The sequence below is a fragment of the Ruditapes philippinarum genome, unplaced genomic scaffold (genome assembly GCF_026571515.1).
Source record: "Ruditapes philippinarum isolate M1 unplaced genomic scaffold, ASM2657151v2 ctg1037_1_1_1_1, whole genome shotgun sequence".
Lineage (NCBI taxonomy): Eukaryota > Metazoa > Mollusca > Bivalvia > Venerida > Veneridae > Ruditapes > Ruditapes philippinarum.
In genome coordinates this window covers 122,696-194,784 of record NW_026867166.1, presented here as the reverse complement: position 1 = coordinate 194,784, position 72,089 = coordinate 122,696, and the positions used below count along the sequence as shown (strand labels likewise).

Here is a 72,089-nt window from a genome sequence, read left to right as displayed (position 1 = left end):
CAATTATATCTTCACCGGTTTTTTTTTTGTTAAAAATGACGTTAAATGTAGTGAGTCATGTACAATATGCAAATATCATTTAAAAGAATTCTTTAAAAATTGGAGATGCCGGGGATTGAACCCGGGGCTTCTCACATGCAAAGCGAGCGCTCTACCACTGAGCTACATCCCTTGACAAACATAACATACAACTGTAATGTTTTGTTAAGACATGCAACTTTATTAGCAGATTAAAGTAAAATATGTGTCAGGTACGAATCATTAATATTTCTAACTATTTATTGATATTTTATTTCGATACAAATAAATATGACATATATTCTACTAGCATGTGTATAGATAACGCAAATTGACAGATTAAAAAATGGGTAAAGACACAAGTGTCAATTGTTTCATAAAGTTTGCCTAAAAAATGTAAACAAGATCAACAAGGAAAATGCAATTTAATGTTTTGAAGTTGATTAATAAATTTCAAACATAAGTTAATCAATACTGATATAATTTTTTAGGAATTCTTGTCAAACTGAACATATTTCAAATGTCATCCTCACAATGATAGTAAATACACTGAAGTTTCAAATTGCCTTGATCAATGTTATAAAGAAAAGACAAAGCATTATTCTTTGTTTTATTCATTTGCATTGAAAACGTGCGTGTGGAGACACAAGTCTTAACCATTTAGCCTCATTTTGTATTTGTTTTGTATGCAAATATCTTTAAACTGAATGTTGGCATTTTAAGAACAAGTCAGGTCAGATTTGAGCTTGATAAATTGAAGTATATAATACGGTATTGAGTACATTGTACGTACAAAAAATGATGCAATCCATAGCTTTTTTTAATAACTTGCTTTCAACAACAAAAAAAATAATGATTAAACAAAACGTATATACCCAAGCAACAATATTACAACTGCAAAATTCAATAATCAAGTTGTTTGTTATTATTTTCAGCTCACATGCATTCAGGCATCAAACGGGGATTTAGAAAAAAGATCTGCAGCAATGACTGTAATTAAAACAATCATGCAAATCTTAAACGCTTGAAAGAAATTCTTAAGCAATTATTATATATTATGAAAGACTTTTGTCTCAGTTTTGATCTGTTATTTCTTTACAGTTCAACCTTGCCTTAAAAAATAAAGCTTTCATATCATTGAATATAATATTGAAGCTTTCTATTAAAGTGGCCAATATTAAATTCGTGTTCTCATTTTTATTATGTTACAGCGGGAAAATGTTTACAGCATGTAACACTTACAGCTACCACGCGGTACTTGCGGTACTTGGCATCTGCTGTTGTGAAGTACAAAAAAAATCGAAAAGGAGTGATCGATCGAAAGCTTGAGACATGAATATTAACTAATGCGCTTCAAATAAAACTTAAGCAAATAATGATGTCTGGCAAGATGTAATAGAAATTTACAGCTAAAATATCTGGTTTAATACAAATACTTTTAATCAATTAATAAATAATGCAACCTTTATCCTAAACATTATGTTCCTACTCGATTAATACGAAATCCAAAAAAATGTGAAAAAAGTCAGTCAATAATGTTCCCAACAATGTACTCAAAAAAACTTAATATGTGTTTAATTTCATAGCTTTCATTCAAATGAAGATTTATTTTATGTTTTATGGTATCATTTCATAGTTTTCTACCGTTATAATTACAACAATATTATTTAGTCATGAAATATTAAACACGATATCAAATAATTATTATATTTTTTTCAAGCATCATGTGATCACGATAGTTTAAATCCATGCTTGTTCAATGCTTACCACTGGTCAAAGGAAATTTTCAAAATTGATGCTTATGCAATGCTAATTTAACGATGGAAGTAATTTTAAATTTTGACTGCCTTACATCTAACGGTTCTTAAATATTACAAACAGACACGTTTGTAGTATAACGACAATACATGGTTTGTCTTTCATTTTCACATAATATACGTTTCTCAATAGCAATCACAAGAAAATGTTTGCTTCACCGAGATTTAAGAATATAAAATCCTATTTAATAGTTTAAAGTATGCCAATATTAAATTCGTGTTCTCATGTTTATTATGTTACAGTACATCATTGCTTAAATGGCTCTCATAAGATTTCCTAATTTCAAGACAGACGTGCGTCTTTGTCATGAACGCACACGGAATAACCCATTTTATCAAATCATAGTTAGGTAAATAAATAAGGTAAATAGGTATATGTGTTGTGTAAAATAATGCAAATATATCAACTCCTCTTTGATCAAAGTAACAGATAGTATGCAATAAATGATATAACTGAATATTTCCATAGATGCAATCGAATATATAATTATGTAATTAAAAAATGAGTTTGTTGGAGATCAAGTTTGAAACTTCCTTAAGCCTCAGGTCACCAGAAAAATGATGTGTTATATGCCTTCTTTGAAAAGTATAATAACATGTTTACGTCTTCATATAATTATGATCAAGGAATTTTTCAAAGTAAACAATTTTCGATTTTTCTATATTTCTAAATAAAAATCTAGTTACCTAGTTATTAGAAAATAATAGCTTGCCATTAACACTTCCGTCCAAGAGCAGAGCTGCATTACTGGTACTGGTACTGGTACTGCAGTATGTACTGCAGCAATTTTGCAAGTACTTGTACTGATACTGAATTAACTCTTACAAAAATTTTGCTACTACTTGGTACTGGGTACTGCATTACTGTCTTAAAAAGTGGTACTGCTACTGCATTACCCCCAGTACTTTTGGTTTTGATAGAAATTAAAAATAGCATCAATTTTCCTCATAAAATAAAAGCTGTAAATTACATTAACTATATTTTATTTTTGTGAAAAAGTAAGTTATCAAATCTAAAGATAATTTGCTGGAATATTCCTTCAAATGTTAACATAGTATTCATCATAAAAAGCACCCAAAGACTTTAAGTAAATAAACAGACTCAATAACTCTTTACCCTAAAAATATCCTTATTAAAATCTTTTTATTACTTTGTATTTACTAGTAAAAGAGCAAAATAAACGTAATTAATTTCTTCTATTGTCTAAATAATCCATTCAAGTTGAAAAAAGTGACATTGTTAGCACCATAAAAAGTTGTCATTTACTTTGGTATAAATTGAACAGAGGTGTGAAAGGCAACAAAAAGACTGTTTGTGTTTTAAATGAAAGATTGTTTGCGTTGTATTTATACACTTGACTGGTTACTATACAATTAGATATGACATGAATATATGTTGTAAATATTGTTTGTAAAAAAGTATGTTAAAACCATAAAGTTGTAAAATATGTTATGTTAAACTTTAAAGTAAATGATTTTATTTCTTTGCTGAATAATATTTGCAATTATTTGTTTGAGACTGTATTTATTCAAACTTTAATGAATATATAAAAGTAATGGTACTGATACTTAATTACTTCACCAAAAAAAGTATGGTACTTTGCAGTACCGAAGCTAAAATCTAGTACTGGTACTGGTAAATGGTACTGCATAATTTGCCAAGTACTGGTACTGGTACTTAAGTACTACCCCTTTAGTACTGATGCAGCCTTGTCCAAGGAGTAAGCTTTATCAAACTGAACCTGTAACAGTTTAAAAATTTTGCCGTTTGAGACGCTCCTTAAGGAACTCCTTTTCTTACTTTTTAGTGAGACAATGCTTAGGTCTCTGCATTTTTACGTTTCATTGTCTCTTAGTGTAATACTAATATAGTACGATCAAATTTCAGAGGCACCAAACTTTTTGTATTTGGCATTTGTAAACCATGCTTAAAAAACCACGTTATTAAAGTCTGCAATTACGTTTTTTAATTAGAATGTTACTAAAATGGGGAAATTCAGGCAAATGAACGTAAAACAAAATTTAAATTGATAGTAATGGGGAAAAAGGAATTTGTATCCATATACCCAATTTACATTTATCAAAAACATAGTTTTGTGCCGTAATTATATTGATTATTGAAATAAAATATAGTCATTTAGTGTCAGAATTTTTTAAATTGAAAATATTTTATATATGATCCTAGATATTATTTGTAAATTAATGTATTAATGTTCAAATGAAAAAACCTTTGAAGTGATTGAAAAATAGTTTTTATTTTATTAAGACAAAGTAAAACAAAACTTTAAAATATAAGAGAAAAGACAGAAACAAATAATGTTTATTATTTCTAGTTATGAAAGCTAGAGTCAATAATTCCTTAACCAAAAGTTATATAATCTACTTTATTTGAATTAATAATGATACATAATTATAGTAGTTTATAAATAATATAAATCACTCTCTGTTATGAATCTAGTAACATAGGAAACTCTGGGCATTGTTCTCTCAAATACTATGTTTATTGAGCTTACTTAGACAACCTAAATTCCTGCAGTAAGAGATAATTGCTTTAACAAAATTAAGAAAATAAATAACCCCTAAAGAAAACCCAACACGGCAAAATTGAATTGTTCCAGACTCGGTTTGATTGAGCCTGTTCATGTAAATCTTATTTAAAGTGAACAGCTGGTTGTATATTTTTCTTACCGACAATGAAATGGAGTTACGTAACCGTCATTTATTTCTTCAAATTGCAGTTGCGTGTTAACCTTCATCAATTTACAATTCCTTTCTATTGTTTGTATAACTATACATGTAAATACAATGATATATAACTTTTTTCTCAACACACGTTAAGTTCTTTAGTGTATTCCAATTTGTCGTATAACTGTATAGAAAGTTACATTTTACATTGAATTTGCATTGTTTTATAATCGTAGCAGATTTCTTTGTTGAAGTAAACAGCAAGGCTTATATATTTCCAACTTGAAAATACTATTTATACAAGTATACTGTTTAGAAAAATATGATAAACAAGATCAACAAGGAAAGTTGACGTTCACTGAACGCAACTCCCACACGACGCAGCAAGAAGAACCAGTAGCAAGGAGCCCTGAAGGACTCCAAACAAAAAAAGGACCGGGTGCAAGACAGAGCACGGGCAGGCTTATCGCTAAAATGATACATAAGAAATAATAGTAACCGTCAAGAAAATCAAAGAATACAAATAAATGATTGTTTAATAGGCCCACTAAATAAAGGGCACATAGTAAGGGGATACGAGATTCGGGGAAGAAGGGGAGGGGGCAGGGCAAAATTATAGAGAAATAAAGCTAGGGGCAAAATGGTAGATACTTATCTTAGACGCGAAAACAACAAAAGACACAAACAAAAGTGTCACCAAAACAGTATGAAACAACAAGAAATACATCTGCAGAAGACAGAAGAGGCCGCCTTAGAACGGACAGCAGTATAAGTACTACTGGGGAGTTTAAACCGGTAAATGGTGCACCAAACACATTATGTTCCAATAAACGAGACAGTGTAAATATAATGAAATTTCACCAGTTGTTATGATTACAAAAGGTGAAATAATTACAACACCAAAATGATCATGATGAAACGTATAAAAGAATCCAATGACCGTAACAAAAGTACTCGATGTCCGTAAGAAAGACATAGCAAATGAAAATTACCTACAATGGCCGGAGAAAGCAAGGCAGAAGACCGACATTCGGGTAATTCAGTCCCAAAGGACTTTTAGGACATTCCATCATAGAGTCTCCAACTTGGTACGTCAGATATAACGTAGTGTCCAACTGTGAAAGGGTTGAACAATTAAACATGCAGTATGTCTTAAAATAGTAGGGTCATAACCTCTTTTAATAAAACTTTTAATGACTTCAGTAAAAACAGCAGAAAAAAATACCATTACCCAAAAGTTTGTAAATCACATCGCCAAAAAAAACAGGCTGGCAAATCACTTGTCTCTGAATTCTGAATCTCTCTTATATGTAGTTGTAACATCTTTAACTTTCTATGGAAACAATATTGTGAAATGCTGCTTTTGATAAATAATTTTCATTTTAAACCGTTTTTATATAGTTTTTTCAAAAGTATACTTCATAAAGAAAAAGCTTAATGTTTGACTCAGATGCAAATTTAAAAAGTAAAAACGAGAACAACAACATTTGTATCAGAAACATCGTTCAAATGGCTGGTCTGCTTAATTAATTCATTTAAGGTTTACAAAACGTCGTGCAACATGAAATATTCATCATTCCTGCATAACAACTACGCTCGCAGGTGATCATTATAGGAGAAGAAAACATGAGTTAAGAGATTCAACCACGCAAGCATCCGCAATTGTTACACTTTTTTATTTTTGTGCGTGACTCAGGTTGTCATGGAAAAATCTGACTCGTCAATGACGGGCCCGGCAATTTCATTATCAATTTAGAACATAACGGTAAAAAAAGCATCGTACTTGCACGTTGAAGGCATTACATACCAGTTTCTTTTTACGGAAAAAAATAACAAAATGCGACATTAAGAAATAAGACGTCAACACTTTATTGCAAGAATAGCACTGATAAACCTTGTATCTACAATATTCCTCGGATTTTTAAATAAAAAAAAATAACAAAACAAAAAAAACTCATTTTTTTATTTTGTCTTTAAAAAACACTCAAGTTTCTCTGCAGCGTGATGGTTACAAACGAAGAAAAAAACAACACTTTTCATTCTATTCCTTAAACTATCCATTACATGTCTTGAAAACAAAGATCTATTTCCCAAAACGCAAGCCGAAATGGATATGCAAAATATGTAGGGAATGTGAAATAGAAATTGTCATGAAATTCTTGATTTATAACACGATGTCAGACATTTTACATATTTTTTTGTTTAACATGTAATAAGAATTATTTTCTGAAGAGAACACCTCATATGAATTTAAATATACATTTAGCAGCATAGGAATAGTTCCCAGTAATAAGATTATTAACAAATAAATGATATTTGTTACGCTTCGAAATAAAGCTTTAGAAAATGATAAAAAAGGCACATAGATATTATACTTTTGAAACAATTGCGACACGAGTAATAAAGCATTAGGAAACAAAACTAAACTTTGAGGTCTAACTTCTAAGTCAAATTGCAAATAAAGACAACATAAGTAAAGAACTAAATTTAGTCAACTTATACTAAATTCAACAGGCGTCATTGTGTAACTCTATACAACTTTATTTGTGAAGAATTATTGTAATCCTATTTCATACTTCACGTTTCGAAAAATATTGAAATTTGTTGAATGATAGCATTAAAACGTTTTTATTGTGACTATCTCAACGATTTAATAAAAATCATATGACGTTAAATGTAGTCATCCAGATACAATAGGCAAATTTCATTATAATGAAAATAATTATTTAAAATTTGGAAATGCCGGGGATTGTACCCGGGGCCTCTCACATGCAAAGCGAGCGCTCTACCACTGAGCTACATCCCCTGACAATGAAAACATACGATTGTAACAGGAAATTCGAGGAGTGGGTGTGAATGTGGGGGGGGGGGGGCGGAGTAAAATTAAAGAGATAAGCAAGAGACAAAAGGGAAGATACTTACCGTAGACGAGAAAATAAATGTCTCACAAGATAAGTAGTCGATGTAAGTGAAATTTATAGCTAAAATGTCAAGTAAAATTTAAACACCTTTAATCATTTAATGAAAAATGCCTTTATCCTACTCAATAAATACAGTAGGGTGAACGTTTCGGTTGTCAAAAATAGCGTTTTTCGTGCGTCCGTTTTTCGTGTAACGTGCGTGCGTATAGCGTGCAACGTGCGTTTGCTGAAACGCTTTCTCAAGCGTGCATCGTTTACAAGCGTTTAACGTTTATCGTTTTCCGTGTATCGTTTTTCGTTTATCGTGCGTCTAAAAGCGTGCGTTTCTTATTCCCAGAAACGTTTAGCGTGCGTCTGCGTTCGTCTAAGCGCTTAATTATAAGTACCGTGTTATGCGTCTGTTACTATTGAGAAGTAAAAGAATTTCTTAGATAGATATATTATGTAAATTTGTTGTTTCTTAAACATGTAAGAGATGTTCGGTGTCCCTGTCAAAGAATAGAAATATTATATAAAGAAGTATGATTGTGATATTTACATTAAAGTTTTAAAGTTTGTGACCTCGCGGTGAATACTGGTCAGATTTCTTCATGCTAAAAGCCGAAGATCAATTAGTTTTAATCCTATTTTACATACGCATAAGATATAATTACTAATTAATTGCAACATTTTTGATATTCAATTCAGCAAACAGATGTTTATATGCGTACCAATATATATAAGATACGAGGTTCGTCAGACATCCAATGATGTGATCAGACTAGCACCCCACCCCCTTTACAAGTTCATCTTTTGACTTTTCATCACCGCCTCCGTGGTCGAGGGGTTAGAGTCGATGACTTCTAATCCAGGTACCTCTCTGTCGTGGGTTCGATCCCCGGGAGATGCTTTGGTAGTTGAGCGCGGATGAAGGTTGTCTAGTACTGGTGTAACTCTCCTGGAACGATGGTTAGGAAACTACCCGCCTATATGACTGAAATACTGTTGAAAAAGGCGTAAAATGAGACAAACAAACAAAACTTTTCATCAAAGACTGTCCGAATCCTATCCGAATACTATTTAGGGTGATAATTATTTTAGACAGTTCCTTCCTATTTTTCTTGACGGATTTATATTGATATGTAACAGCCTGGCAGGCAATCGAACCCCTGACACTCGGAATACGATTCCGCGGCTTTGAGTTCCTCTGAGCTATTCGGGCCGCTTACACGTTTTAACTTGTTTAAATTACTGAATAGTTATAAACCTACTGTGTATGCAAATATTTCTTCGAATTTCCAGGCTTACTTAGCATTATGAATTAAATTTCTAGCTGGGCTATACAAATGTTTGTCCGTCACAGGGTGAGAAAAAGTTGCATCCTGACATGTACTCGAACCCGTGACCGTCTAAATACTGTACCGCAGCTGTACCGACATTTGTTAATAGTTTTTATTAATTATTTGTACATGTATAGTGAACATTTTACTAATTATACATTGTACATTGTACTATTTCTATATTTTTGTACAAATAAAAAATAACTAGATATTTTTCTAGATAAAAAAATTCTATGGTGGCTAAAAATATAGCATGTTGAACTTTTTTTAGACATGTAATCACAACAGACAGGCTAAGCCACCCTTTACAAAATTCCCTATCTGTCAGCTCGTAATCAAGCCATTGACTACTATTTTTGTTTGTGGCCTGGGCTTTTACTGGTCACTTACAAAACCGTATAAACACTGATAGCGAACAGATGCCAGGCTTTTCGGTCAGGATCCATGCTGGTCGCAAACCCATTATGTTGCTTTTATCGTGACGGGGCTCAAAATATATCTTAATCTTATATGAGGTCAATAATATATAACCCACTTTGATAAACATATATAGCTTTCTTTGATTTTTTATTCTGTATATTATCTAAAAACACTTTAAGGTTTATCAATCCGTAATCATTACTTAACATAATACCCCTTTGAGATACCGAGATGAGCCTGTGTCGCCCTTTGCTAACTTAAAAGTATATAACCTTTCATATATAACCTATAATTCTTTAAAGATTTTTCTCAGCTGAGTAAGATAGGTATGCTGTAGTCCCAAGTCACTTGTTTAACTTCCCTCAAGTAAGTTATAAACCTAGACATAACTGATAAAAATTCTAACTATAATATACTTAAATATCACCTATGTATTTATATAAATTTACATAAACCCATTTTGCATACTAATATATCTTTTGGGACCTGTACAATTTCAATTGATTGTAATTTTAATTTTCCTACAATATCAATTTTATGCTTCATAGGTAGGTCAGTTCATTAAAAAAGGCATAATACAAGATCCCTATGAAAAGTAATGTAATTGATAACTCAATCCAAATCAACTTTATTAATAAAAAGCTTTCATTAGATGACTTAAAAAAGTGGATTTCAATAATTGTCCAGGAAAAATATAAATGTTATAGTAAATTTTATCTGGACCCCAACTATTAAAGAAAGCAGTGCCACATAAAATGTTGATACACCGGGTAATTTTACCTTAAACTTAACCTATTAGGAAATGATACAGAATTTTTTATATAACATAATCTATTATATTAATTAACAAACATATGTAATTGACTAAAATAAGGTAGTCCTAACAAATTTCATTACAAAATATGAGAATTATGGCAAATCTCCTAAGATGCCTAAATGTCCAAGATATAAGAGTTATTGCAAATTTCCTAAGATACCTTACTGTCTTAAGATAGAACACCAATTCACTACAAAATGGGGATTTTTACCTTATTATATCAGCCTAGGAAATGAAACAGAATTATAAGTGCAACATAAATCTATTATATTAATTAACAAGCATATCTAATTGATTAAAATAAGAATATCTCAATAAATTACAATGTATATTCAAAAAATTATTGCTTATTTCCTATGATGTATAACTATACAAGCTAACACACTAATTCATTAAAAATGGGAGTAATATTACCTGATTATAACCTCATCGTAAATGAATCAAAGTTATACATGTATAAGCAACATAGTATTATTATATTAAGTTAAACCTACATCAAATTGACTTATATAAGAAAATCCCAACAAATTTCATTGCAAATTAAGAAATAATGGCTAATTTTCTATAATGCCTATTAATAACTTTACCACACTAAATCATTGAAAATTTGGGTAAGTTTACCTTGTTATAACCTTTTGGTCACTGAAACAAAGTAAGTAAAGCCAAATAATGTTATATACTATCAAGTAACTACTACATCTAATTGACTAAAATAAGAAAAACCCCATTGAATTATATTGACAATGACGAGAGATAAGGTAAATTTTCTATGATGCCTATTTGTTCAAGCAAATACATTACATATTTAAAAATGGGGGTAATTTTCCCTTATTATAACCTCCTAGGAAATGAAACCAAGTTAGTAAGGCAACATATCACTATAATATTGAGTAACAATTACATCTGTTTGATTTATATTGAAAAAATCCACCAAATTTCATTGAAAAATAAAAAAAAGGTATGGCAAATGTCCTATAATGCAGACAGAGGTGTTCAGATCCACTATCAGTAAGGAAGTGTTCCCTTCCCTGTCAGGGGACCATTACTGGCATGGTATATGGAATCACAAAAAAAGATACTGTAAATCTGATTTTTTCATTTTTACAGCTCTGAACTATTCACTAATGAGGGGACATAAGATAAGTTAGTTAACATAAACCCGTTTAAAATACATTAATGGCTAGCTATCATTTAACCCTTTCCCTGCCAGAGGGTTATTGTTTTATTGTCACCTATTTGCCAGAGGATTTTCTAAGAAATTACTATATTATTAATTAATATAATTATTATTATTTGTTATTAGTATTATAATAATTATATATGTTTCCAAATCTGTTAGTATAATAATAATTATTGTCGATGGTATAATTTTCTTTATATTTATTATTATTTTTATTATCATTATTATTAATTTATTATTATAACTATTATTTTTATAGAAACGGCTAAAGCCGTCCATATGGCAAATACGCCGAAAATAACAGGGACGGCTTAAGCCGTCCCTATGGCAGTGAAAGGGTTAATCAAATCACTTAACGATCTAGCTTAGAAGTTGTTAAAAATTTATATGATAAGGATATTTTATTAACGTTGAGAAACGATTTCTATTTTGCATGCGTTTTAGCGTGCGTTTTCGTGTAGCGTATTTCGTTTTGCACGCGTTTGCGTATTTTTTTTCATAAAGGGTGCGTGTAACGTGTGTTCGTATAGCATGTAACGTGCATGCGTTTTTTCCTCAACGTGCGTTTTGCGTGTAAACTAAATCGTTCACCCTACTGTATCACATTCACAAAATAAAGACCGTTTAAAGTGAAATAAGAGTAGTTTTTCATTTATACGCCTATAGTATAACGCTACCATTTAGCCATCTTTACATAATGTTTTTATAACGCTAATGAGGTCATGTCAAATTATATGCAATGTATGTGCAATACCATATTTACTGAGTGGCAAAATCGGCACTGGTATGTGATAAAGCATATTAATACGGGGAAGTCAAAAACCACGGGTCCGGGCTTTGACTTGCCCGGCTATAGACTACATGTGTATATTTAAAAGAAAATCAAATAAAAAAACAATTAAAAAATATATAGAATTCTATACCTATCAATGAAATTTTCAGTGTCAGTTCTAGTCGGGGCCATCATTTACAATGTAACTCAATGATAAAAGGCGGGGTATTCCGATAACGGAATAAATCTCAACTTTTCGGATAAAATAATAAACGTCGAGTGTTCCGAGTGAAAAGGGAAGCGGTGCATGTAATACCGAATGACAATTTTAAAACGGAAAGCAAGAAAAGGAATTTTTTAACGACTTCCCCGTTCATAGGCTCTGCCTAATTTCATATTACATATTAAGCGCAGATCAATAAGTTTCAATTTTAAGTGATATGAAAAAATATTTTCTGTTGTGCTGTCTTTGTAAATCAAATAATTTTCCTCATTTTTTTCCTCTTGATTACAGTTTCAGACTTAAAATAAAATTGCGTTTCTTAATATTTATATAGATCTATACTAATATTATTGTAATGTCCTAGAAATTTTACCCTTTTTAGTGATTTCGCTCATTATTTCTACTTTCACTTTCGTTTTGAGAAGCTTTTACTGGCGACAAGACAGTAAATCAATTGCGGTGTCCTAAAGAAACATACAGGACATCAACTTAAATCTACGTATTGTGCCAGCAATTTAATCATTCTTGATTCTGGAAGTTTTCCTTTAATGTTATCCATTTCCCTCAATGTTATCCGTGGTAGAATCCTGTGTTTTTAATCTGTTTTTGTGACTTCTGTCAAAATAGTTAATTCCTTTATTTTACACTCAAGATTATATATTTCGTTTGTTTATGATGCAGCCCCACTTAATATATAGATTTGCCACATAAATCCATCTGAATTTAATTGTTACCACTGTATATTTATAAAAATTTGCAATGAATTTTTCAATGTTGGCCATTTTGGACTATTACGTAGAGATTACGTAGTGAATGCAAGAGATAGTTCTTTATCCAATTGCGTTTAAAAAGGAACACTTTACATTAACTTTTTTACTTTCGATATTAGCGCATGATAGCTTATAAATATATCTAAAAATCATTTGTTGAGGCTGTGACAAAAATTTATTTCGGTGCTAGGTTGAGTGCATTTCAGTTCTTACATAAACTCGTTTAAAATACATTTCTAGCTACCTTACAGTATAGATCCATGTATATGATGATCAAAATTTATCACTTAAACGTTCTACATGTAGCTAAAGTTGTTAAAAACTTAAAATGATTACGATGTTTTAATAAAGGTTTAGAAACGTTTTCATTTTGCGTGCGTTTTAGCGTGCGTATATCGTTTAGCGTTTTTCGTTTAGCGTATATCGTTTTGCGTGCGTCTGCGTATTTCGTTTCGTTTTGCGTGCGTATAACGTGCGTTCGTATAGCGTGTAACGTGCGTTCGTATAGCGTGTAACGTGCGTTTTGCGTGTAAACTGACACGTTCACCCTACTGTAGCATATAAAATAAAATCTAATATGTTTAATTTTAAAGCTTTTATTGAGATGATGATTCATATCATGATGTGTAGTATCATTTTAAAGTAGTAGACATTTATATTTTACTTTAAACTTTAGAAATATGTTCTACTTTTCAAAATTTCTATACTTTCTTAAACAATAACAAGTCGTTACCTGGTTATTTAAAAACAGCAGCTTACCATTTCCACTTCCGTCCAAGAGTAAGCTAAAACAAACTGACCCTTTTCAAAAGTTCCTGATTTCTCCTATTTGTTTATGTTATTGAGATAAAGTTTTGAAAGCTTGTTGTTTTATTCATTGCAATTTTACGTTCCATAATATCTCTGTGTAAATTGTACGATCACATTTTCTGCAAAAGCAAAATTTTAACACGAGAAGCACCTGATATTATTTTTTTACATCTTTAAATCACGCTGAAATAGGTAATTATATTGTGCAATTACATTGTAATAGAAAGTTACTAAATTGGAAACACTGGAAATAGAACTTTTACATTTTTTTAACGGATTTTAATTGAAAAAATATAGATAACAAAAAAGTAGTTTGTACCACTATTACATTAATTATTAAAATAAAATATATACATTAGTGTCAGAATTTAAATTGAAAATATTTTATACATGATCAACTTGATATTATTTGTAATTTGTCTGAAATTGTAAACCATTTGAAGTGATTGTTTAAAACAGTTATTTTACTAGTATGTAAGATAAGAAAATTTAAAGACACATAAAATAAGAGAAGAGACAGAAATAGAAATGTTTACATTTTTGTTATGAAAACTAGCGTTAGTTATCCTGTTACCAAAAGTATACTTATCATAAGTAATTATAGATAATGACGTTGAAAAGTGTTATTAAAAGTGAACAGCTGTTGCATATTCTTCTAACCAGCAATGAAATGGAGTTACGTTACTGTCGTGTATCACTTCAAATTGCATTTGCGTTAATTCTTCATCAATTTACTATTCCTTTCTATTGTTCTTATATATAGGTACATAAAATAATACATTATATTTTCTCAACACACGTTCAGTACTTCAATATTCCAATTTCTCGTGTACCTAAGGTTACATTTTACGATGATATTGTTTTGTTAAATTTATAATCGTAGCAGATTTCGTTCTTGTAATAGACAGCAAGGTTGTTGTATTTCCAGATTGAAAATACTTTTAAGATAAAACCATTCTGAAACCCTCTAATATAATTTTTCTTTCGTTCTAATCCCTTTCAATTCTATGTTTCAATTATTTACATATAAAATGTAATATGCTTATGTAAAATATTGAAATAAATATGTTTATCCTAACCTCTCTCAGTGGTAAAATCTTTAATTTAGCAACTACAAAATTATATTGAAAAACCAATGTGATATACTAGTGTAAAATTCTGCTTTTGATTAATAATAATCATTTCAAAAGTTTTATATAGAATTTTAGAAATAACGATAAGCTAAATGTTTGACTCTGATGCAAACAACAATTGCATCAGAGACATGATCGTTCAAATGTCTGGTCTGCTTAACAGAAATTATTTATTAATTCAGTTAAAGATTTACAAAACGTTGTGCAACATGAAATATTCATCATTTCTGCATAACAACTACGCCCGCAGGTGATAATTAAAGGATTAAAAAACGTGCATTAATAGAAACAATCATGCAATCATGTACAAGGTTTTACTTTTATGCGTGATTTAGGGCGCCAATAAAAAAATCTGACTGCAATGATGAGCCCGGCAATTTAATTAATAAATAAGAACATAACCGTCAATAACACCGTACTTGTACGTTATAGGCATTACATACCGGTTTAATTTTACGAAAAACACGACAGCAAAAAAAACAAAACAACAACAACAACAACAACAAAATCAACCAAATAACAAAACGCAGCATTACCGCGTAAGACGTCCACTCCAATACAAGAATAGCACTTATGAACTTTATTGCGAGAAAAAACATCACACTTTTTTTTTATTCTGCAAAAATTTTCGAAACTTTTAACATGACCTCGCTTCACTGCCTCTGCCGCGGGATGTTTGTACACGGAAAAGGACCATTTTCGTTCTATTCTTACACAGGGAACATCCATAACAGAGATCTATTACACGCTAGACGAAAATTGAAATGCAAAAATGGAGAGAATGTGAAAATGGTAATGAAATTCTTGATTTATAATGTCAGACATTTTATATATTTGTTTGTTCTAAATGTACATTAAATTATTTTTTGAAACTACAATAAAATTTCCAATGGAGAATAGGACATCTCATTTGAATATAAACATATTATTATCTGCATTTGGATGATTCCCGGAAATAATATTATTCAAAAATATATAATATTTTGTTAAGCGTCGTAATAAATCTTGAAAAAAATGGAAAAAAGGCAATTAAATGTTATACTGTTAGAACAATTGCGACATAAGGAATAACGTATAAGCACACAGGTATAACTTTGCTGGCTATTGACAAATAAAGAGAACATTGGTGCAAATCGGTTTTTTTTATCAAATAATACTTCAACAGGCGTCATTGTGTAACTTTATTAATTTCTGACATGTATTTTTGTAATTCTCGTTTTATACTTAACATTTAGTAAAGTATTGATTTGTTGAATAATAGCATTTGAACTTTTTTATTGTCACTATCTCAATTATATCTTCTCCGGTTTGTTTTTGGTTAAAAAATGACGTTAAATGAAGTGAGTCAGGTACAATATTCAAATATCATTACAAAGAAAAGAATTCTTTAAAAAATGGAGATGCCGGGGATTGAACCCGGGGCCTCTCACATGCAAAGCGAGGGCTCTGCCACTGAGCTTCACCCCCTGGCAAACATGATATACAACTGTAATGTTTTGTGAAGACATGCAACTTACTTAGCAGATTAAAGTAAAATATGTGTAAGGTTCTAATAATTAATATTTCTAACTATTTATTGATATTTTATTTCGTTACAAATAAATATGACATATATTCTACTAGCATGTGTATAGATTAAACAACTCGACAGATTTATAAATGGGTTAAGACACAAGTGTTAATTGTTTTATAAAGTTTGCCTTAAATATGTAAACAAGATCAACAAGGAACGCAGTCCCACATGACCCCACAACAAGGAGAACACCAAACAAAAACAAAAGAGAGCACAAAGCAGAGCACGGACAGGCTACCTACCTAAATGAAACTTAAAGAAATACAATAGTTACAAGAACTCAAAGAACACAAAAAAACGATTGATTAATATGCCTACAAATGCAAAGGGCAAATTGGAAGGGGAAAGGAGATTCGGGGAAGGGGGCAAATAAATTATGCCAAAAATGTATGATTATTTTGACTTTCAAGTGTTTACTACTTTATACCCTCGGATGGGTGTAATGTCATTTAATAAATTTTAAATTCGTAAAAAATTGAAGAAAATTTATCGAAAATTTAAAAGTAACAAAATTTTTTTTATATTTTAAAAGTTAGAAAAATTATTTACAAAATTTAAATTGATAATTTTTAAATCAATTTTAATTTCTCTCCCACAAAAAGTGTTAAAAGCTCAAGGTTTTGTTTCCCTTTTTTATACAATTTGCTTGCAAGTAAAATATGTAGTTTGAACAAGATAATCGTGACCAAACGGTTGTTAAGTTTCACTTGGACACAGATATATACACCCCTATTATCATTCCCGTTAACATCATAGGAACTCAAGAACGGGACCGCAGATTGCGGCGCATATTTTCGATCCTGTAACGGTTTTTCAAAACGTTGCTGCTACATCTAAATATCTTTTAGTATTATCCGAGTATATGGCCTCAGAAAAATATGTTATCAATTGAACCCAATCTGTCTCTTTAAAAACTGGTCAATTTTTTACGGTATTATAAAAAAAGACAAGGAGTGACATCCGCCATTCGCCGCAACGTTTTCGGCATGAGTTTTTCCCCTTTGGCTACAATTGATTACTATTTTTTCAGAAGTTTGTTCCCGTTATTTTTGTCAACTATCAGGTATTGATCTACACGCGCAACATGTTGACATGCATTATAACGGGCGTGTTCGTGTTTTGATTTGTTAATATTGAGAAAACAGACACTTTAGTAATATGGTCCAACTGATTTTGCCTAGCTGAAAAAAACGAATAATAAAACATGATCCATAGATAAATATTTTAGGTAGATCTACTCATCTGGTATTCATTACTAGAAAAATTAAAACAAAAATCAAGCATATCAAGGGGGATGACGTACGCCGAACGTTGCTGTAAGTGGCGGATGTCACTCCTTTTCTTTTTTCAATATACCGTAAATTTGACAAATTTTTAAATTAGCAGATTATATTAAATTGAGATAAGATAATTAAAGACCACTCGCTCGCATAATATGAAAATATATTCAAAGGTCGGACAAACAATATGTAAAGCCGGTAAGGATTCGGATTTATGTGCCGCAATATGCGGTCCTGTTCCAGAGTTCCTATGGTTAACATTTAGCGAGTAGGACACCTTGGTGCAATATAAATGTTCGTTTTAAAACCGGGTTATGGAGCTATTGTCTTCCTTTTTTTGTCTGATTTTATAGGTATAATTTTCTATGACATTATATCAGCAGTCAATTTTATGATAAAGACTGACCAAGCGCAGAATTTTTCTATCCGCAATCAACGGACCCACTTGCAACAAGTCAAAGGATGTGTTTATAATTTACAAATAAAACGTTACAACGGTTTAAAATTACATCATGATAGGCAAAAACTTTAACTTACGTCAGATAAGACATGTATTAATAAAAATGTACGAGTCTGTGGTGTTACTTTTGATATTTAATTTTTATTTCGAAATCACCAAAACGACAATGTGTGTGATAGAAGCTTTAGTATAGACCTGTTTATTCCATTTAAGTCTCTAGAGCACAATAAGCCTAAAACAATAATGTTTTGCAATGTTTTGAAAATTATTTTAAAGCTCCTGCTATTATTAAAAAGACGCAGAAAAGTAGTGTGGATTGATATTTTGACTGACTTCAAATAAATTATTCTGTCGGAAAATGTGTTTTAAAAAACCTATCCTTCCTTTTATTTTGAGCGTTTAACTTAGATACAATTCAAGTGCATAAAATACAAATAAATTTCATGTATTACAGTGCATGCAAATGAAGTAATATTAAATCTGGTTGCAAATCTGTTCTAAATACATCAATCATTGTCAATTCCTTTCATTTATAGTCAACTAAATAATGTGCAGACGCAATTTAAGACAAAAAGCCATTTGTCTTCTCTCAAACTTAAATTTCACGTTATTTGTTCTATGCAAATTAGTAACAGATTTTTTTTACCATTACCAAGGAGGTTTTAATAGTGATTCTTTGTTGTTGAGAAATGATCCAAAATTACAGAAATTTAAAATATTAATTTAAAGTTGTAAACAACGTCATGGTTCTAGCTATGTTTGTCGTTCATTTAATTCCTAGAAATTTATGTTTTTAAGCATAACGTTAATGTGTACACACTCATGTGAGAAGTATATAAATAGATAAATATAATTAGACTAAGTGATAAATGTAGAACTATGTTAATCTGACTAAAGCATAAGAAAACTGAATTAGAATTATTATTTTAACATGTCTAGTAATTGACAAATAAAGACAACGTAAAGTATTGCCTAGCTATGTTTCTGTAGTTATAAATAAAACTTGATTTAATAGGCGTCATTTTATTACATAATACTTTTTTTGACTTGTTTTTGACTTGTTTTTACGTACTTCCTGTTGTATACTTAATATTTTGAAAAATATGGAAATAAGTGTTGATGCATATGAACGTTGTTATCGTAACTGTCTAAAATAGAACGTCGCCATTTTTGTCAATGTTATCAACAAAATGTAATGTTAATGATAAAGAAAACAATCTTTAAAAGAATGGAGATGCCGGGGATTGAACCCGGGGCCTCTCACATGCGAAGCGAGCGCTCTACCACTGAGCTACATCCCCCGTCGATGGTAGCTGAAAATTATCAATTTGTGTTATGGTATGAAATTATTTATGCTAAGTAGTCTAAAGTTAAGCCCCAATCACACTATACTGCTTTTTTTACTGCGTTTGCACGACATTGTTAAATTTATTAAAGCGCCGCGTGATCGCAAGAAACATGTGATTTTTTTGATGACATGAAGACTTCACGGCGTCCTCACGGCCCCAGAGCTAGCTAAGATGAGCTAAAAAAACAAAAAACAAAACAAATCCCAAATACATCAAAAACAAACAAACAAACAAAAAATAAAACAAAAAAACAATAAAGTTAAAGTAACAGAAATTAATAAACATGTAAACACAATTAAACAATATCCTGACGGGGGCATGTTTTGTTTGTTTTCAATTAGAACTTAAACGGATTGAAACATCGTGCTAGGACTATATCACAAGATATAGAAATTGAAAATATATTAATTCATTTATCCATATAGATATTATACAACAGTGTTGTAATATTCAGCATTATTCCGGATGGTTTTATTAATAAAATGACTGCACATTGTACAACTATTTTTAAACTGATTTAACTTTTTAAATCTATTAAGATTTAAGGATCTCATGATTATAAGGGCAATTATATTTTATTTATATCGTTTTAGTTTGACATTTTGTTTACATAAGAAATTTAATGTATGCTGTCATTGCATGTTCATATCTTTCTTGCGTACATAACGTGATGTTTTACTTAGATAGTAAACAGGCATTGTTATTTTCCAAAAACGTGGCAGTTAATTTTGACGCTTAACCAAATACATGTTGCCACCTGCATCAATGCACTTTAATTTTACACTTTCATTTTAAGTTAGAAATACCATCTCGACAATTTCTCTTACATGAGGAAAAAAAAAAAAACATCCAAAACCAACAGCGAACGAAATCTGTAACATTCATTTAGAATAAGTCATGAAAATATATTTTGAAACATTCAACCGTCGTGTTACACTTCCTATTCCGTGGTCATGTCTAGGTAAATTATTTCAAGAGTATGTTCATTACGCTGAAATTAATATATTTATTATTCTTGAAGCATCAGACAGTTAGTTGTGTCTGAGACGACTGTAACATAATTATTATTTAAATTATTATGTAAAATAGAACTTAAAACGTCCACTGTATCACATAATGGTATTAGTAAAGACATCAGACAAATCCGTTTCCTTGTCGAAGAATATTGATAATAGAATTTTGTTTTAATATTTGAAATACCGCACACATCACATGCCCGAGAAGCATATGAAGACAGATATTTTATTTATTTAAAGTTTTCTATTAATGTTATTGGTGTCTAAAAATAATTAACAAAGTGCTCAAACTGTATTAATTATATAAAAAGTGTTGTTTTTTTCCATCCATTTCCATACTTGCAAATGGAAATCTTTTGAACTTTCTTCATGGCTAACAAAACTAGATGTAACTTGACTTGTGTTATATCGTTTCGTACAGTGATAGTATATATGCTTTAGATATAGCTGAAATATTAATAGCAGTTTATAAACTTAAGGTTTTTCTTACAAATGGAATTGCCATTGTGCATTATTTGTATAAAATCAACAACAAATGAATTGTGTCTTTTTTCTGCACAAAATTACAAATGCAAAAATGATACAAATTATGTAACAAAACAAATATTTCATTGTCACAAAACTATCTCAATTCATCGTGATTGAGTCACATTTATCTTTATTCATATTATAAAGGAATGCATGAATAATATTTTAACATCACTCATAGGAATATAGCTATTAACCTAAGCATGTTTGTTTTATGCTAAAAGCTTTTTCAAATTGTTTCAAACATTCAGTCTTATAACTTGCCTTTAAGTATTCGTTATTTATTTTTTTATAATTAAGTTTCAAATAATATGTAATATATTCAACAAGTGATTGTTTATTCAGATGTTCGACGACAAAAGCATGAGATAACCTAAGAATTAAATCTTGATAATTGCAAACAAAATAGTCTATTGCTTCAAGTATATTATATTTAGACATAACATTAAGAACGTCTTTGTATAAATTATTCCGGTACCTATCTTATTTCTTACCTAATTTGAAATGTGTTGTTATGGTAATGTCAGTTAATGCTAAGAACTGTGATATTTCTGTGAGACTTCTCTTTCATTGTAGCAATACACTGTGGCAATAAAAGATATACGAAAATTATATTAATATATTGATAATTCACTGAAGTGTAAATGACAAAGCAGGATGTAATTCTTTGGATTGAGAAGGTGACAACTTAAGGTGCAAAATAAGAGTAATAAAGTACGTAAAGTTTTTGAGATGCTTTGAACACTTACAATGCTCAGTTGTTACTTGTATTTTCAAATATGATGTATATTTTATAATAAAGTCTTCAACATAGATGCAATCCTACAGCGCAGATCTACTTTTATATTAAAATTCCTCTGAAATATTTAAATGTAAGACCTTATCCCTCTTCTTGCATGAAAAAAATGCTTCTTTGATGCAATATGTTTACTTCATGGAAACGTCAATTAATTTTGACAAATGTGGCAGTTTTGTGAGTCTTTTTTGTTGATGCAGAAGACTGCGACAATACTGAACCAATTGAAATCATATTAATGTATTGATAATGTAATTTAATGTCAATCATTAAACTAAGTAATAATGCTTAAACTTTAAAACAGGAAAACTGCACTTGTACCCCAAAAAAGTTAGACAAATAGGTGAAAGTACTTAACATTTCCATTTGATTTTATAAAAATATGATAACATAAGATCACCTTATTTTTCATAAACAAACAAATACTTGTAATGATTTTTATTATGCAAATCGTTCCTGTAATTCACTGCTATATGTAAGATAGTATGCCGGGCACTTTGTCTTGAAATCGTTTTTATCCAAATTGTACTGACCGTACATATCTGATTCTTTGTCAAGTTGGTACAGTAATATCACAATATTAACTACATGATTCACTTTTAAGATAATTAAGTGGTGCTGAATAGATTAAATCTGAACGCTTCTATGTAACGAATACAGACAGTAGGGACTATAGTTATATAAGTTCGTAAATTGTTATTTATTTAATCCTTAGAAAGGCAAAAATATGTGTAAGGTGTCACCAAAATCTGTATATAGCAATAAACAAGACATACATCCGTGTAACAAGGGGTGTGCAATTTTTGAACGGTTAATAGCATAAGCACTGATGGGAAGTTTAAGCTGGTTAATTGCACGCAACCTCACTCATAGCTCCAACATATTCTTTCTTAATCTTTTATATTAAATAGATCCAAAGCGAAATTCTTACAGTATTTATTATTACATAAGGTAAAATATGTTAAACACAGAAATGATCATATATACAAATACAAAAAAAGTCCAGTGACCTAACGCTAGTACTTGTTTCATTTATAGCTAAAGTAAAAAGTTATAATTGTCGGTTCTCCTTATTTCACGGTGCCTATCAATGATAATTATCATAGCAATCTACCTTTATGCTTTTAGTTTTCTAAAAGTACAACAATATTTAAGAAACATATAAAATCGTTCAAATTGTTTGGAGATATTGCCGTTCAAATTCTCCACATATATATCCGTTCAAATTCTTCCAAGAATGAGAAAATTGAAATGAACACTGTAATATAACATATGTATGGAATACATCTTGCTAACTTGAAGACTCTTTATAAACATAATCCTCCTCATGAAATAATCTAAAATATTTCAGTCCTGCACTTCAGACATTTTATTTATATCCCCTTTTATCATATCTTCCTATACTTTTGATAGCTAAAGATACAGAAATTCTTTCAATTTTTAACGACATTCTTCATTTGCATGATCAGTAGAGATACATCATTAAACTTTCTTTGAAAGGCATTGTCATTCGCAAAGAAAGAAACCAGTTTATTTTCGTTAAACAACGGTACAGTACAATTCGTACTTTAAAGAAAAGCTGTCAGAATTTCTTGATTGATTTTGTTTCTAGAATTGATTGGTTACTATTGAATGTATGCAATGCGTTCTGCACATGACATATGCTTTATGGTAAAAAATTGTGTCAACAGATTGCTTGACTATGACGTAGTTTGACTAATTAAAAACGAGTGGTGCATAAGTGGTATCCCTGACATTCAGATTGCAAACATCATTTTATCAGAACGATGCATCAATGACTTTATCAGAATCATGGAAAAATTCATACAATAATGCAATCAAAAATAGTAGAGTTTATGAACAACACCAATTTGAAACAATTTTCAGGCTACAACACATTTTTACATTTAACATAAGTTAAAGACACTTGTCATGCTATTTTGTTATGTTTTATAACATCAGTGGAGCTCTTGTAATCGTAAGTAAATCCTGAAGTTGACACATAATCATATAGTATTTTTGTAAAATTAGTTAGATTATGCACGGAACTTTAAAATTGTAGAAACACTCTCAAACCGTACCTGGACACACCTAGTACACAGCAATGTGTGTAAAGTTCCTAGTCGCAGGATATGAAACTACGACTTGCCATGGCGGGGTATGAACACACGTAAACAACAATATTTAAATTACCTGTCCTTCGCGTGAATCATTCATAAATATTTGTTTAACGAGTTAAATTCTTTATTACATTTTTTCATTTCTCTTATAGTAAGAAATGCAAAATAGGTAACGCAATTTGCATTCAATTATAACTGAATATACTTTTATTCAAAATTTAAAAGAAAAAAATATATGTAAAATGATAATTATTTGTACATTTGTATTCAGTTGTTTTATAATAACCAAATACCATTAATCAAAGATTAATCTTTAGTGTAATTATCAGTCATCAGATTAGAGACATATAAAAGTGGACAACTCTGAATTTTACTAATGTGTTTTGAATAAACAACATCATATGATCCCATTTTGCCGGGAAAGAAAACTTTAAGGAAAGCATGATCCACATATAAAGTTCAGCCATATATAGGATGGTTATATTAACAAACTTATTAAGTAACGTTAATGGCAGCAATTGGATTTTGTATTAAATGAACTCGGTCTGTAACATTGGCTGTGAAACGTTTATTCATATATTCATATATATGGAATGTCAACGTTACGTGATAAAAGTATTCAAAGTTATCGCAATAAATATTTTCCAAGTAATGCGTTTAAAATCGTGCGGGTAATTATGGAAAAGCAATTCAGAATGATCAAAAATGAAAGGTTCATCTGACTAGTTTGCACTATTACTATCAGTTAGCTCAAGTGATGATTGCTTTCAATTCAAAATGTATGCATGCAACAGCATAAATTTCACGCATGAGAATTCAGTTATGTGGACAAACTAAACAAAGTTAATCACAAGACGCCATATTGGTTTAAACTAAATAAATTCATTTTCATAATAGTCAATATATAGACTAATAATATAAGGAAGTTTCATTATAGATAATTATTCTATATAAGTTTACATAATCACAATGTAATAAAAAAGTGTCCACTAACTCTGCATCTTTGAACATATTCGTGATAGATTTCGAGTCAATTTACTTAGGGAACTTAGAAATATTATCACTTACCATTTGAAATTCATTTGCATTGCATTACTACGTAATTCTTCGATTTTTATTTTCCGGTATAGTTTAATGAATTACTTACTTTGTAAATCATCAGTTTGATCATAAGATAGAACTTTGAAATTCATAAATTCCTTTTTGCGTTACCTTTGAATAATTTACAGACAAACGGATAAACTGTATTTAATTTTAAAACATAATATGAAATTCTGGTTTCATAATGAAAATACAAAAAAATGGTAGTATCAGTGTGCATGTAAATGAGGTAACATTAGCTCTGGTTGCAAATCCTTTCTTAATACATCAATCATTGTCAACCCGTTTCATTTTAAGTCCCGCAAATCATGTGCAGACGCATATTAAGACAAAAGACCATTTGTCTTGTCACAAACTAGCATTTCAAGTTTGTTCAATGCAAATTAGTTAATGGGTTTTTGCATCATTACCGTGACGTTCTGAAATGTGATTTGTGTTTCTGAGAAACTTCCTAAAATATGCAGAAATAAAAACATTTGCTTTGTGTGTGAGCAAAATCTGGAAAAGCGTCCTTGTTCTGTCATTGTTTGTTGGTCTTTTATATCATTTAATACCTAAAATAGATAAGTATCATTTGACTATGTAATAATTGTATCCAAATTAAAATCCGTTTAAAATTGTTAGTTTCCAAAACAATTATTACAACAGAATTATGATTTCCGAATATCTAGAATTCCTGTAACAGTTATTATGTATTTAAGAAGAAGAGATACAATGGCAAACAAATGTATTCGACATGTACAAACATTTGGAATAAAGCATAATCAACATAAGCTCTAATATTTATTATAACATGTCTAGCGAGTGGCAAAAATTGGACAAAATTTTTCTGTTTAATACAACATTTTTATACTTTATATGGCTTGACGTATTGTCATACTTACTGTAATACTTTACATATCGGAAAAAATGTAATTCACCAACTTGAAAAACTCCTCTTGTTTGTACAGGGTAAAAGTTGCTTTTGTGAATTAACCTTATTATATTTGTAATCAATTGTCCAAGGAAAAGTTTTAAATTAAAATCAATGCCATTAGTTTCTGTCAGTTATAAATTCATCAATTTATAGCAGATTATGAAAAATAGTGTAACAATAAAACACAGAATTTTAAAACCGGTAAAAATGCACATTTTCGATTAGAAAAAAATGGAGATGCCGGGGATTGAACCCGGGGCCTCTCACATGCGAAGCGAGCGCTCTACCACTGAGCTACATCCCCTGAAATGTCGAGGGATGTAAGAAGTCGGGTAGGTTTTTGCAGATTTAAGTAAATATTTGATGTACCGCTTGTAACCTGTCCTTTTCGTTACACATTTTGCATATACTTACAAATAGTAAGCTTATTATTTGGGTATTGCAATATAATACAGTGAAAAAACCTCCTAACCTGAAATCTTTATTAAGTGTAGGAACAAATATTGCTTTTGACGAACGCAAGACTTGAATAGTTATATCATTTTTATATGAACCTTGATATAGAGCGTTAACAAAATACTTTTATCCTTGTCTTTTTTTTAATTCCTTTCGATTTTGTCATTTTCATCACGTATTAAGCATACTAAGAAACGTTAGATAAACCTAAAATTAACATTTTGTTGTTTTTAAAATTGTCAGACAGAATAACATTGTGCTACACCACAACGGTACTAAATTTGAAATGGATAGCATAAGTAAAGAATGTTTAACTTCATCGTTTATATCAATTGATGCTGACGGAACATTTTTTGTGAGACAACACTTTTCGCTTGAGCCGTAAACTACAACATTACAGTTCATTATATCATATTGCAATAAGCAAACGTAAATTTACAAATAGTTTGCAATTAGTCATTGCTTATATTTGCATATCATTGAAACGTCTTAAAGAACTACCTTTCTGTTCGAATTATGATTGACCGTCTCTTATATAACTTGCATACTGTCTAAAATAATATATGCAAAATAATGGTTTCTGAACAGAAATTGTTATTTGCCGGAATTCTTTTTTAATGTTTTGAACTTTAAAAAGAAAAAGAAACAGAGCATCACATGAAAATCAAAACAGAAAAACTGAAAATGTGGCAGACTCTGTTTGACTAAGTTTTTTTCATAAACAGTTGTGGCAAATTCAAGATTTCGTCCATGCCAAAACAAATCTAGAAACAAAGGGATCCCTTGGAAGCGATAATCATAACAGATTTACATGAAAATTGAATATATGGTTTGGCAGAGTCTGTAAAAAGGATAACGAATAAAAGGCCTATCATCATAGGTTGTGTGACCTTTACTTTGTTCCATGAGGTTATCACCAAGGATTGTATTGCAATGAGGACCCCTTAAAAGGCCAATCACCGTGGGTTGCGTGAGCTTGAATTTATTTCCTGATGATTTCATCGGGGCCGAAAATGCTATATGTACCCCCCAAAAGGGCTATCAGCGTAGGTTGTGTGACCTTTACTTTGTTCCATGGGGCTATCACCGTGGATTATATTGCGATGAGGACACCTTAAAAGGCCTTTCACCGTTGGTTGCGCGAGCTTTGATGTATTTCCTGAGATTTTCATAGGGGCCGAAGTTGCAATAAGAACTCCCTAAAAGGCCTATCACCGAAGGTAGTGTGACCTTTACTTTGTTCCATGAGACTTACACCGTGGATTGTATTGCGATGAGGACCTTTTGCATAGGATTTTCATATAGCAAAAATCGAGTGCAAACAGGAATGAAGTAAAATAAATAAAGCATAATTAAAAAAGAACATGACAATATGAAAGACATTTTGTCTTCAAACCGTTTTTATCCATATTTTACTGACCCTTTCCATTATACGTAATAGTTTTATTTGTCAAACTGGTATATTTATGTCACATCTTATGTATGATAATTCAATTACAAGACAATATACTGGTCAGACTTTGATGGTGATAAATGTATTACATCTTAACAACTTTGTGTAAAGAATACAGTCAATAGGGAATAAAGTTATATAAGTTCGTAAATTGCTCAATGTCTGCTGTGTCAAAAGTGAATTTCATGGGAAAATACGTATTTATTGCTTTTTAGTATGAAAGACATAAAAATGGGTTTAAGTAAAAAGTGGATCATTTTATTTAATTCCCTTGATTATTTAAAGGCCCATTTTATCACAGGAATAATTTCATTTCAATTCTCTTTGTTCATTTCATTTCTTATTGCAAAATAATTTTCTGATCAATGTATTGCATCTGTTTGCGTTTTTGTAATTATTAGTACAGCTTTAGTACTAAACTACTTTGTTTATATTTGGCTACAAATGACAAAAAATTTTACATTAAGATCTTATTTCTTCAAGGATCTCCGATTGTCTTAAACTTCTATTTAAACGTTATAGAACGCATGTTTGGCCCACCCAAAGAAAAGGAAAAGAGCTGCTGCGACATACTGTGCTGTTATTAAGAAACAAATTTATCTTTTTTGTATAGTACTCTTTTGTTTTTAGTTTTGATATTTTTGATGAACTTTGAAACTTTGTTTGTTTTAGATACAAAGGTAATGTAAGTGATTCCAAACTCTCTCCCCTTTCTTTAATACATTTTTAGGGAAAAAACTTTGATTTTACGCGCGCCACAAACGTGACTAACAGATATAGCATTGATTTTGATCATAGATCAGTCGTTATTTTGAAGTCAAATAATTTTAATCTAGCTTTGAGATCATATATTGACGCAAAAGAAATATGATATACATCCTGTAATAAAAAATATTGAATTTCTTTATTTCTTATCAAAATTTGTATTTGTAGATTGCTTATAGTTATTGTCTTGAAAGCAAAAATGATTTCTTGCTGAAAAGATGTAAATTGTTTGTCGTAGGTAATTTTATTTCCAGACCACACAATTTATTGTCGATAAATACTAAGCTTTTTTTTTACATCTGTTTGACTTTTTGTGTGAAATACAATCAACAGGAAATGTGTTTAGTTAGACAAAACTCGAATTTTAATTCGCCTGATAAAATCAAAAATAAAAAGTATATAATATTAATCTTTACTCTACAACATAAAGTGCGTTCGCAGACAAAGGCTTCATAAACAAAATGACTCAACACTGAAGACGTGTTACTTTGTGTGTAAAATCTATTCTTTTTTTGTGCAGTAATTCTATTATATAGCATGTGCAAAATATAGTGTGCATGATCATAGGTCCTTCGTTATAGACCAATATTTAGTTGTGACTGTGTTTTGCTCATGTAAATATCATTTTAAAATCGCGATGATACAATCGCAATGCTATTTGACAGAAAAAAAACTTTAAATATATATATTTTTAATCACTTTGCTCCTAGTAGTTATTTTATAAAGAAAAAAAAACTCTTCTGTCTTGACCCTTTCCTTATTAGAAGTAAATTGCAATATATGATACATTTTTAATTGTTGCAGTTTTAAATTTTAACGTTCTATGTTTCATTTACAAAATTATCAAAGCCGTGAGAAAATTGCATTTATTTCATATCTATCATGTAAATTAAAGAATTCAAAATATATATTCTATTTTTTTCGATTGAGAGATTTATTTCACTGCAAAATATGTGTAGACTTTGTTTGGCGCCTTCTGGGTGTCCTACTTGCTTTTGTCCGGGGGCTGCGTCCTGTGAACGTTGCCTTTGCCTTGTTGATCTTTATTCTTGTTATTTTTAATTTAAATATTAGGTCGTTTGTTTTTTCCTCAATATTACATTTTACATACTATTCTTTCAAGTCGATTGGTCCCTAAAGGCGATTGCAGAACTAATAAGTTGCAAATAACAGGATTTAGAGCAAATAAAATCGGCTTTAGATGTGAAGAGTCTTCGATACTAAATCCAACAGTAAAAGAATTCATGACTTATTATTGGATAGGAAACATTTCATATTTGTCAAATATTCTGATGGCTATTTCACGATTCTAAACAATATACAAAATGAGTTATAATTTGTATATTGACTCGTTATTCGAAAACGAAATACGTTGTTGACATAATATTATAATGCTGATTTTATAATAGAGGCTAAAGACAACAAATATTATGAAAAATTGTAAAAAGGCAAACTATTTTGTAATTTGTTGTATTTTCCCAATATTTAGTCCGCTTATAGATAAATTATATGAGTAAGAATTTTCTTTTCAGTATTTAATCTTTGGAGCATTCGTAAATGGGATTTGTCAATTACGTGTATTGAATTTATTGCAGTGCAGACGTGTAATTGATATATTGCCTATACCACTGTCTTATCACATTCAATAACGGATACCTTATCTTGCTGTCTTCTGTTGACACATTTTAAGTTCTATCTTAACAATACAATAAAGTATTTACTTGCTGGAATAAATGGAAGAATGATGTTTTTCAAGAATTGACGAGTTAAGCTTGTTGTGATTTACTACATGGATAAGAATTATGCTCTTTTATCTTCTAAACTTACTCTTATTCATAGTTCTGTTTCAGTGTAAAATTAAAGTAATAACGTGCGCTAGGTTATAATCAGACGTCCGTGACAAAGACACATGTTGTGTCTTTAAAATTTCATACAAATTTGTCTTTTTAAGGCCATTTGTACCACAATTTTTTTCTCAAAATTTCAACAAGAAATGCAAAAAATAGTAAATAACAATAACATTTGTTTTCGTAAGAACAAATGACCTTTTTATTTACGTAATGATTTCTAACTGTTTAATTTTGTTCATTACATTTAACCTATATTTGTATATTTAAGGAATAAATGATCACTTTCAAATCACTCCGGAAATGTTGATAAATAAATTTCAAGTAAACCCTATTATGTTCAAAGCATTATTTAAAACGTAACTATAAATGTTGTTGATGAATGAAATGATTATAGAACCTAAAATAACAACTTAAGATACGTTCTTTTGTTAGCCAGGAATAGATTGACACTGTTACTACAATGGTTTTCCTTCTACCGCAAATATTGTTTTCACTTCTCCATGGTAAATATAGTCACTACATTTGTCATATTTCATAACAATATTATATGAATCATTGTCTGTGTCTGGAAATATGGCAGAATGTTTGGAAAATCGTTTTTCTTTTAATTTATGACAGATACATTTCCTGGACGAAGTTTCTCATATTACCTCATACGTTATAGAGAATTGCTTATTGATTTTGAAAAGAACTGGTTCATGTTATATTTGTTAGCTTTAAACATCTATTCTAAATCGTTTTGGTAATTTTATTATGGAAGATGCAAAGATCATCTTTTCACTAAATCACACCAAATAAACACGTATAGTTTAAAACAATAAATGTGACTTTATTGTCAGTGTTGAATTGAAAATATCAATAACTTGTAAGGGGTTATTCTTTCAATAATACATAAATTATTAATGTAATGACGAGGTTGATAAATGACTGGTTGATGAACAAACTTTTTTCTTCACGAATTAACGCAACGGGGAAAAATGTTACTTCCTTACATGTTGTATTCTGTAAAATAACCTTATTTGTTTTAATATTATATCAATTATGATGTTTGTCCTCTTCTTTGGGTTCTAAAATTAAACGGTGACTGATTTTCTATTTTTATATGCCAATTTCACGAATTGTATAAATGTTTATACTAAGTACCGTTATGTTATGAAGGACAGAAATACAAATTATATTATACAGAGACTGTCAAGGTAAAGTTTATTGAGGAAAGGAAATATTTCTATATAGCTCATGCATAATTTAAAATATGTTATTACCTAGAATAAAATAAATACTGTCACAGAAGATAAGTAAATTCTTTCAATCTTGAACTAATAAATTCATTTCAATCACTTATGAAATGAAAAAAAAACAACAACAACACCGAAACAGTCAAGTATAACACACATAAACACACATGCACCCGTATGCACACATACACACGCACGCACGCACAAACAAACAAACAAAAACAGATGAGAATAGGTTAACTAAACGAGATAATTACATTTTAACCTGGTCCATCGATAAGCATGTTAATAAATGGATACACCGTGTTTACTACTTCCGACGTTGTTTTTACAATTATATTTGTTGTTTTTTTATTGCAGCATTTTGACTAAAACAGTTCAATGTCATTTATATCATAATTACATGTTAACTTTGGTCATCCACAAGCATGTTAGCAAGTGGGTACACTGTGGTTTTTAGTTGTTATATATTCAAACATTTTGACTAAAACAATTCAATGCCATTGATATAATAATTACATGTTAACTTTGGTCATCCACAGGCATGTAAGCACGTGGATACATTGTTTTTGTATGTTTCCGACTTTGTTTTAACAATTATTTCAGTTGTGTATATTGCAGCATATTGAATAAAACATTTCAATGTCACTGATATCTTATTTACTATCAATAATTTCGTCTCGTACGATGCCGTTCACCTTACTTTAATACTGACCTTATTTCTGAACATATGTCAATTTATTATTTTGTCTAGATATAACAACATATACGCATAATAAACACACACAGAATAGTGGTTTTGTTTTATATTGCTAGACTAGGCGCCATAAGATCGAATAATATATGATATCAACAATGATTTTGACAGTATAATTTCCGAACATATAACCTAAATACATGTTTATTTGAATACATAAAAACGACCTTATATTTCTAGATTATTTTTTTGTGAAATGCAAATTAAAATATTCGTTTATTCATTGATAACAAAAGTGTATCCAGACATTTGCTCATTTAAAAAATAGGTTATATACTTTTCAAATGTTATGTAAACGAATGAAAGGTAAAGGTACACACTTATAAAATCAAAGGCGATTGAAAGTATATGTTTTCCTAATTTAGCAACATAATTTAAGCTTATTTAGACGAAAATGAAAGATTTCTCTTTTGAAACAGATTAACTGTCAGACATTGTAATAATTTCGTTGCAAAACAAGTTGAAAAAATGAAAGAATGCGCATAAAAAAGCTCGTCTCTGACCAAATTTGACCTAATATCAGTGGTATCCCTGTATTCCTTACACATTTACATGCAAAATTATGTCAAATGGATACGGAAATATATTATTTTAATGTGCGATGTCACATTGGAAAAAATGAAATTAAATGCAATTATAAAACGTAGAGTATAGAAACAACACCTATAAGGCGCATGCAGGAAAATGCAATAATTAAACGAGGAGTATGCAAACAACACCTAGAAGGCATATGAAGTAAAATGCAATTATTAGACGTGGGGTATGCAAATAACACCTATAAGTCGCTTGAAGTAAAATGCAAGTATAGTAACAACACAAATTAGGTGAAACGTATCAAGACAGCCACACAACAAAAGTTTAGAATATCTAAAATCATAACAATTTCTTTACATGTAATGTATACATTATTCGTACATATATCAAAATAAAGATTGTTCCTTTTGGAATTCTCTAGGCTAAGACAGAAAACCTAGTTTTATACTCATGTAATATCCAAAAGTTTAATTTGTATGTTATTTACGGTTCATCAACACAATTCAGATCATATGGCGCCTAATCAGAAAAAGACGATTTTGGCTAACCTCGGATGTTACAGACTTGAATAAACACCAAGGTCCGAACCTTACCTACTGGAATTTAAAGATATTCCAGTTATTCGAAACCATTAACTCACCTCTTACGATCGAGCAGGGGTTAACGGTGGCTACCATTCTGAGGGATCAATTCTTAAATGCAACAAAAGTTGGTGGGGGGGGGGGGGGGCAAACTTGAATTGTCTTTAAAAAAAAAACGAAGATAAATATCAAAGGCATACTTGTACTTCTTATTAAGTGAAACATGACTTTTTGTTTCCTGTTGTATTTTTATCTCACAAATAAGGAAGTCCTTTAATGCTCGCATAATATACAGCAATTACTTTTCTAAGCTTAATGAGTAAATAGTCAGCATGAATGTCTATGACCTTTAAGGAGTTTTAAGAATTGTTTCTATTTGTCCGTGTCTGTCTTGTCCTGTGGTAATTTTCACAAAAATATTTTCCTAGATAACACAAGAATAGGTTATAATTATGCAAACTTTACATTTTGTTAGCAATAAGCTATATTTTCAAATAAGTTGAAAGTACATGAATTTTTTTTTAATTTTGTTAAAAATCAAATAATATTCTAGTGTATGTTGTAATTATCAATATATATAATTTTACTTTTTTATAATTATATACGTGAGCTAATAAATTGTAAACACATTTGTTGTTGTTGTTTTTTACGAAATATTTTGATGCATATTGTTACCCGATGAAATTTCCTGCTGATATCAGTCGTTAATAATCTGAGCTACATTGATGGTGTCAACTTGCTTGTAAGTAATAAGTTGTATTATAAATTAATTTGAACTTTATAATATTGTATCAGCTTCCTGTAAAAAGCTATACGGATCATACTTTGTGTGATAATCGATATTTTAAATGACAGAATTTGCTGTGCCTACAAAATTCCTAAATCAACCTAAATATACAATACGGCCAATTTTCTTGTTTTCAAGAAACGATAATGAAAATTGAAATCTACGACAAGATTATTAGCGTTAAACCTTTTCTTACATATTTTACTTCTTACAAAATCAATTCTCTTTCCTGTATTTTTTCTTAAACCAAGACGAAGATTGTCTAATGGGACGTCATGCGTACTCTTACTTAGAAACAATATCAAAACCGTAAATTAACCTGAATCTATCATTTCACTACGCATAAAACATGTACTTTTAACAATGTCACATTTCCTTCGTTTCATGCTATACTATTACAGAAAACGGTTTATGTTATCTCCAAAGTGGACAAGATTTACAACAAATAACTTGATTATTATAATCCTAGACCTTTCAAAAAACCGAGCATGGCAATCAGGTAAAAGTTTTAAAAATAAAAGAAAAGAGATGAAATAAAATAACAAACATACGTATTTTAAAATAATCATCATGATGACGATCATGTTGACTTTAATATGATACCTATGATTGCATCGATTGAATCATGGGCATTTTAAAATAGTCTAATTTCTATTATTTTTTCTGCATTTAATTTCTATAAAAATTTTATAAATTTATATGGACAAAAAATAATTATAATAGTAATTTTTGTTGCGTTAATACCATCAAACATTAACAACTTATTTTATTCTCAAAATCAAAGTTATACAATGCATGTATTTTACTTATGACAAATGTGAGCATTATGTATCTTTTAATGTCAGTATTCGTTCTTGTCCACTCAATACATAAAAACTCAACAAAAAATTTAGCTGAAATTGATATTATGCTTATTGTTTGAGAAAATAGATAGAATGATAAAATGTATTGAAATGTAGAATTTCTTATTTAATATGTATAATCAGTTCAATGAAGAAAAAACGCTTTTCTTTAGCTTTAGACTTTTAGTCTTATTCAGAAACAAATTGACGTTTATAAAATAACACATGACAAATAACGCAATGTCCGTTTAACTGAACGTGACGTTAACGTGGAAATAAAAACTTTGTCAAATAAATACAGAATCTTTCATGAACATAAATACAGCAATTTACAATAAATTACACATATAATATGGATCTGCACATGTGATATAAATATTCTCATAAATAATAATAAAAAACCTTGATATGTGAAAAAACATACTACATGTATATATATACCGGCTCAATAATATGCATGTATGATGACAAAATATCTGGAAACAAAGTGATCCATCGGAAGAATTTATCACAACAAAACTACATTGTACAAAACGTTTGCATTCATACCGTTAGAAGATAATGTGTTAAGCTTATGAATCCAGTATGAGTCTAAAGTGTGTAGCAACATTGGTAGAAAATAACGGATCTGAAATAATTGTTGATGCTATTCATGCGTTTTTCTTGTACGATAATATGTATCTATACAATAATTACCTTTAGTAAAAAATAACAACATCAGGAAAGTCGTTATTGTATATGAACAATTCAAAACACCATAATAATTTGATTTGATACCTATTTTTCCTTATGATTTATTTGCATTCAGTTACAAACTTTAACTCACTGATATTACATTAAAACTCACAGAGATTAAGTTAAATCTTATGTGTAACAAGATTTGAAATATCATCATTTATTTTTCCGTTTCAAATACATGTACATATATCAAAGGCAATGGAAATGTGATCAAATTACTAGAAACCATAAACTTGTTACGTTGGAAAACTGGAAAACGTCATCTGCGTAGGAATATCATCTCGAAAGACAGCTATAAAACACAAACCAATTTCGCTTTCCATTTGTTGACAATTAATGCGAATTGTTCATTACAGAATCAGAATAATGTTCCAACCATTCTTCAAAGTGCTCCTGTTGAACAAGAGTTTTATATGACCTGCTAATATGTTTGTCTCTTTTTAGTATGGTTGCATTGGGAAATAAATGTGCAATCCAAAGCGTGCTCAGAAAAGCAATTAAATATGTTAAAATTTGTCTTTACATTTGGCACTGAAATAGCTCTTTCTTTACCTATCACATTCTGAATCATGAGACTGAATTGCATTAACAAAATCTCTTTACTGCTTTCTTTTCTTAGAAATTATATTACTTTATTTCTTTTCTGTCATTGTAACAAAATATACTTCAGATGTAACAAAAGCCATTTCAAAGACAAAGCATGCGAGGTTAGAAAACGTAAAGATTTGTTTTACATTAAACTAACTGAGGGGATACTTTTAATGGTTGATGCCTAACAATCAAGCCACCGTTTATCCCTCCGTGACCGTAAGAGGCGACTAAATGATTTTAACTTACTGGAGTCTATGCATCTCATAGCTCCAGCAAGTGCGGAGGTTTTGACTTCTGGTGTGCTACTTTGAGGTAAGCCAAAATCATTGTTCCTTTTCCGAAACCATATGACCTAAACTAAGTTGATTCAGCGTTAAAACAACAACAAAAAAACATCTCAAAAACATCTTGGTAGTAATATGATATACTAAAAGGGGAAGAAAGTAAAATCGACATTATTTTTATCATGCAGTCATACGAGTATATAGTTTTTCTACAGAAACGGCGTTGCATTGAACGAAAGAGTAAATTTCAAAAAGTTGATTTGTTTGCGGATATTATACTGTCAAAATTATGTGAATTATACATTCTTTTAATAAAAAATGTCGACTATATATGACAGGAAATGCAATTTCTTTTGAGATTGATAATCGCTGTTTTAATATTGTAACGATAAAAATAGTATAAATGCATGATAAGAAAATCCTGTCATAAAAGATATGAATAAACTGGTATATTTTGCTCTATTTCAAATTTAAACACTGAATACAAAACCATTCAACACAGGAATTTAATCAACGCAGCTTTTACAATTCAATCAAGACAAATTTACCGACCAGGATCAAGCGGAGACCCGAACATAAAAAAGAGAGCGCACCAGGACAAAGCAAGGACGAGGAGTCGTTAATGTTGACAATTAAATTGAGAATTAAGGAAAACATAGGCAAAAACCAATTAAGAATGCATTTAAACAAAAGCACAGAGACACTGTTTGTTTGTTTATTTCATTTTACGCCTTTTTCCAACAGTATTTCAATCATATAGGCGGGTATTTTCCTAACCATCGTTCCTGGAGAGTTACACTAGTTCTTGACTATCTTCCTCCGCGCTAACTACCAAAGCATCTCCCGGGGATCGAACCCACGCCAGAGAGGCATAGAGACATAGGTAATGTGGGAAATGCATGATGAGGGTCGTCCCGGCGGCCAGGGAGTGAGTGGGTATGGGGATACGTACGTTGACGACAAACAATAAACTATTACACAAACAGTGTCATCTCCACAAACAAAACACAAAGAATTTTTTAATATTTGGAACAATAGAAAAGTGTTGGTAATTGATCTTTGGTTTGACAATTCTAACTTAATCATACTGTTTTAGATGCAGACGTAACAGTTCATAAAGAAATGAACGGCTTCGAAGATATAGTTACGCTATGTAAAGAGGCAAACTGGTAATAATAAACTTATACCTTTACATCTTTAAGTATCTAATTCGACTGCTGTAATTTTACATTATAAAAACGTGTGTTGCATCACACAACATTTGAAAGAGAATTATTTTCAATTATTATAATACATGCAAATATCTTAATATATTTTCTACGTAGTATGAGACAGATGAATACTTATGGTTGAATTCTTTTTTTACCTTCCAGTTCAAATATCTACATATTTGTATCATAGTGAAACAATTAGAAATAAATGCTTATTTTTCTTTAAGATGAAGGCCATAAATAATGTGATAAAAAATTAGATTTGCATCAAGTCTAATACATTTGATATTATTTTTATTGTTTTACCTGGAACAGTTATAAAGCAAGTTACTAACCACTATATGCTTTCATTTATTGCAACTGACATCATGCTTATTATGCCAAAATATATTTAACCGATTAATCATTTGATATGGAAAGCCTTGACTGTCTTATGATTATAAAAATGAACGTTGTTGTGTCACTCTTTCTTTATACAATGTGCATTCATAAATATATTATGTAGATGCATCCTTATATGAAGTCAACTGAACAATATATGATGTCAATGTGTCTTTATATGATGTCGACCAATCATTATACGATGTGCATTTATGAATGTATGATGTGGTAGAATCATTATATACAGTCAACTTATCAATATATTATGTCAATCTTTCATTATACGATGTGCATCTGATATTATACGATGTGCATTTATTAATATATTATGTGGTTGCATCATTATATACAGTCAACTTATCAATATATTATGTGAATCTTTCATTATACGATGTGCATCTATTGTTATACGACCGCTGCTATATATGAAGTGCAAACATCATTATATGGTGTGCTTCTGTCATTATACTGATGGGGTTAAATTTACCGGGTTATATCTCACTATGCACCGTTCGTGGCAACAACGGGAAAACTCAAAGTAAACTATATCATATAGTGGTAAGCTGACTCTATATAAAGACAATTCTACATAATGTAGTGTTGTTTTGACTCTATATAAGAATGATTCCACATAATATATTCGTAATTGCACATCATATAATGAAAGACTGGCATCATATAAGGACAAATTCACATCATAAGTTGACTCTATATAAGGATGGTTCCACATAATATATTCATTAAAGCACATCGTATAATGAAAGACTGACATCATATAAGGACATGCTGACATCATATAATGTGAAGTTGACTCTATATAAAGATGGTTTCACATAATATATTCATTAATGCACATCGTAAAACTATAATGAAAGACTGACATGATATAAGGACATGTTGACATCATATAATGTTAAGTTGACTCTATATAAAGATGGTTCCACATACTATATTCATTAATGCACATCGTATAATGAAAGACTGACATCATATAAGGACATGTTGACATCATATAATGTTAAGTTGACTCCATATAAAGACGGTTCTACATAATATAATGTTGTTTTGACTCTATATAAGAATGGTTCCACATAATATATTCGTAATTGCACATCATATAATGAAAGACTGACACCATATAAGGACATATTGACATAATATATTGTTATTATGACTCTATATAAGGATGGTTTCACATAATATACTAAAAAATGCACATCGTATAATGATAAATTGACATCATATAAGGACGTGTTGACATCATATAATGCTGACTCTATATAAGAATTATTCCACATAATATATTCATAACTTCACATCATATAATGGCAGATTGACATCATATAAGGACAGATTGACATCATATATTGTTATTTTGACCTTATATAAGGATGGCTCCACATAATATATTCAAAAATGCACAACGTATAATGATGGATTGACATCATATAAAAACACGTTGACATCATATATTGTTCAGTTGACTACATATAAAGATGGATCCACATAATATATTAATGAGTGCACATTGTATAAGGAAAGGTTGACTCAATATATTGCTATATGGACATAACAACATTTAGGTTTATAATTATAAGACAGTTAAGGCTTTCCATAATTTGATAACAAAAGTAATAGACTGAAAAATCTAGTAAATGGATCTCGGTTTTAATGATTAACCTGTCCGTGTTTTGTCTTTGCCCTGTCCTGTTTTTATCTGGGGACCGCCTGGGCTCCTTGCCATTGGTTCTTGTTGCTGGGTCATATGGGCGTTGCGTTCGTTGAAAGCCGCCTTTCCTTGTTGATCTTGTTTATCATATTTTACTTTATTTCTTATTCAATTCGTTGTAAGTGTGTATTAATATTACACTTTGTTTTATTATTATTATAATTAACACCTTACCTTTCGTTACTTTTACAAAATAAAACTCCGTAGTATTATATGGATACATATTATAAAGTTTTGATGTCAATAAAAAACAGTTTTTGTTTACAAAATTATACATTTTACCGTTTGATCTGAGATTAACTTTGTGTTTCGACGGCTTTTGCCCCCCTTTGAGGCCTCAAACATTGAAAAAATGCCCTATTTAGGCCCCAAACACTTTTTTTCGTTTAAGAAATAATGTTAAAAAAAATACAACTTTTTCGGCGCCGTCCCCCATCCAAATGTTACTTCATGGGGGGGGGGGGTTGAATGGGGCGGCAGTCACCCTCATCGCCAAGAAAATTTTGGACATGTGTCTAAAAATGGCCTCAGGTCGAGGCTATGGTCTAGTCAACAGTATTGAAGCATTTTTCACATTTTCTTTTCTTCCGAATGCTTGTTTTGTTTCGAATGACTACCCTTTGTTTTAATATATCTCTTAATTATTTAATCACGATAATTATCTAAACTAATTTGTATATGTCATATGTTTGTATAACTTTATAAAATTACTTCTATCGTAAGTAAAATTAAATACAATAGTAAAATAATAACAATATTCAGTACTCCAATTAAAATAAAACGTCATGCAAACGTGTTAATAAAATACATGACAATATACCATAATTTAATTAGATTTTGAAATATTTTTGGTTTTGTTTTATAAAATATCAAACTATAATTATGTTGGATTCATTAGGGCTCAAAATATCTTTATAAAAAGTTTCTTACCGGCATTTCAAAAATGACACACAATGCCAACAAAAAACATATATTTTTGAATTAAATGTTAATGTTCACTTTTGATGAACCCCATTCAACCGGGACATATTGCCTTGACACATTACTTGATTTACTCTAAAAGAAAGTATTTTAAAAAAAAGAAACATTCACATACTCATATATATGATTGGCACATCTTATACCTAAGGGGCAACTGAGTGTGTGATATCTAGTTCACATTCTTCTAAAAACACCCAACCTGTGTTCTGTTTCACAATACATTATATTATCATTTTCTTTTTACTAAAATCTGGTCTTGTCATATAATTTATTGTCAATGTTCTTGTGAAACTATTTTGTCAAACTAGTTCATGTATAAATTCGACAACAAAGAAAAAATAAATCAAAACGAGTGAGTTTATATAGTTCAGTTCACACGGTAAAATGCGTATAATAATTGTATTTTCATATATTTGCACAGCCATTTTTGGAGAGTCGCCTGCATTTGTCCAAATGATTTTATCAATATGCATACGTATCATATGACGTTACAATATGCATTTATTTTTACCATTAAACATTAATTTTAGGTTTTCATGTTTTTCTCCGAGATGCATGTATGGTATCTGCATTTCCACTTTTGTCACAGGTCTTTCAGTCAACTAGTTTTTATCTTTTGAATAACAATGTATGGCACATCATCAACAACAAGGATTGAATAAAAATTGAATATTGATCCATTTATAGCGTCTAGCCGTTGTTTGCAACATCACTAATTTTACCTTGAGTTCACAAAAAAGGAAGTAAACTATCTTGATGCTTTTATTTCTCTAAGGAAATTTATAAAATATTATTTTTATTATTATTATTATTTTTTTTTATTATTATTTTTATATATATTTTTTTTTCATTTAAGAAGCACTAGAGAAATAATAAATTGCAAACAAAGGAATAACTTAAGAGACACACGACATCGGGTTTGTTGATAAAAAACAACACGAAAAATATCATTGAGTAACAGTATTTATTTTATTGTCAGATCGTCACCCACCTACTGTTGATAATTTCCCGGTGGCAAAGTACGTCTTCAATATTTTTTTTGTTTTATCAAACTATTACATGTGCTGATATTGTTTGTTTGTAGCTGCATTCAAAGTAAGTAAGTTAAAGTCAATTTACACTGATTCAACCAATTTTTGTCATTTGAAACACATTTGTTGATATATTATCAAAAATAAATGGGTTAATGAGTTAATGAGTACCTTACAGCAGAGAAAGTACATTGGAACCTACAAACCATTTAAATTCTGAAATACCGACTTTGATAAAAGCGATAATTAAATGGCAATGATATTCATAAAATTAATATAAAAATCTTCGTAAAGTACAATAAATGGTCAAAAAAATAGATACAAGATACAAAAATATTGGTGAAAGGAGAATATATATTCTCACATAAAGCCACGTAAATTCTAAAACAAAACTATATAATATTTATTTAGTAAAGGTAAACCAGTCATTTTCTCTATACAGATCCTATAAATGTCACGTTTTAGAAAATATCTCAGGAATGCATTGTTCGAAGTTTTTTTTCTTGTTTAACAATATGTCATTTCTGTTAGTGAAATTAACACTTATTTTGCATAAATCAAAGATAAAAAGAGATTTTCATCCGGACAAAGGAAACATGCATGTCCTTATGTACAGTCTGACCAGGCTGTATACTGTTATCAGCTCTATTATTGGAATCCCTTAAAATCAGCAGGTTAAGGGTTAACTTTATAGTAGATATATTAAAAAGGGAGCGGTGGCCTAGTGCTTAGGATGTCTGACCGTTAACCAAGGGGACGTGGGTTAGAGCCCAAATCAGGTCACGACCATGTTTCGTCATATGACACCAGAACCGGTTGTTTCCAGGAAGTAAAACTCAAAAGTGATTAATAAAAGCTGCAATAACTTGCTTCACAATAGAGCTTAAATAAATATATTTATACCAATACCAAAAGTTGTAAAATCTTAGTAAGAAAAAAAATGTTGACAAACCTAGTTATTCTATAGTTCAAAGGCGGTTGTCTATTTTAAGCACATTGTTGTATCGAAAAGTACTTTGAAAGGTACATGCGTCTAATGGACGTTTTATAAAATTTCTCTTGTTGTGTCGGTAGGTTTCATTGTATTGGTATAATATCATGGATTATTACTGATTATCTCAATTCGATAACAAGGTCTTATTCAATAAAGTTTATTTTAAGTACTTACAGCTTTTGTATGGCAGCATGTAAAGATTGCACTGCACTGCACTTTATTGTTGTTATATTTTTCTGGTCCTTCAGGATCATTGATTCAAATATAACTTAGTTTTAAGTGTTGAAAATTATGTGCTGCTCAAGTCGGTGCTTGGGGCGTGGGAGATGTTGCACTTTTTCATTATGCCTTATGTAAAGACTCACTCAAACCGAGTCTGCAATTTCTATGTAATTTTGTTGTAATTAATGCTTTCGAGGGATAACATTTTATCCCAATGTTTATTGACATTTACAGTATACACTGATATCATTGTAAAATATCTATCTATTCATGACACTCCTTCAAAGATGTTGAAAACAATATGACAGGAAATGTCATTTTCTTACATATTTAAAAATAATTCAAATCCATCATGCACAGTTATCTGACGTATTGACAGTTGTTCCATTTATCTTCGGGACAAATTAGCTTTGTTTTTGAATAATGAAAATATCTGTCAGTCTGAATGATAAGTTTCTGTTTTGTTCAGGCTAAATTGAGACATTTAGACATCAATATATTAATATTTTTGAATGTATATATGTTGACCAGCACAATAGTTGAATATAAAGTTGTTCTCCTGCTCTTAACAGTTGACTCTAAAAAATTAAATTTAAATAATATTTATACTTAGGAATATTTTAGAAATGCAAATGTTCTGTTGTTAAATATATCAATATCAAGAAAATAAAAGATACTTTTAAACCATGTGCATAAGAAATTTATGAAAATTCTGATCATTCCTGGCAAAAAAGTTGTTTGTCTGTCTTTGCAAATTGCTTGATTTCTATTTTATGCAAATAACATGAAACAGTTCCTGCATTATCTGCAAAGTTTTGAAATTATTCATAATCATTTCTTTGAGGATGAATAATTTTCTTTTTGTTTTGAAAAGATTGCACTTTAAATGAAATAAGTAGAATTCCATAAGCCTCGTTTGAACATTCCTGTTTGTCATTTTAATAAATTGTATCATTATTTTAAATGCCTTTAAAAAATAAAGTTTGTTCTGTACAGAAATTGACCCTTACATATTGCATATTCTTATCTTAAACTTGCTTTGGAAAAGCCTCCTGGTATCTTAGACTATTAGTTGAGCTTGGTTATATAATAATATAGCCCGTCTTACCATTCATGTACGAAATGTATATACGCAGCCCTAAACAAGTGAGAGCACCAAATAACAACATTTTTTTTGGTGATATATAACATGATTCAGATTACATCATTTCCTTTGGAATTACTTCCCTTGTTTTAATATACCTCATATTTATGAAACATGATATTCTTTTGTATATTTAATTCGTTTAAAATAATAATAAATTTTGTATCGTCTAAGAACTTCGACAAAACTGAATTTGAATTATTTACAAATGTTAATGATAAATATGATATCAGACTCATTGGAATTTTAAAACCATCTATCCGAGACAGATTTCCTTGACGCATTACTTAGTCGAGATGCTTTTAACTAAATGACAGTTCTCAAATATCTATAAACATCCATATATACGCATGACACATTTTATACTTAACGGAAAACTGTCTTTTATATGTCAAATTCTTCTGACAACTTAATACTGGGAGTTATTTACCATTATTTTGTTTCACAAAACATCTTATTATCCTTAATTATACAACAAGATCTGCACTTGTTACTTTATTTATTGCCAGTGCTTTGTTCTGTTGACATAATCATGAACAAATGTCATTAATAGATAAGACAAAAATCAAACAAAGGAATTCAAATTCTCAGAAAACCGTTTTTTCTTAAAAAGAACTTGAAACAATTTGCTAGTTTGCTTTTTAGACAGAAAGAAGACATTGGTTTCTAAATTCAAAACAGAGAAACTTTGACTTACTGAAAGGTAATTTTGTCAATTTATTGATAATGTTTTCCGCATGAGAATAATAATAGTATTAAAAATAATAATATAATAATTACAATTGTATCATAGTTTGGGGTCCTTTCTGTTGAAAATGTGTCAGAGTTAAATCGTATACATATACATGCACAGTGTGTAAACTGGAGTGCAGGTATAAGTTACCCGCACTCCAGAGGATGCCCATTGATTGGCTCATTTTTCCTGGGGTTTACTTATTGTGACGGCAGAGACAGGCAAGGCGCTACAAATATCATATTCAGATGCTCGTTGATTGGTTACTTTTTTCTGGGGTTTCATAATGTGACAGCAGGGAACGTGTTTTTATGTTTGACTATCATACAAAAGGGAGAGAACATAAAAAAACTCGGCAATCTGATTAATACTCGGGGGCTCACCCCTTTTACAAATCAGTTAGCCTTATTAGTTATTATTTAAATCCCTTCAATTTATAATGGACTATTTCAAATTAAATTCATAGTAGGTTTAATGCATTTACAATCAGCAGGATCATGGTAAATGGCTAATCAGTTATCACATAATATGTAAACAAGAACAAAACAAAAACTGAGTTAAATGTTCAATGTTTATTAATCCTATAAACTTTATTTAATCAATATTTCTTAAGTTGAAATTCTTTATTTTTGATGTCATGTGAAGTTTCCTAAAAGTTTGGCACTGGCAACAATACCAAGATGTCTTTTGGTTTTAACTTTTTGTATGGAATGAAAATACCACTTTGTTTACATTTTGCTATTTCTATGACAAAGTATTTCACATTAAGCGCTTTCTTTTGATGACAAGCATCTAGCGGATGTGCAGACCCTAAGCAAATCGTGGAACAATATATCCGGAAATATAAACTAATTTATAGTGTAAAAGTAAAAAAAAGCTGTCTGTCAGATAGAGACCACATGTCGACGGCAACAATAAATTTTCCATTTGTTTACACAGAACTGGAAATTGCCAGATAAATTTACAAACAAAACCATAATTATATTATTCCCCATAGTTGTAACCTAGACATTTGTTTAACATATTCCCATAGATGTCACGCTTTATGCAGTCTAAAATAGAGTACAAGTACAATGTCTGATCAAATTATATATACAAACCTTCCAATCATATATACTTTACGTCATGTGTCGTCTGTTCCAGGTAATGACATAAAAAGGAATAAATGCAAATGTACAGTAAACCGCTATAGAGTGAAATGGTTGTTTATAGTTAAGACACTCTTAAAGAGCCTGAAACACAATTTTATTTTATGGTTTTATGTCAAAAATATGATGCTCAAATTAAAAATTATAAATTTTGTAGGTTTGAAAAAGCATTATTTATAAAGATATTACCAAATTTAACATTTAATGTAAATAAAAGAAGGTAATAAAAATACTTTCTATAAAACTCTGGAAACAAAGTGATCCCTCGGAAGAATTAATCACAACAAAATTACATAAGAATTGCAGACTCGGTTTGATTGAGTCTGTACATGATGGATACTAAATAAGTGCAACAGCCCTCACGCCCCTTAGCACCGGTTTGAGCGGTACTCAATTCTTAACACATAATAGTATTGGCATCAATGATCCCGAAGGACCAGAAAAATATAACAACACTGAAGTGAAGTAAGAAGGAACTTTTTACGGCTGCCACACAGCACTTGACACCTGCTGTTGTGAAGTATAAAAATCTGGAAAAAGAAGTCAAATTTGTCAATAAAAAATGAATGCATATGATTACATTTAATATGTACAAATATTTGCAGGACATATTTTACATATTCTTCGATGTTTGAAAATTTCTTTATGCGCATAAGTATAGGCCGATATACAATTCACTTAATTGTGGTATACAGCCTCAATTACAACATACAGGATCTTTAAGTATTTATTAAACATTTGTCATCAAATCTTAATTCTTATGTACAATTGTATTCATTTTTTGTGACATACTTTACAGATTAATTTCTTGGAATAAGTGCTGTGACTTCACCATTTGCTTTTCATACAAAGCCGTACTTAATTATGTTTGATTTGGGAAACGCCAGTTTAATCAGCATTTAAAAATGTAAACAATTTGATATGATGACCAGTTATGAAATTCTTGAAAAAGTGATCCCTGCAAAGTTTTGAAAACAGCAAAATCACAAGTAAATTTCAGACTCGGTTTTATTGAGACTGTACATGAAGGATAATGAAAATGTGCTATATCTCTCGCGCCCCATAGCACCAGCTTGAGTGGTATAAATGGTCGTGACCCGAGTATGCTCGAACCAATGATCTCTGTGTTGAGAGACAGACACCTTAACAACTAGGTCACCGCTCTCCTTACTTGAATTAGTTTAATATATATAATAAGGATTTTATCCTCGAATACGTTTTAATACATCCGATACATGTTGAATTTGACTGGATTAAAATTTTAACACATACCATTATTATTCTCGAATGCCTCTTTTAGCTGGTGGTAAATTTCGCATGTATTTATTTAACTTAAGACCTTTGGGTATACGATGACATAATCACGCCATTCTTAGGGTCCATGGTCAAAGAAAGACAGGATCGATACTTATTACCAAAGTATCACTTATATCTTAAATACGTTGTTACTATGAACAACCTGCATTCATTTTTTTGCCGGCGGAATGCTCAATAATTACGAAATGAAATACTTGCTAAATCATAATAGTAAAACAAATGGAAGTTTACTCGAATAGGCCATACCAAGCACTCATTTGATGCATAGAAGACGACTTCCAGATTGTTACTTCTTTATCATTCTATAGTTATTTATAATGAAAATGTATAATGAACTAAAATATCAAAATTATGTATTTAACTATAATGACATATTGATACATATACATCATTTATGTCTGGAAAAGCTTTATAATTGCAATCTGGACTGTTTAAGTACAAATAATTACACCTATTATATACAGGTGGTTAGTTTGTCAGTCATAATTTACCAAGCTGCTGCAATTCCGTTGAGAATTTCTTTCTTTTTGACAATGTTTTTGTCTTTGTTTCGAAACTATTTTGAAAATCTGTGAAATGTATTGTGTTTACAACACCAAAATTATCAACATATTTTCTTCTCTACAAACGTTTTGAACGCTTTATCTAAGTCATGACTCGACGAATTATAAAACAAAATCTTTCAGGGAATGATTAAGTTCGAATATATATGTACTAGGTAAATTAAATATTCTGAAAATAAATGACAAAACAGAAGAAATATTCTACATGACTGAATATGAATGTTTTGTATATGTTGTAAATAACATAGAAAACAGACACAATTTAGACAAAATGAATTTTTTTTAAAGCACGTAATCATAAATTAATTTTTTTTTTTTCGTGATTTTCATAAGTATTGCAAACAAAAATCTGAAAACACATGTTTGATAGTGCTTTTTACTATTTGTATATTAATATGAAACATTTTTGTGTAATCTTAGATGTATATTTATATGAAACAGTTTTGTGTAATCTTGGAACGTCAGTTTTTTGTTTCTGTTTGTTTGTTTGAAGTAGTTTGAAACAAACATTTTAAAGTGACATTCTTACAAAAAATCATAACAATGCTGGGGTTGCGAGTATTCTATAAATTAAATCATTTGGTTTCTGAATGATAACATGCTTGCTATTGATTGATCATGTCAATACTTAGAATTAAAGAATGTAACAATTATGATATTATTTGTTCTTATTAAGACTGAAACACTATTTCAAAGTACATACATTAATTGATAAAGAGGAAATTGCAAGCAAAGCAAATGCATATCACTTTTGTATTGGCTGTATGCGAGTATGTAATGAATAGAAATAGAAATCACCAATTTAATTATGCATACTGCTAATACGCATTTAATTTATGATATTTTATCCATATACTCATCTATTAAAAACATAGTTGTCAGGGAACCTAAATTATATGTGCGTTTATACACTGGTTTAGGTTTTCTAAGTAGGAATTATTTGTGTTGGTTAGTTTTTGAAATAAATAAGTAAAATGAATTATCACATTAAATAAGTAATGCGTATATTCATTTAGGACCCGGTAGATAAATCATGTTCTTATAATATTAACTTCAAATATTATGCGTGCTATAATGCATTTATTAGCAAATATTGTTTAACAACGTTAATACCACGTAAATGATATATTATCAATGTCAACTTAAGCCTACAAACTCGTTCAAACGTATTAACATTCTGAATTTTTATGACAATTTCTTTGACATTATGTTGCTTATATTAAGATACTTTGTATTATACCTACTACACATGTGTGAAATTAATATTATTTGTGCATGAAATGTCATTTTACATTATTCCACCTTGGGTGTTTCCATTTTACCATTGTAAACGGTAATTTTACCTTTGTAAATGGTATATTGGCATGATTAATCTTTACTTACTTTACACAGTATTAGCAACATTGTCAAAAATTTGATACAAACTTCTCCAGACTAAGAAAATAATCCGTAAATAATTATTACTTTAATTCTTTCTTATCAATATAAAAATGGAATTGTTTTATAAGTCAAACAGTTTGATATGGCAATGCTATTGTAAGGTTTATAAATTCTAAGTTCAATACATTGTTATGTTTTTTTAAACGATAAATAATGCATTTTACTTCATATTTAATATTATTCCTTGTTTTGACACTCATTATGGTCTTTATTTCGACACATGTTTCACTCAAATATTTTCATTATAAAAATGTAGATGAAAATGCATGTAAAGAAAACAGAGAATAAATTGGTATAAAAACGATGACATAGCTTATTACCTTTTTACTCAAATAGTGTCGTGAAATTTTGCTAATAAATCTTTCTGAATTTGAGTTATGCACTTCTTGATTAGATTGTATCGTAGTCAATTTGTTTCTCTCAGTCATACAATTATCAGGTAAAGGAGGCGCCACACTACTGAATTATTCTTGTTATTCATGACAATTTTGATTACATAATATCCGTTCACATTCCACCAATACAGGAAGGTGCGATAAGATGATTGATGGATATGCTATTCAATTTATAATTTTGATGGAGATGTTGTATTAGTTTACAAAATTACTTCCTCTATGTGATAATAAATTATGTTTTTTAATAGATAATATTTTCCTGAAAAAATGTCACATTAACATTGTTCAATGATTGTATTAAGGAACAACGTGTAATTTAAAAATAAAAGTACATTTAAACACATTAGTCATGAGTAAGTAATGAAAAGAGCGTTAAATTGAATATGTTGTCTTTTATAAAGTAACATTATGAACAATTAGTAACATTCAATTTTACAAATAGTCAAGAATAAAAAAAATATAAACTATAATCCTTAGAATCCCAAACCTTAAACAGATTATTATAGTAACCCTTAAAAGAAAAAAAAAGAGAATTATCTAAACAAATGTTCCACATATTAATTTATTTTACTATAGGCATCATCAGCGTGTCACTTGTCGCCTGCAATGACTATAAATAACAATGTCTGAGAATACATATTTTAAAAACACACAACATATAATTTCATTTCTAAGCTTTAATTGTATTTCGCATTTGTGTATCACATGTGCGATTAATCTACCTACAACGGATATTTCTTTGATATATACATTTAAGTTAATGTTGGAAGCTTTTAAATGAAAAAGCCTTTTCTCTGAATATCATTTATATTGCCACTTTGGCCGCCAGTCTACTATTAAATCATGTTCTGTTTCTATAAAATTAATAACATGTGTACTTATCACTCACACTGGGACGTTTAAAGTCAAATTTGGATTTCTTTATTGAATCAATTTTCAAATCATTCACCTATATATTTTAACAAAACTTTACACAAGAAACTGATACAATGTTTTCTCTCTCAGAATCAGATACACGTGTAATATATTATCTTTTTCATAACAAAACGAATTTGTTAAACGAATACTTCGAAAATGGTAATTGAAAAAGGGCTTTAAATTTCTTTTGAAATTGATTAGTTTTTTATATTGATTTGAATACACTTGCAATTTTCAGAAAATGTCGCGTTCATTTTTTTAGTTACAAATTTAATACTTTTAACTTTCTATTACAGTGATAAATCATCATTGACAAAGAAGTCATTGGTGATTATTTTATATAATTTTTTCAAAAGTACTATTTGTAATCGGCCCTTCTTTAGACTCAAATATATGCATCCATATTTCATAACCTGTAAGACGGCTAGAAATACTCGACTATCAGAATTTGAATATATTTCAAAAGTTCTAAGGCAAACTAACTGGTTAAATGGGTACCCATCCAGCGCAATCCTTTCTTGGTCAGAATTAAAAGAATATTACATTCAAATATGACAGTGTATCTAGCTATCTCCTTTACTTGAATTTTGATTTTCTATAACCTTTACATCAGCAATGCTTTTGTTACCAAGGTTGTAGGCCTTGCAGATCGGTAGTCATTTCTGACAAAAAATTGTAGAACTTTAAACGCAAATGACATGAAACGACCTAGATATGTGGCATTCAGGGGCTTCATTCAGTTAAAATGATTCACTATAAAATGATTGTCAAATTGAAGGCTCATGTAAATGTTACACAATTACAAACACTTTAAGTCAAAGAAAATGGATGAGAAATGAAAAGAAAGAGAAAACTTCATATGACTACGGCGCTATGTATTTTCAATCTGTTAAAAGAATCTCTAATATGAAAGTTGCGAAAAATATGTTTTCAAAAAAACAAATAAAATATTTTATCGACTTCACGTTTTAGAAACAGAATAATTTATGCAATCCAATTTTTAAAAAGAACCCACAATCCCAGGTGCGGTTTGTTATTGATGATGTAAAAAACCATGGATAAAGGATGATATGAAGGAAACTTGCAATTTTACAAAATAAAGGTTGCCCGTAATTAACATATAAATGTACTTGTTGACAAATTAAACAATATCAAAAAGCGCTGCAATGCGATTAAATGGTCAAAGTTTACTGAAATTATTGAGTAGAAACTTAAAATTCTAATGTAAGCAAGTGAACTGGACCTTGCTCCCAGATAACTAAGAACAAATCAAAAGCTGCATCTTTATACAAGCTACCCACACAGCAGGTTTGGTGCAAATAGTTAAGAGCAAACTCAATTTATTAAATGAAACTGATTTTTTTAAGCACAGCCTTATTCCTAAGTTGCGTTTTGATGTAAGCTAACCACATACTAAATATGGTGTCAACGGGTCTAAGAAAACTGCAGTTATTATATGGAGAATGAATATCTATTTTAGCAAACATGACATTGACTTGACCATAGACACCTTGGTAGCAGTCCCCAAGTTGCTTCCTGATACAAGCAAACCACACACAAAATTTGCTGTCAATGGGTCATAGCTAACTCAAGTTATTATGCTGAAACTGATCCTCTTATTAGCAACAATGATCTTCACCTTATTCACAGACACATGGATAGCAAACTCCAGCTGCCTCTTGATATAAGCTACCTAAACACCAAGTTTGGCGTAAAGCGTTTATAGGCTAAAGCAAACTCAAGTTATAAACGGAAACAATAGTTGACGCCCACCCGCCAACTTCAGCATAACAATAACCAGTCACCGTTGAAATGCTGATTAATAAATCGTATTCGACCTGCTTTGAACATGTCACAATACCCATCATGCAAATTACTCTTTACAGTTATTGAATTTGTTTTACAATTACGTCATTGCACAGCAAATACACCTAGCATATTTAGTATAAAAATCATTTTTGTTTGTATCAGGATAAGTTATTTTATTTGTCTTTTCATAGTTTTGTCAATCTCTTATCTGTATTGCATATAGTTTATAATCCATCATGTAATTTAATCTTTAAGTATAGGCAATTTACACTATACAGTAAAACTGTTCCTGTTATTCAATTTAGCGAAAAATAAATAAGTTTCTGTTTCGGCAAATGACAATGCAATTTAAAATTAAATGATAAATTTCTTTTTATAAGGCTATAAGGAGATGTTTAAGTTTAATAAGAAAGGCGCTATCTAGTTTAGGATCTCATAACCTTATCAAACAAGATACACACACATCAATATGATTGTAATGATGAGATACACAAAGTAATGCGATGGGTAAGACACATGTAAGAAATTAATTGGGACTAATACTCAATGATTCTTAGATATTCATTTTAGTTTTAATATTTTTATTTGGGAGCTTGTAGAAAGGTTTATCGCTAAATGTCAATGTAAATAAAATGTAAATAATGTTTGTGTCACTCTTGAGACGTTTTATATTTGCCATCAGGAGTATGTTGTTAATATTGTATTTCAAAGAAACAAATAAACTTGAAGTATTGCCAACGAAAGCGATATAAAGGTAGTATGTAAAAAAGGTAAAGACCTATATGCAATGGATGCTTAATGTTTTGTGTTTTTGAATCTTTAATAATTGATTTATCCAATATGTAACAAGTTCACTCAAATACATATAATAAATAATCATATAATCATTTGTTCTTTCAAACTTATATTAAAATACAAACTGTATGTTTTTACTTAAACATTGGTTGTTGCCTGAAAATATTTCACAAATGTTCTTCCAAATAAACTTATGAAAACACATTGCATAATCTTGTCTGTATCTAGTTGCTGTTTGTTCACTTAAGTCTCGTACTTATTGATATAAAGAAAACACGTTACAATTCTGAAACCGTTTTGACAAGAAGAAATATGCCTCATTTTTCCATCTTGGTGGACGGTTTGTTTTTATGCAAATTTAGAACATCAAGAGAAACAGTTTTCATTATGCGGCACAACTTTGAGAGAAATTTTCTTTGAAAGTAAGTTCCTTTATTTGCATATTATATGGGTTTTCGTTTAAATTTCAACCACACTTTCTTGATTTTTTTTTGATTTTTTGTATCATTAATCCCTAACATCATTATTCCCTAAAAAATTTTCTCCGTTCTTTAAAATGTAGTTATTCTAATGCAATGTGCATGCACATTAGACTTGTTTTTAAACTAAGAACAATATTTTTTCCGTGAAATACTTACCAAATCAAACCATGTTTAATATCTTGTTGCGAATATGATATAAAACTAATAGCTCATTAAGATATTTTACCTAAATCTTCAATGAGCAAAAGCATAGCAATAGCAGATTAAACAATTATTGTGCCGTATAAGATGTGCAAATGTGAAGTAAATAAAATTTGTGAAATTCAATGCTAATCAAATTTATATATACTCATTGTTTTTGCAATATTGTCAAAATACATTTTTCTGTGTTTGTCGTGAAATCTGTTAGAAACCACTTTTGTGTTTAATATTTCTACGTATATATACGTATATTAGGAACAAAATTATAACCTCCTCATTATTGTTTTAAAGACAATAATGCTGTAAAGTTGAACAAAAACATGTGTTTTAAAAATGTATACATGTAGCAGCCGTTTGCAACCGTCTCATAAAAATAATTATTTATTATTGAGCATTTATTATATCATCAAATACATAAATGGAAATCAGCAGTAGCATAATGTTACGTGATAATATCTTTTATAAATAAATATGATTTATAAGGACTATCAAAATAGTTAAACTTTGTCTAGATGTTTAATTTATACTGGAAATATAAACATTTGACTGGTTTGTAAACAACAGACTTGTTGAAATATTCTATTTTAGATTGTTAACTTTATTCATAACACCTTCTTAATCCAACACCGATTATAATTTTATGTAACTGTAGATGCTATTGAGTTAAATTAAATAGATAGTCGAGGTGCAAAATTGTCCAATAACAAGTAAAACTTTTATACCCCGTGTCTGGCTAACAAGTTCCGCTTATAAATCTACCTTGATTTAATCAGCATAGTTGTACTTAATCATACCATTAATATAATCATAAGCTAGTCGAGGCATGGAATTACTCAATTATAAGTTGAATTTGAGATAGTGTACTTTTTATACTTTGTTTCGCTTATTAATCTGCCTCGATTTCATGGGTATAGTTGTACTTGATAATGCTATTTCTAGTACCTACCGTTAGATTGCTAAATTACTAAATTACAAGTGATATTTACGATGATACTGAGTATTTTATTTCCGTTCACATATCTTTAAGTACAGACATATTGATCAGATGAGAAGAAGATATTCATGAAACAGAAATATATTATTAAACTTTTATATAAATTGACCTGATATTTTTTCGTTATTATTTTAATTTTTACTGACGTGGTTAATACTCATTTGTATAACATATAATAGTGTTAAAAAATTTTAATAAACATTAGCAAACCACCATTTCAGAAATGACAAGTTATCTGGTACTATAACTTAATGCAAATAAAATAAACAATTTGTCAGAAATTCAAGAATAGATTACTCTTTTAGATAAATAAAATTCAATTTTTAAGTTAGCTAAAAATAACAAGGTTCTTCTTTTTTCACGACCTGGTACAGTGAGAGGCAAAATATTTCCTAGATCAAATTCCAAGCAACGTTTTTATGAATGTCATTCTTGATTTAATCATTTTTTCTATACATTCTACTATATTGTGTTTGCTTCTAGACTAACATTTTCTTTAAAATTGTATTTAAATAAAAAGGCTTATATTGAATAGTTCTGTTACTTACTAATAGACCACCATCACCATCGCCCTTACACAATTGTTTCAATGCAATTCCAGACAACTGGCCAATATGCACCATCAATATTTCAGGCAATCTTTAATCATGTGGACAGCATATATTATTACATTTCAAAAACAATGATGACAATAAGACAATTATCTTATTTGGAAATGTATGCTAATGCTTGGTTGTGACGCAAGTTTAGATAACACCTATTTGATCCACTTTTGTTTATGAGAGACATAAGAAAATGTATTTTTAGAATAAATATATTGACTTTCTGACATCCTTCTGTGACAAATGATTTGAATGAAGAATGCATATACCACAAAAAGGAAATTAGAAAAAAAAGACTTGAAATCTAAACAATTTGTTCTAGATCATGAGGGTATTTTTGAAGCGACATACATACAAATAATGATATCAATTCTTATTTCAATGCAATGTAACCTTTATCGGTTTATTGAGTATGCCTTCCACTTTGGTGCTCGGTTTGTTTCTACCTGTATCTTAAGTAAGCAGTTGATATAATATAGTCAACATAAACTCAATATTAACTGGAATACAAAAAGATAATCCTCATTAGGAAAAAAGTGTCGGAAATAAATAACATACTGAATGAATGAGCTCTCTATATACCTTAATGGCTCAATATGAAATGTGTTGTCGACAATATCGTACGGCAATGTGAAAGTCGCTGAATGTGGAACAAAGACAAATAAAATATTAGGCTGAAAAACATGTACGAAAGTTGTGATATGAAAATATTTCAGACGAATCTTTTGTAAGAAGGAAGATGTCAATCAAAATAATGGTATACATGTAAATGAATAATAATACTGAGTTATAACACTGTGAGAAGAGAAAATGAATAAAATAAAAGACGCTGAATAAATTGTAAAGCAGTATAATTTAAAACATGCTACCCAAAGGTGATAAATCAAACATTTTTTATTAACATTTGTCTCATAAATTTTACATCTTTGACAGTCGGTAATATGTCTTAGGATCTCAAAAACAAGCAAGCAAACGACAAGAGGGAAATATATTATGGTTTCTCGCTTGTAATTTTAACACAATGTCTCGTCTATTTCAAATACGTCCAAAAATATATTTTTGATATGGCATTCAAAGACATTTGATGAATTTCATATGCCGACTATCGAGCTATTTTTGAGGTGCCCTCCAGGAATTATTTAAGATAGGAGCGTGCATCTGAGTAGGAGCAAAGTGGTACAAATCCTAGAGAACCAAGCTATATGCTAAATATGTAAATTGTATTTGATATTTCATGCGGTATTGTTATTATACTTTGACCTCTATTATTATACAATCCCTCTGTTAAAATTTGTCAACAGAAATAAGAGGTCAAGACCAGTTATCTATTATCCACCTGTTTCAAGCATGTTCAAGCCTTCTTCATGCAACGCCTTCCTTGCGAGGGATTTGTTAGTAAAATATATCCTGCAAGTATTGACGGTCAATATTTTTTCATGCAGGGCAGGACAGTGTCTTACTCGGAAGATCACCTTAAGAAATTTAATATTCTGTTTTAATTAGATTTTAATCTGGAAATTACTTAATGAACAATATTTATGAATAAACATATACATGTATTTGAATTTGCCCATAAATTTATGTTTATATAACATTTAACAGTAAATGACGCCACCATGCATCGCCATTTTAACAACAGCGAAATAATTCACCTTTTATACAAATCTGATTACAAAAAGAACATCTGAATTTGCATATCTCAAAACAATTTATTAATTGTCGGGCTAGCATTTTAGTCTCTTATTTAAATTCATTATTTTTTTTTCTCGAAACTCGTTAGACCGCAGATTCACTTTCTTTGTTTTATGCGATTTTATAGCTACACTGTTTGAACTACGACTTATATATTGAAAAAATATCAATGTAAGTTATCCAAATTTAAAATTAAGCGATAATATATAACAAACTTTAAATATTTGTAATTAAATGTGCGTTCATGTTTGTAAATTCTATTTTTGATGTTGTAATGTCTCTTTCTAATTTTAATAATCGAATATCTTCTATTTATTCAAGGCGATTCCTGTCCTTTAAACATAACGATATTCCTAAATCACTGCTTTGTTTGTAATAAAGTTGTTAACATATTTGGTACATCTAAGTTTTCTAACTTTGATAAAAATATATTATCCTATTCTCAACGACATACTAAACTCTTTATGGGCGACAAATTTTAATTGATTTTCATTGAATTACTTACTTTAGCATAAACAAGCAGGAACAATAATAATGATACTTTTAAGAAGTTATCAAAATAAAACAATCCTTTAAATGATAAATAAATGAATACCTTTATTTTTAATTATCAAGCATACGAACTTAATTCTCTGTGACTTTTCTCAAAAAGTGGAATCGAATTATTTCACTATGAAACATGTTTTGATTTGTTCACGGCACACATTGTCTATCATGTAAATTAAGCATAACATGTCAAAAATCATTTGATGGATCGGGTTGTTTTCACTGAGAGCTTTGTGATATAACCGTTTGTATTAATCTTTTTATCTAAGTTCATGTTAATTGATGATGAAAAAACTCATTAACATAAATAATAATCATACTAAAACGAAAGATAAAAACGACAATAACATCAACAAAATAAAGAAGTATATAAAGTAAATCTAAGAAATCTGTGTAGAGTACATTTGACATTTACAAAAATTTAGCTGTCTTGTATTTGATAAAAAAAAACTAGAGACAATGATTTTTTTCATAAATATCATATACTAGTATTATCACATCTTTTAGAGTACAACTTGGAATTGCTTACATTTAATTTTTCGTTTTGTCCCATCGTAAAAGTCTAGACTTCGTTATATTTTATTGTTTACTCCTCCGTGTACTATCTATCCAAAATTAACAATATTATACATGAGGGAGACATTCAGTTTTATGCAGATTTATCATTTTGCATTATGAATAATGGTTATAAGTTTATGAACTGTTTAAGATTGAACCTACAATTACGTCGGAAACCGAATGTATCGTGCAAAAAAGTTTAAGAGGTGTAAAAATAAAGTTTATTAATATTTGTATACTACAAACTGTTTCGGTACCTCTAATTCAAAATGTCAATGTAAGTGATTTTTTTTCTCCCAGGTCGACAATATACACTGTATCAACGAATGGAGTCACGTGACATAGAAAGTAAACATTCCCAGAGCCCAGTGTTTACGTACATTTAAACTTCCTTAGAATTTCTTAGCAGCCAACAAAATTGGTGATTTACTGGCATGAATTCTAATATAAAAAACAGACACTACAAAAAATTAATTATCATTAAACTTATACTTTAAATTGATTAATAGTACAATTTTATACATCAGAGTAATAACTGTTCAGCTGAAGCTAAAATAAATCAATTTTGTTAAATAATTTAAAGAGATTATAGTTTAATAATAAGGAAAATTATATCAATACCCACTATATAATAGCATAACATTTTTATGTTGTATGGCCTGTTAAAGTTAAATATAAAGAAGTTAATATGGTTGCTTTTAAATAAAATCATCTCATCCCATTACATATACAAGGTTATTCACATTATCAAGATTTCTTAAGGGCATTTCCTAATAATTTATATTATTGACTACAAAGTAAACAGGAGACATGCAGCATCTGTACTATCTTTTAGTGTTTTCCTGAACGAGAGGGGAAATCTATATAAAAAAGTGTCATCCTTTTTTGATGTCATCTGCTTGAGGGGATAGAGTGCATGCCGACACTCACGTTGACTGCAGTAGAACAAAATCTGCTTTAACAGAAACTTTTCTTATCTTTAACACTAACCTTAATCTGGAAAAGTTTAACATTGTGTTTTCAAGTATTGTTCTTTCTTTTCATCAGTCCGTTCACTAATACAGGTAAATATAAATATTTTTGTTGACAAAAATGCTAAAAATTTACAATGACAATTGAATTAATTAATCAACACATGTTTGCCTTCATATTTTAAGTTCACTATCAACCCCTTCAAATATTTAAAAGTAAAGGGACCAATATCATTTTTCTCAAATTAATTTTCTATGGGAAAATTTCCTTATAGGATGTTTTTTTCTTCAAAAATAATATACTGATAAATTAGAAAGCAACATCTGTAAGCTATATGATGAACAAATGTGCAAAACTTTAAAAAGTAAGGACAGCTGCCCTTGTCAGAAAAGTTTTCAAACTCTTTATAAAGTACTGTCGAAAAGACTTGTTTGTCCTTTTTCAAATAAAGATGGGCTCTCTTCTTGCCTGAACCATAACAGAGATGTAACATGGCATATGTCATCTCTGTTCTCCGAACGATAATAATTAAAATTTCTAACGTATATACCTGTGTACACAAAACTGTGTAGGTTTGTAACCATCTGAGCATTTATTTTTTTTAAAATATTAGTACATTTTTGGAAAATTTGTTTACAAATACCATTTTTAAAATAACCCACAAAACAATTTTATCATTAAACCCGCCTTGCCTAACTTGTGCATATTTTTATTGTTAAATGCAAGATCTACCTTTTTAATGTGATATAACAGTGAATGTTGACAGATCTTTTTTGTGGAAAACTATGCATCAACATGATTTTTTCCAAATTGAGAAACATTCAGTATATGTTCTCTACATTCATTGCACCATAGAAGTGAAGAAGTACTAATCTCTTTGGAGTGTCTAAAGTTTATGTGAAATAGTCTATAGAATTATTAACATTATATCTGTATCGACTAAACGATTATTGACAAATCAGTCTGTTTTTTTTTTCTAAATCGTTGTAAGTTTCAACGACATTTAATTAACTAAACATTCAAACACGTTTGAAGGGAAGTTTCTCAAGAGTGTCATAATTTTCGTAACAACTCGTACTTGGTAGCCATTTTTGTATTTTTCTGTCCTTTCTACGTAGTTTAAAAGAAATAGGCAGTATTTATAATTAGGTCAAATTTATGGCCAGCATAACTCCGTTTATTGAGTCATCGATCACCATTTTTATCATATTTTATATCGTTTATCTTGACAAAGAATGTCTTTGTGTATCTTTAATGATCATTTACATGATTATATAAAATTGATCTTAGTTTTTTTTTGTGTTAATATGCGTTTGACATCTGAATTCAAATTGCATTTTGTACGTTCAATTATTTTTTCCAAGTTTAAAACTGAATTTTTTCTAAATGAGTGTAATATTAATTTTGCCCATTGAAATTGTTGAGTACTTCCAACGTTACTTCAAACACTGCTTACGCGAAGTTTTCTTGCAAAAGGACGGTCCCAAAAAGCAGATCAGTTGATCCAGCCAGTTTTAATGAGGTAAGTATACTTGGTTCATCCCACATGCATAAGGTACACAGATGTAAGGTAATTTCACAATATTTATTGTCATTCTACATTTCTAGTAAACCACCAGACAACAAAAGATGCCCATGACAACAATTCTAATGAAGAATATTTCCAATTCAAATTATATTATAATGTAAATACTTAAGCCAGGTATAATTCATTCTGAATTCATCTTTTTTTCTATATGTCGCTTAACAAGAAATCTAGTTCACGCCACGAGTATAAAATTTGTTAGTTCAAAAACAATATTTTGATAACGAGTATATTAACTAAAGTCTAAGATTAACCAACTGTTGATTCAGCATTAGTTTTCGATACAAGCGACGTCTTTTTTACAAATCAGTGGATGCAATACTGGTTAACACTACATTGGGAAATCAAGTTGTCATTATGGAACCACCAGTCTTATTCTTATTGCCTGCACGAGTAAATCATAAAGATATACGTCTAAGACAATTACTATTGTCTCATTTCTAGAATGCACTGTAGCAGCATAAGTAGTCTAGATATTTTAATAAGCTGATTTATAGGATTTGTAAGCTGTCTGCAGTTTTATAAATTTGGCATTTTCGTCAAGGCTTAACAAGGAAATGTTTTCAGAGTTTTATATTTGATAGCGGAAATTTGGTACGAATGTAATCCAGACATCCTTTTGAGATTTATCCTTATTTTATTCTATTCTAAATTTGCTGTTCGCTTCCTGAATTTGATTTTCAACCAATGTGTATGGTATAAAAGGATTAGTTAAAAATATGAATTGTACAGCTACAAAAATGCTGTTAAATATCCCATATCTGTTGGCAATTGACTTATATTTGAAGTTGTGCCTCTATTCTTTGTAACAAGTGAATAAATGTATTAGAATAAACCATATTTTTATTCTGGTTCGACATCAAAACCAAATACAGTTTTTTATATTCAACTGGTAATGTTACAAACAAAAACTGTTTAAAACCTATCTTAAAAAGATATCGATGTCATTCGCAAATTACAATCATTATAATACAAGTGAGATAGACAAGTGTGTTTAATCAACTAGATCATTTATGTGAAAGTATCATGCCTGAGTTGACATCAGAAATTGCATGCCTTGTGTAATCACATGACACACGGATAGAACAAAACTATAGCCTTCTCAAGAAACCTATATTTGAATGTATGTTACTTGGACGTTGTTCAATTACTGACATTCATTAAGTCGCTGCCTTAAGTGTCGTGTATATCGCGTGTTTAACACATAACCTAAAAAATAAGCCGCGACACTTGATAATGAACCTGACAGTTATCGAGCTAAACGCCACGTGAAAATTAAAAGTGGAAAAATGTCAGTTTTTTACCTTTTGTCCCGGTACTAACTGTTGACAAATACAAAATGACAAAATAATCAAAATGTTTATATGTTTTGAAATTTTTATTTCTGTATCAAAATATATTAATATATTGTACATTACTTTTCTGTTCGTAAAGTACCATGCAAAGGATCAATTAATAGTTAAAACTCTCATTGTCTTTAGTTGCAATAACTGCTTTCTTTATTCATGTGCTGCATAACACCTAATGTTATGGAATTTAATTATCTCAATATTTGTTTTTTTTTTTTCGCTAACAGAGAATAATTATGAAAATTGTCAGGGTTATTTTGTTTTTATTGTAAAGTTTGTATTAATTTTTCATATTTCATGTTCTCTCACGCTTTCTTTTTAAATATCAATAAAAATAATTGATACAGTTTTTAGATTCCTCATTCCTATCCATCCTCAACCTACTTTTCAACTCCTAATTTTTAGTTTTAACGGCTATCAGAATTGTTACAAAATGTGTAAGTGTTAATCCTTTTACTTGCGAAAACGCAATCTATGACACATTTATTATCACAGCTGAGGTTTTTATGCAATTGACATTTATCATAAAATATCATAAATGTCATAACTATATGCGTAGGAAGTTATATGGTTCATTGTTTTTGTTACACAATTTATATTGTTAGAACAAATAATGTGTCACGTAAAATACTTTGTTATGCTGCTCCGTTCGAGTGATAAGTGGTTTGTTCCAAGGCAGAACAAGACTATTTATTTAAAAAGGAAGCAAATAGCTTTGTTTTATGAGTGCTCCGTGCCAACAATCCTTAGATGATGATATAAGAACTAAATATGAATAATGTAAAAGATGCACTAAAATAGCTATAAGGTGCATTCTAACTTGGATGAATTTGGAAATTTAGAAAGTAGATTATCTATTTTCCGCTTATGTTATTTAAACAATATTTTTTTAAATTAATGCAAAGTGATAAACATATTTCATTTTCTATTATAATAAATATCTATGGGTCAATATAAATTGAAAATCATTGAAATATAAAGAGGACGAATAAGAAGAACACCATATTTTTTGGCTTTTATGACTTCATCAGTAACACATTTACACATTCAACGAGTTTATCTTAATTTATCTTAAAATAGATATCTATTTCAAGAATATGCTTCTCAACTAGACTATATTTCACTGAGAACAAAATAATATAAATAAGATCAAAATGGAGTAGTCTGAAATATTCATCTTATGTAATATTCATTTATCTTTAGACTTAATAAAAAATGTCACTATTATATTAAGTTCCATGATGACAACAGAATATTATGCTATCTATTTTGCATATTTAATGCGTGACGTCACGTAAGACAGGAAGTTACAAACCGACATTAGTCCATTATGTTGTCAAAATGTTCAAAGTTACGTCACCAGGTTCTAATATAGTAACATGATGTTTTCTAGTTTTAGTTGTTTTCAAAACAGAAGAATAATTTTGCATTTTATTTGAATTTTATTTCTACAGGCAGGAAACTGACAATGCGTTATAGTATTACGACATGAAACCATCAACTGGTTTTTAAAAGTCATTTCAAAATGCACTACAGAATGTCAGCAGAAATAGAACTATTTGTTTTTTAACTTATTTTTCAGACATCGCATGTGTTTTCAACTATTTTAACATACATTAAAACAGCTGTTATTTCATAAATTAATTTCTCTCCAGAGTAATAAAGGAGTGCTTTGCCGTCGAAATCACATTTTGGAATGTTTTCAATCATACTCGTAAACATTGCACTAAAGATATTGAGGAATTGTCCCGAAATTCAATTAAACCTTCTACACATAAGAGCGTGAAAATCACTAGTTATTCTAGTTAAAACGATCGAGGAATTTGATTGATTTTTTACGCTTTTTCTATCGACTTTTCGATTAGTCATGAATAATGCTGAGTTGGATACAAGTTCATGCTTTACTTATTACTTGTCGTGAGTTTTATGAACATTTTTTTTGACATAATTATTCAGACGACGATACAAAACATATGTTCAGATCTGTATATAAACTAAAAAATGAAAACAGTGTACAGAAATAATATCCTATATTTAATAAGACTTTATAATTACATTACATTGTTAAAAAAAACGAAAATGAGCAAAACTTAATTAACCAATAAAATGAGGTAACACAAGGCAGTTAATATGTTTAATATATACAACGTTTAGTTTAAAATAAGCAACACAATTGTTTAGACTAGAAAAATGAAACGACAAACAACGAAGTTGTAATATATGTCCGTAGTAGATATTGTCTTAGAAAGACTTGTCTAATGTCATATGGAAAGCACATTTGAAATACATTTGCCAAAATCACATGCATTTTAAACATTAGAAAAATGCAACTTTAATATCACATCTTCATAATCTGTTACATCTAAAGTAATTTGACATGTTTACTATGTTTACTATGGTAATGCCTCGATGTAAGACATAATTCATAGTCCTGGGGGAATTAAATGTTGTAATATCCCCTTTTAATTCGTTTAAATACATCCAAAGAGAAAGGCAAACAAAATTGTTTTTACAATGATCAGAAAACCTTTTTCTTTTTAACTTGTATATATAACTAATCAACATAATAAGAAAATAGACGGCAGCTATGTGATTCATAGATAAGTGTTGTATGACATACATACTTTGCTAGAAAACAGTTGCAGTATAAAACAAAAAACTGAACCTTTACCCCCATGAGAATATTGCGAAATATGGCCGTTTTCGTTGAAAAGCCTCATGTAACAGGCTATGAAAAATGCTTCAATACTGATGAAACTTGACTAGATCATTGCCTCTGTTACAGCATACTCAATCGTAAATTTCCTGTTACCCTGGTAACGGGGGGACGTCACAAATTGCCAAAAATCACTATTTTGCATTGTTTTTTCCCATCAATTCTGATTTCAAAGTGCTGCAACTTCTCAATGAATCGAGATAGAGTAAAAGGCTTTTCAGTGTCCGTTACTAGTTACCCTAAGATCGACCTGAGGCCATTTTAGCCTGTCACATGTCCAAAATTTTCTTGGTGATGAGGTGGACTGCTGCCCCCCTTCAAACCCCCAAAACAGAAGGGGACACATCCCCCTTCTGGCAACCCCCTGATATAAACTTTGGATGGGGGATGGAGCCGAAAAAGTGGTCACTTTTTTAACAACATATCTCAAATGAAAATCAGTGTTTTTGGCCTGAATAGGGCATGTTTACACAGGTTGAGACATCAAAAAGGGGGGGGGGTGGGGACAAAACGCCGTCAAAATACGTCTATATGAGGGAAAAGGTTAAAAGAACGAAATTCAATACACATTCCTTTTTATATTTTATATAAATCGTATGATATACGATATACAAGGCAAATGTATTGGTGGGTTATCTGAATATATGTCACCGTTAACTACCTTTATGGTGACGACTTAATAATGTAGATCGTCATTCCAGACAAATAATTTTTCCTTAGATAGACTCAATTGTAAATGTGATAAATGACAGTCGCTCATGCAAGTGTGGTTAACATTTACTGTTTGATCAGAGAGTCGTTTGTTAGATCGAAAATGCCAAGTTTATTAGAACTGTATCCATAAAAAAAGGAACCCGCAGCTCGTAATAAAATAAAATAAACTTTAAAAATGACACATATCCCTTTACTGTTACATTTTATATAGAATAATGTAATATACATGAGACTTGTAATCACAGGTTCTTTGAAAAAATGTCATAATGTCTTCATATTTAAGATCGTAATTCCAAACAAACTTTGAGACTATTTTCCGTGATATAAGTGTATTGCAAATGGACAGTCGAACAAACAAGTGTATCTAGTAGCAGGGAGTCGTCTGTTAGTCGAACAGTGCCAATGTTAACAGAAATGCATTTATACGTATCATATGCATCAGCGTAGTTTTATTTCATTTTTGAAAGTTTTATTTGGTAAAAATACTTCAACTGTCAGGAGACATTCACGACAATTCGTAAAATTCGGCATAAAATGAAATTGTATCCAACAAAAGCCTTAAAAAAGATACAACACTCTTATAAAAAAAACAATAGAAAAAAGCATGTACGAAACGTTAAAATTAAATAGAAAAATAAACATGCTTTAAACTAAAGCACATCTACTTCCAAGATTAAATCTACAGTACAAATTAATTTTAACATAAAATTTTAATATTTTCAAAAGTAATAATTATTAATATTTTTAATCATGTTTTTACCAAATGCATGACCATTAGATGATTACAAATTAAAATTCATTGTAGTTATCAGTAGAAAAAACAATATTGACCTAAATAATCAATAGTATAATTATGAGAATCAGATTTTAGTTTATGGCGCCATTCTTTTAGCCTTTAAGTCGTAAAATGCATAAATCAGACAGAAAGTTGCGTTTTGATGAGCCTTTATATTTTACAGTCATGTTTAAATGCAGTTCGCGTGATGAAAGATACAACCGGACACAGGAAGACATAAAGCTACGCGTGACCGGATTTAAAATATTTGGTTAAAATTACATGTATATTGTACTATCCTTAAAATAAGTGTCAATTCGGCGGAAAAATGCACCAACATTATAAATAAAAAAGTAACAATTATATCTAAAAATCAGTTTTTGTTAAAAAACATGAAACCTTAATTCCGTAATCAGAATATTACGACCTTAATAATTAGGGGAAAAAATCAAACTCAATGAAATAAACACAATAATACGGTATTTAAATAATATGGTATTTTATTTTTGAGTGCATCTTTCCCAACAAACTCGAGATATATCAACTGAAGAGCATTTGCATGCCCACTCAAAGTAAGCCAAATAAGTCAGCACAAACAAATCAGAAAAAATCGCGAGTTGATCTCAGAAACAAGGACACGACTATCCTACGTGAAGGATCTTTATGATATGGAAACCTTTCCAGTACTTTTTCCACAGTGAATCAAGAATTGAACATAACTTAGGGAGTGTATCACTTGAGTTCTCATGATTAGCGTATGTCTGTAACTATACATTGCCGTTTTCTTTTTAGAAGATAACCGAATTTGAGCTTTATCGAGTTTTATATAAAGGGAATTATTAAGGTTGTATAGTAGTTAAACATTAAACAAAATAAAGTTGGTCGGTACATATCGTTCTAAATGATCAGGTGAAATCAGACGAAATATTGTCAGTTTATGGCACGTTGAATAAACTTAAGAATATAAGTATATTCTCCTTAAAGGTGTTTTCATGATGTTTATGAAATATGAAATATAGGTTGGGATGTGTACATAAAATATACCTACATCTTCTAATTACATGCATATTTGTATCACGTATTTGGGCAAACAATGATATAAAATAAAAAGAACGGTTATCATTGCAGTTTGAATTGAAAGTTAAGAAGCATTTAAGTATTGTTGCTTAAAAGTGTGTAACATTTAATGTTCATCACCGTTCATTTTGAACTTTAAACAAAAACTATGATTACAAATTTTTATGGAGTTATATTTTTTTAAAAATGTCAAAGATACATTGTATATTAGAAAACCATAGCTATCATGTAAATGTGACGTCATAAATAACAAACTGGTTCCTGAATTTTTAGTTATTTCCAATATAACATTGAAAGCATTGTGTTTTTCAAATGTATTAAAAAATAATAAAACGCTTAATTTTGTTTGTTTTGGGTTTTAGGTATAGGTCATATCGGTGGAGGAATACCTCAGGTGCCCTTCCCTGCATTATTTTGACGTCCCGTAAGCTGGCTGGATAGCTTTCTCACATGAAAGATCCAAAGTCCCTGTAGGGATTCGAACCCACAGCGGTGAGGGGAAAGTGGTTTGAAATCAACGGCCTTAACCAATCGGCCACGGACGCCCCACGCTTAATTATGAAATTGTGTCTAAATTTGAATGCACTAACTTCATAACATAATAATGTTTTGCAATTATTGCAAATATTGAATCTAAATTTCTGTTTTGGGGTCTTTTAAGGGAAATTTGTAATTTTGTACTAAGTGGTCCCTTATTTAAAGCATTGCCCTGAAAAAATAAAGTAACGTAAACTTAAAATTAACATACAATAGCTGTAAATTTTCAAAACTTAATATAAAAGCCATCTTAATTTTGCGTAATACAGACGTCATTTTTATAATAGTAGGTTTCTTTATATAATAGTTGGTTTCTTTATATAATAGTAGGTTTCTTAAAAAAAGAAAACAACATGTGATATCTCCTTTTTTGTTGCTAACGTGACGTCATGATAAAGATATAATTGAGTCGCGCCATGACAAAACCAAAATAGTGTGTTTGCGACCAGCATGGATCCAGGAAAAGACCTAACATACGTTCATTATTTTTATGACTAAGCAAAATAACAACTTTTTGCAATGGATTTAATGGGAGCGTCTTCAGTTGGATAGAAACTAAGACCAAACACAAACACAAATTCTTAAAAATATGTTTTTATTCTTTGAACTGAAACAGATCATATAAACTACCCTTTACACATATGAGTCTTTTGTTTTTCCTAAACAAACATGTCATGTCGTCAATTAATATTTCTAAAATAGTTAGTGTGAACTTTTGAACGTAATAGTAATATGATCTTCTCAATTATTTTGTCAATTTATCTACAAGATAAAAGCCAGGTTACTTTCAGATAGTTTCCCGCTAAACTGCACGACCCAAGTGATAATGATGTGTATCTACTCTCAGTATACCAACAGTTTAAACATTTAAAACATTCCAACTTAACTTAACGAAATTTCATACCTGAATTATTGTTTTAGTAAATATGTATTTAATATATTATTCATATCATTTATATTTGAATTCAAACAAAATTTACGTCAAAGAAATACATCACATTATGCATTTTGGTAACATTTTTTACATACCTTTTTATTACTCTTCCCAAATTAGAAATTCATTCAGAAGAAATTTCCTACAGCGTTCGCTTTTTTTTTCTTCTTTTCGTCACATTTGAATGCAATTAGCATGATGCCAAGTAAGACAGGCATAAAAGAAAGACTGGTGGAAGTGTTTCATTGTCTTTAAATATTCAACGTTACGTGACTGATTTTTAAATCACGAAATACTATCACACTGATGTTAAACCAAGCACGCACGTCTTTTTTGTGTTAAATATTATTTTATCTTATGTTACTTAAGGTCAAAATACATTTTCGTCGTAAATTTATAAATATGTGTTGGAAATCCTATTATATGATAAATGAATCTATTATCTGTCGATATCGATTTTCATAAACACTATACATATAATTAATCACTTTATGCAGCTATATCTTTATATTATAATTGTGTCAATTTTATACTTTATTAATTATACTGACAGAAAAATATATATATATAAATAATATCTTAGGTAAACATCTGCTTTAGTCACTATTTACAATTTAGCACACATTTGTCATCGTTTAAAAGTGCTACAAAAGTATATTTCTTTAGTTTAAAACAGGATTGTATTCTAACTACTAAATATGTTTTTGCAATTTACAAGTATAGTCCTTTAAATAAGTAAACAAAGCAAACATCCACTGTAAAACTTGCTATCGAATTTGAATCTATCAACCGAATTAATACAATGTACAACGTTAATAATTCGTTTAGATAAAAGCTAAATTGTGTTATAAGTATCAGAATTAAAACCATTATGAAATATAAAATAATTAACCATCTTTCGGAATCACTCATCTATAAAGTTTTATGCAACATAAGTTACAAGGAAAGTGTTTTAAGATGTCGTATGTGCCATTAGCTCAATTATTCTAAAATCAAATAGAAACTTTATTATTTTTTATACATCTCAGTGTCTACTTAAATACATAAAAATAATTTTCTTAGACCTAATAAAAACTCCGTTATAGTTAAAGCTGCAATGCATTTTCTATTTGTATTCATTTGAAAGGCATTTGAATCCAACTATTCTCAATTTATTTTACATTTCGGTGCCGTTCTGGAAAACATTGTGCGTGCATTTGGTTTTAAAGGCAGCTATCAGACGTTTTTTTGTAAAAATCTAAATTTAATTAAAAAGAAAACAAAAACAACATAAAATGGATATCTTAAACAAATGATGTAGACTTTTTGCTGTTTAAAAGTACACTTCCCTGTTTACTTTTGTCTATAAATCATCCAAAAATACAGCCTATTTAAGATTTTCATAAAAAAAACTCATATGAATGCCACTATAAACGTTTTTTGTAAAAATCTAAATTTGATAAAAAAGAAAACAAAAACAACATAAAATGGATATCTTAAGCAAATGATGTAGACTTTTTGTTGTTTAAAAGTACACTTCCCTGTTTACTTTTGTCTATAAATCATCGAAAAATAGAGCCCATTTAAGATTTTCATAAAAAAAATGAATGCCACTACAAACGTACAATTGTGATATTGATATTTCTGTTTTTATTTTTTTTTGAGTGTAAAATGAAAATTGGAACAGTCAGGTATTGGAGAAAAATTGTTTTAAAAACTTTGTTATTTAATAAACGGTTTATGACTTGAATGTCAAATTATTTTTGTACCACGCACTTTTACATTTATCATTAGGAGAAAATGTTAGGGTAAAACTATTAGAAAACTACTCACATTTATAAAGGTGTAAAATTTGTAATAATGAGTTTTTTTATAAGTAAAACCATGAATTTCAATTAAAAAGGACACCGATTTATCAGTTATAATAAACACATGTATATAACTGCATTTGAATTTCATTTTACACATAATTAGTATAAATATTGTGATTCTATTCGTATGGTACCAAAGAAACCAAAACAATCGAAAACTTGATATTGTGTAAAATACTTATAAGCTGTACACTTATTAAGAAATCGGCATTCATATAATAAATTACACAGCTAGCAGTTAAGTGAACGTGCATAAGTGATTATTCGGTTTGTATTTAAATAGTCCATTTCTTTTAATTCTTATAAAAAAAACTTATCACACATAAAAAGGATAATTTTTCTATCAAATGCCACGAAAGCTTATTATGAACACAATGTCAATGCTTATCATTCTATCGTTATAATTTAACCCTGTAAATTAATATATCCAAATGAAAGTGTCAATCACATTGAGACCCGTGTGAACGGAAACATTATCTTGCTTTAAGAGTAATATAACGAAACGATCACTTGGTATACAGAAGCAGGGTAATTTAATAATAAACGGGCAATTTTTTTTAAACTATCCAATGCCTACTATTTATATAAATATATCATACCACTTGCTACTTGTTTATATTTATGTACTTTTGTGTTTCAGAATATCATTCTTTAAGTACATCAAGACGATATTTACTTGCTTTGAATTTTATGTCAATTCATTATGGTTGAATCCGTTTGTTTTTATTCTTGATGTAATTGTTTCGGGTATATTTAAGGTATATTTAAGGTATTTAGATAGATATTTTGGATTGTTT

General features: G+C 29.7%; 5 non-coding genes across 5 annotated transcripts; all 5 read right to left on the bottom strand.

Moving 5' to 3' along the window:
- Positions 1-100: 100 nt before the first annotated feature.
- Trnaa-ugc (transfer RNA alanine (anticodon UGC)) lies at positions 101-172 on the bottom strand. The gene has a single exon. It is a non-coding gene; the product is annotated as a tRNA-Ala (tRNA).
- Positions 173-7,254: 7,082 nt separating this feature from the next.
- Trnaa-ugc (transfer RNA alanine (anticodon UGC)) lies at positions 7,255-7,326 on the bottom strand. The gene has a single exon. It is a non-coding gene; the product is annotated as a tRNA-Ala (tRNA).
- An 8,954-nt stretch (positions 7,327-16,280) lies between these two features.
- On the bottom strand, positions 16,281-16,352 carry Trnaa-ugc (transfer RNA alanine (anticodon UGC)). The gene has a single exon. It is a non-coding gene; the product is annotated as a tRNA-Ala (tRNA).
- A 3,075-nt stretch (positions 16,353-19,427) lies between these two features.
- On the bottom strand, positions 19,428-19,499 carry Trnaa-cgc (transfer RNA alanine (anticodon CGC)). The gene has a single exon. It is a non-coding gene; the product is annotated as a tRNA-Ala (tRNA).
- A 6,757-nt stretch (positions 19,500-26,256) lies between these two features.
- On the bottom strand, positions 26,257-26,328 carry Trnaa-cgc (transfer RNA alanine (anticodon CGC)). Its single transcript has one exon. It is a non-coding gene; the product is annotated as a tRNA-Ala (tRNA).
- Positions 26,329-72,089: the final 45,761 nt, after the last annotated feature.